The sequence below is a fragment of the Falco biarmicus genome, chromosome 1 (genome assembly GCF_023638135.1).
Source record: "Falco biarmicus isolate bFalBia1 chromosome 1, bFalBia1.pri, whole genome shotgun sequence".
NCBI lineage: Eukaryota > Metazoa > Chordata > Aves > Falconiformes > Falconidae > Falco > Falco biarmicus.
This window is the reverse complement of record NC_079288.1, coordinates 56,015,340-56,078,608: the sequence shown is the minus strand read 5'-3', so window position 1 is coordinate 56,078,608 and position 63,269 is coordinate 56,015,340. Positions and strand designations below refer to the sequence as shown.

The window sequence follows — 63,269 nt, the reverse complement described above, 5'->3', positions numbered from 1 at the left end:
AGCGGCTCGGGCGATCACAAGTCGAGCAGGGTGTTGCACGTGGTAAGAGAGGCGCATCCTCTCGCAGCACGTCTTGCTGACCTACTGAATTGTGTTTTCCCATCAGCACGATCGGCACATTGTCCTTGTTTCACTGTTCACTGAAAGCCATTCCCACAGGTTACCGAGGAGCTGGACTGTAAAGCCAAGGAATCGGGAGCAGGTACAGCCACAGGCAGACAGAGTATGGTTCTTAAGTAGCTTGCACAATGGCATAATTTACTGTCTCCACTGGGCTCTTGTGAGCGTCAGCAAAGGGATTCAGCAAAGCCTTCAGATTCTCACTGTGTCCCTGCCGCTGAGACTTCAAGAGCCACTGTCCCCTGTTCTCTTTGCAGCTGCAGTGCCACTGGGAGCAGTGGGTTTGGAGGGCAGGCTCCCAGGGAGGTGGGAAGAGGGGAGAGCTTCCAGCCAGGGCTCCGCCGTGGGTGGGAGGCGACAAGGGTGGGGAAGAGTATGACAAGGGAATCGGGGAGGCAGAAGCCCTGCAAAGAGCCAGGTTTCTGCAGGTGGGTGGTTTGTTTTCACTCTAGCGCTTTGGCTGATTAAGGGCGGGACTCTGAGCTGAGAGGCTTGGCTAAAAGGCCAGAGCAGTGCACCTGCAGGAGCACATCACAAGACTGGCTCCCAGTGTGCTGGGAGGGCTTGGGGTATCGGCAACCTGACTGCTTTGCAGCTGAGCGTCTCCTTGGTGCGCGAAGTCAGTGGTGGCAAGATTCAAAATGGGCATGTCTGTAGGAGAAGGCCTCAAGGGCAAGAGTCCAAGTACTGATAGCCTGATGAATAGAGACTCGTTAGAACTTGTAGGGCACAAGCCCTGGGAACAAAGGAACAAGCTAACTGCAGACCCCTGAGCCGTTACAGTTGAGGAGGCAACCAGACGGACAGAGAAACGAGTAGCCAGATAAGGGAACGGAGAGCGCCGATATGTAACTTTGTTAATCAAGAAAGCCGCCCATAAGGAAACCCCCTAATTTTGGAATAGAAATTGTTGCTATGTCAAGGTAAACTAGTAAGTTCCTATTGTTTTAACGGTGTGCCTTAAATATCAACCAATCAGTGTTTTTTACGCTTAAGATTTAAGCAATCAGTGTGTAATATGTAGAAGGTAGAAACGTATATAATTGTAAGACAATCACTAATAAACCGACAACTTGCTTGCATCAAGCTGCGTCCCGTCTCTTCATTTGCCGCAAATTGGTGACCCCGACGTGATCCGGTGAAGGATCTGACGTGGAGGGACTCTCGAATCGCCTAACTGAGTGACATGCAGCGAATCCCACAGAACTTTGAATGATCCACTGAAAGGAAGCGGGAGCCGGCCGGCCAGAAATCCCTCCGGACTTGAGAGGTTGTTATCGATTTGTTAATAAGTTAAGATTGATTGACTTTATTTGTTTGATGAATTGATTTTATAAAATCATTTTATAAAATTGAAAAATAGAAGGATAAGAAATATTTTTAATGAAACTTATAGTTGCACAGTAAAAGCTGCTATGAGATCTTCTGTACCTCCTGTACCAAGGCTAGAAGAAGGGGCTAGAACCATTGTTAAAACTTAGGTAATAACTTTAGGGTTTGAAAGGTTTCTTTGTATCTGACCAGTCTTCTGTATGTAGAAGTGTATTGAAATGTCAGAATATGAGATTAATGGAAACCGGGGAGAGTCGACTGGAACAGCTTGTAGTTACCTGCCAAGAAATCGTGAACTTTAGTAAAAGGTAATTCCGGCAGGGGGAGATCGCGACCACCGACTCATATACCACCTACCCAAATCGTACCCCAGACCCATTTCTAGACCTTTCTAAGCTCTATTGCGCAGAATCGGATATAGGAGGAGAATGAGTAAGGTGGAGAGAATCAAGCTGCCTCTCCAGTCTCCTGTTCTAAATTTTGTGTAGGTGAGGAGAAGGACATTTGCACCGAGGTTTTTGTGTTTTGCTGTGAGTACATCCACCGTGCTGCTTAGTGTAACTGCACCATTGCTCGCCCTTTCTCTTTTGATTTGGTAACTCTGGCCTCGGTGCAGCAGTGGAAGCAAGCCGAGGACGGTACGGGGCTCAGCAGAGGAGACTGCAGGGCCTGCCCTGTCCCTGGGGAGCTTCTTGTGACAGGTGTGAATTTGGGAAGTCCTGTAGAAGGAGAAAGTCCCTCCGAGCGGCCTTGTCAGGCTTTGAAGCGCCTTAATGAAACCGGCCGTCTGGTGGTGGGAGACTGGCGGTGTCAGTAACAGGGCAACTTGCTTGTTGCTTTTTGCTTATTTACTTAGAATCCTCCTCTCCTGGGATTGACTCTCCATGCATTTCCACGGGCAGTTCAGTGCCTGCATTGCCATGTTAAAAAGGCATGAGGGAGACGGGTATGTGTGAAATACTTGATGCCAGGAAACTGACACGGTGTAAGAGGAGACTTTTCTTTTTTCCTTGACTCGACCTGGAACTATCAAGCTTGGATGATCTGAGATCCATGTAAAACACTGTGTTGCAAAGCACAGCTGCAGGTGTAGCTGGGAGAGTGTGTTTCCTTCTGTTCAAGTTTGTATGCCAAGGCTAATGCTTTGTAACGTACGCTACAAGACGGTGTTGCTTCATTCCAGCCTGCAGTGGAGGCTGCCGGCTGTTCCCACTGCCGCCTTGTGTCCTTGCACAAGACTGTTGCTGCTATCGCAGCCCATCCAAGGAGCCTCTGTTCTCCTGTGGAAGCCACTGTGTTTCCATCAGTTCCGTTTTCACTATGAGATAAAGGAAGTTCCAAGGCAAGGGAGAGGAAACGTGCTCCTTACACTCCTCTTGTCTCTTCAGCCGGCATTTTTGCCACAGGTGCTTTCTGCAGTAACAGCGATAGTGATACAGTCCTTGGAGAGCTCATGCCTTCACAGTACATTGCAGGTGAATAGCCTGCTTAGTGAAATGGCCAGCTCTTCAGTATCAGCGTCCCAGGGAGCAGCTGGCTGTCCCGTCAGCCTGGGTGCAGGAAGCCTCTAGTAAATGTGACAGTTTTCTGTAACTTGGCTCTCGGCGAGTATGAGGTCCATGCTGCTCCCCCATTTCTGAATGCCTGCCTAATTCTCTGTCAGGCTTTTTTTCCCTCCAGGGCTCCTTTGAACCTTTCTCGTATGCTGTCGCTCGGCACTGAGGCTGCTTGTGCTGCGGGCGTTCTTTGAAGTCAGCATTCTCCGGTGGTGTCAGCACTATTCCTGTAGCCCCAAGCCAGACGAGCCACCCCTCTGTCCCACATTTGTCATCCAGGTCTGGCTTACTCGCCAGCCAGAGGGCCTCCTGCAGCCTTGCCTGCTGCTGCCGAGCCACAGTCTGTGTTGAGTGGGTTTTTGGATAGCCTGGGGTTGTTCTAGGCAAGAATCTGCCAGTGAGGTTTGTATGTAATGCTGTCTGGGGTTATTGTCACTTAGGGAAAGTTTTAGGAGCTGAAACAGGAGGAGGAGGAGGAGGAGATGGCTGTTAGAGTCAGCATCCTAGAAACGGCAAGAAGGGGTCATGGAGTTGGAGACTAATAAGGATTTTTGCCACAAGCGCAGGTGGAAAAGTAAGAGGAAGACAATGACGGCAGGTTTCAGGAAGACTTTGGGCTGCGCTTATGTTAGGGAGGGGACCAAGTCCTTGTCAAGGTGCATCCACAGCAATATTCCTGTCAAACGAATGTGGGAAAGCATTAGTGCCTGTATAAAGGGCAGTGGTGAGAGCTGCAGTAGTGGGGGGCCGTTCCTCTCTGTCCCCGAGGGCAATTAATTCAAAGTGGAGCCGCTGCAGGAAAGCGCTGCGGTAGTAACTGGGGGCTCACAGTGTGCTTGGCTTTAGGCTGCGGCTGTAGCAGACTTGCCGTGTGCGCTTCTGCTTGTGCTTCACCAGATTTAGCCTGAAGATGCTGCAAGCGAATGCATGAGAAGCTCTGTAAGGATGGATGTGGGAGGTGGTGCTATCAGCAGTTCCTTCACCTCCTTGTTGAAGAGCTGGTGGTCTTTCTTGATGTTGCAGTGTTTGAGATCATCCTGGCGTACCTGGAGAAGAAAGACTGGAAGGACGCCTTCTTCAGTGTCTTGCCACAGCGGAAAGGGGCTGTTGCATTGGGAGAGGCCGATGATTCGTCCAAGCGTGCTCTGTCTGGAAAAGAAGATGAAGACGATGACTCGGACAGCGACTAGGCTTCACAATGAGACGATGGGAAAGATGGGACACGTCGTCCGTGGGATGAAGTTTGGACGTGAAGTGGTTCTGCTCCAAAGACCATCTGCTGCCCTTGTGACACCGGATTGTCCCAATGCTCGATAGTTCCGTAGCTGGCCCAGAGCTGTTCCTGGACATGAAGGGCAAAGATAAATGGGGTTTTTTACCCTGAAGCTTCCGTATTAATAGCTTATTTTTGTAAAAAATAAAGTAATGGCAAATGTAGAATTTATTTTGTTTCCCAAGGAAGCGATTGCATTCCTTTTTTTTTTTTTTTTTACAATTCTTTTAAATGTGACTTTTTCTACATACCAAGTTGGGCACGTTACCCAAGAGCATTAGTAGATGCTATTTGAATGGATGCCGCCTTCTCTGTTTCTGCCCTAAGTTTTCTTGAAAGCGGTGAATGGTGACCTCACAACCTGTTCCGCTAGTGCCGTTGCCAAGTGTGCATGAACACTTGGCACAAACAAGCAGAAATTCTAATTTTCCTGAGCTCCTCAACAGACAATCACCAGCAACCAAACTGCCTTCATCAGCTGAGCCACGCTGACTTGTATACCATGCGCAGATAGCTGGGGTCGGTAGATGAGCTACGAGCGTGGGGTTACGCCAATGCTTTAGACTTCAGCTTGAGCAGGATGGACGTCTGCGCAAGCGCGAATCACGTGCCTTGGTTGGCACATGGTGCGCATGGAGTTGAGGCGTCACGATCGCTTTTGGTTACTTCTCGGTCCTCCTAGCAAAATTGATCACGGAGCCTCAGAACAGTACCAGGAGACAGGAGCTCTCTCTTTCAAGTCACTTACTGAGTTTCAGTAGGTCTGATTTATGACATGATCCTGCGTGCATTGTTTTCTCTGTCAAAATATTTTTCCTTTACAAAAAGAGGCATAGTCTCAGTTTTGGCTGGATGTTCTGGTTCCACTCATTTCTAACTGACTGAAGTGCTCTTGCAAAGGACGGAAACGGAGACCGTGGAAGCGTGGCTTCGCTTCAGGCTTGTGAGCCTGCCCCATCCCTTTCTCCTGTAGGGACTAGCCAGGTAACTGCAGCTTCTGAGCAAGTACAGCTTCCGCGCGGGTCAGCTGAAGAGCGTAAGAAGACGTCATCGTAACTGTTGTTCTGAGCTGAGCTGGAATCAGGGGGCTGACCCAGGCATGGCTTGGCTTGTATCCATTTTCTTTCCTCCCTCTGTTGTTACTGCTTTCAAACGGAGAGTAGAAGTGGGATCCCCACAGGCCTGTAAAGGGTTGGCAACCAACAGGTTGTGGCTTTCTACAGTCGGTGCGTTTCTGTCTGTTCTTTTTGAACAGCCGTAGAAAAGCCTGTTCTGTTAGAAGGGTGGCTAGTGGCTCAAGTAATGTGGGCTTTTTTGTTAGGCTTTACAGAAATGTGATTGCTTTTGTTCCCGAAACGAGATCAGCTTTTTCATGAGAGCATTGCTGCTCTTATTTCTGTAACAAGAAGTGCAGCGTGAGTATGCCCACCGTCTATTACACTGATTCTCTGATGTAAACGTGCCAAGCAATGCAATTACAAGGAGCTACATCGTTACAGCTGAGGTTCTGCGCGTTAATGCACATAGCACCTATTAAACCTGATCTAAGGCTCTTCAGCCTCTCTAAGGTTTCCTTAAGATGGTTTCGTACACGTGCCTCATCTCCTCAGGCTTGAGAGTGCACGAGCAGGTGGCACAGACAAACTGGGGACTTTGGAGACTTTCTGAGTGGGTCCGAAAGCCTCTTACGGCATTACGCAGCCTGTCCTGCATCGTTGCCAGTGAAATGAGGCCAACGCACCCGCGCCGTGCGCATGCACGTATTTTCAGATCAAGCTGTTGCAAATCTGAAGCTTACCTGCCTGTGGAGAAAGAGAAGGAAAAGGTGCTCTGCGGTATGTTGCTCTTGGCACCGGGAGCCTTCCAGCTCGGCAGCATCACAGCAGCTTGGGGACCGGCTGTGCGGCCTCTTTGTACACATTGCTTGTCTCAGTCGCCCGCTCTTCCTGTCCTCTCGCTGGCGCCTTAGCCAGGAGTTGGGGCATTGCTGCTGTTTCCCTTTGCTCTCTCTTTGTGCTAAGCTCGTCAGGTGATACTAGGCTGAAGTTCATGCCTGTGGTCATGCGTCGTCTCTCCCGGATGCTGTCCTTGGGATGTGTTAACTGGCGAGATAGAACAGCAAGCGAGAGTAGACTGGGGTTTCGATGGGCTCAGCCCTCTGGCTGCTGCTGCAGTTCTCAGCCTTTCAGCGTCCTACAGTTCTGCAGCCACCTAGAAGAGGCTGTTCTTGGCGGGCCTGGACTCACACCGATGTGCGCACTGACCCTTTTCTAAATGCTTCAGGTGCCTGGCTGTTCATCAGTGTATTCACCAGCTGTAGACACGATCCTAAGAGAGTAAAGGGGTGATTTGCTTTCAGGCAGCCGGTTGCGGCTATGTGAAGCGACGTGTTCAAGAAGCCCCAAAGGGCCCATTCTTGCAGTGAGTCCAGTGTGAAGTTACTGTTGAAAACAGCCAAATTAGTTGCAGCACATGAAAATTGCCCCAGCGTCAGGTCAAATGCGAGACGCTGAAACCTTTGGCTTTGGACGTTTGTGAGAGGTTCTGAGAGAACAGCTTGTAAAAGCAAGCGTGCTTGTGCGATTTGTGACCCCTCCAGCGCTTGCCATGGTGCTGCAACTCCTCCTGAGAGAGCAGGGAGGCAGTCCTCCTGTCTCACCAGCGTCTTTTTGCAGCATGAAAGCGGAGGCTGGTAGGCTGGCCATGGACCGACACGCCTGGGAAAAAGCATGCTGAGCGGTCTTGGCCTTGTGCTGTATTTTGCTTGGGTCCTGATATACGTGCCGCCACGTACTTCACATGCTGTGTCCTGTGTCTTTGTTTAATGCCCGAGTGCCTGTGGCTGCCTCTGTGAAGAAGGTCGCGGACTCGCCAGGTAGTACGTCCTACCTCTGCAGCAGTGGTCAGCTGGTTGAGAAGTCAGGGGGCCAGCAATGCGTATTGGGGGACGTTTGAGTGATTCAGTATTTTTAATCTCATCTTACTTTGTTGCAGGGAACACCTGTTAGATATTTTTTCTTGTCTTCTCATGTAGAAGGAGAGTGGGTGTGGGCTGGGGAAGTCGGTTACCCTGGTGTGAATTGTAGAATCCAGGTGTGCGGCATGACTGACTTTCTTGCGAGGACACTGTTAGTGCATTTCTTCTGGCTTCCTGTCGTTCTCAGATAGAATTGAAGTGTTCCTTTACTTAACTACAGCGAGTAAGTTACAGAGCTGGTAATAGTCAGTGTTATTCTAATGCATTTTATTCTACCTCTTGACTGCTTCATGACATTGTTTGGAACGGCTGCACAGGTAGCTGAGTTTAGCGCTCTGTGTTTGTTTTTGTTTTTCAGGAGGCTCTGAAAACTTGGCCATATTCAGTCATCACGATCCAGTGGATAACTCCTGCTTACTTCTGCGTTTGCTGTGCACTCCAAAGAGTTCACGTATTTCTCGAGTGGGCCAGCTCTGCAGTGATAAGATTACGTCTGGGGAGAAGGATAGAAAGGAGTACTTGCAGAAGAAGCTTAGTTTGCAAGCTGAGGACTTCACGGAGCATTTAGCAATAGTTGACATGGATGTGTGACTGTTGAAGTCAGGGTACTACCCGAACCTTCTCAGTAACAGCAGACACATCCTAAAGACTAGAGACTCCCAGCTTTTTGGGGTAGGGACAAGCAATAGTTCAGAAGCTGGGACATCTAATTTTATCAGAGGACACAGAAACGTCGCTGCCTCACAGAGCAGTCTTGAGAGTTACTCTGCTGCTGCTGCACCCTGACGTGATTGTAAGAATCTGCTTCAGCTTCTCCTGCTAGTGAATCCAGGCCTCTAATAAGGCAGGCAGGTGGGATCAAGGATAACGTAACACAAACAGCTTTAATGCTTATCTTGAGTCACAGGTTGAACATAACCTTGTTCTTCTCTTTATTACTAGGATGGGTGAAGTGCCCTTGAGAGAGCTTTGTTGTCAGACGTCTAGCAAATACAGTCATGGGTGCTTTGGAAAGGGAAATGGGTGAGAAGGTGCAATTGATTGTAACTATCCTTGCAAACTATTGCCCTTCTGGCTCTTACCACGTTTGTTCCATGACCTGTCAGCTTCAAAGTTCATGGAGGGAATGCAACCGTGCTGTTGAAAGACTACATTAATGTGGTTGCTTTAGTTTTGGTTCTGTTCAGTAGTGATCCTGTGAGGCCTCTGCGATGTAATTAAGGTTTTCAGGCTCAGCTGCTGCAGCATGGTGCTGAGGGACAGCTGGTAGGAAACACTCAGGACAGAGATTTGAATGGGACTAAGACAGTCATGAGTACAGCCCAAAAGCATTTGGTCAAGTTCAAGTGTGGCCCGTTCAACAAGTCATTACCACAGCCCTGTCAGTGTGTGGTCACTTAACCCTGCTGTCTGGTTTCCAGCTGACTTTGTAGTGTTTACACCTAAGACACCAGGGAAGTTGCAAAGCACTGCCAGCTCCTGTCCTGCTAGAAGCTCCGTCCCCATTTACTGCAGACGGCAGACTCCTAGTCTTGTGCAGCTGTACAGAAATTACATATCTCGGAAAATGTTCCCCATTTACATGGCTTTGTGCGAATGAGTTTCTGCCTCTGTGGTCTGAGTTGGCAGGCAGACCTGAGTAATGCCCACTCTGTGTGACTGGCCTTTGGCCAGCCATTCATAAAAACTCTGTTTCCTGAATGTGCGGCCACACGTTCCTTCAGCCTTACCAGCCTGCTCCGCTGGGGGCTCTAGCACAGCTGGGCACGTGCAGCAGTGAGTGAGCAGCACGAGAAAGCCGAGCTGAGGTAGGCCACCGGGTCTTGGCATACTCCTCTCCTGCAGCGGGAGATGGGAATGGAGGTGGTAGTTGTGACTATAGTAGGCATGATTTGAAGGCAGGGGCCCTTGGAAAGAGAACACTGAGCTCTGCGCTGAGCTAAGCTCCTCTTTCTTTAACGCTGTGCTGCCAGGGTTTCTCTCCTTCCCCGCAAACGGCCAGATGCCTTGAGTGAGCTTGTCTGCACCGAATCATCTGAGTCTGGAAAACAGATGGGAGTAGGGTTGACTTGTCACCTTGCCTTGTTTTTGTGAGATTTAATTGGCAGAGGTATCTTTTAGATGGGTAAGCCCCAATTCTTCCGCTTTCACAGTCCACTCACAGGGCCTGAAAAAGGACCAGATGCATTTCTGTCCTTGTTGGCTGTATTTCAACGGCTCGAGGTTTGCACGGTGCATTGGAAGGCTGGTTTTGGTCTCATCCTGTCTCGCCCGTGTCTCCCCCCTCCGCATTGGATGCTACAGTGTGTGCTGCTTCTCTGCCAGTCGTGAGAGCTGTGAAAGCAAATTCCAGCTTGCTGTGAGGCAGACGACTGCAGTCATTGTGCAGGCCACATGTGGCAAGTCCAGGGTCTTTCTTTTTCTTTTTTTTTTTTTCTTTTCTTCCCCAGTGCCTAGGGCTTGGTGTGCATCTCTGCAGACAGGGTGTGCGTGCCCCTCTTCCTACCCCAGTATGTCTGTGACTGCAGAGCCAAGCCTACACACAAGAGCTCTTTGTGCAGGCCTGGCTGAGTCACGCAAACAGATGACCCTGATGCCAAAAGGCGTTGCCTCTGTCCCTCTTTTCATTTAGCTCGCGTCTCATGTACCTGTGCAGCATGGTTGGGTTGAATGACTTGAGGACAAAATACAATGAACATCAAATTGTTTTATTAGGAAGTCTGAACGCCTGTCTTTATAATCTAAGTGCTCAGGTCACATATTTCTGTATGTGAAGGTGGCTGGGAGATGCTTCAGCGGCTGTGAATAGGGGAGGCCTCCGCTGGAAAAGGGATATCCGTGGTTTGGGGGCGGCCGTGGTACAGGTGAGATTTCTGGTAGAGTGTGAGGGCAGGACGGCCTCTTGTTTCCACCACACTTTCTCAGCTGTAGCTCTTCCCTGGGAAGAGCGTGTCTGCTTGCGCTGGACCTCTCTTTCTCAGCATTGCGGACAAAAGATGTTCTTTCTCCCTTTCTGGAAAACATTTTGGAAAAGCAAGCTGTATATTACGAGGCTAGGCTTAGGATGCTGTTAGGCTCGTTTGGCTTTGTTCGGTACGCAGCTGAGAGTATAGAAGCACATCTGCTCTTTGGCAAAGAAGCCTCACTGGGCACCGCTGTCGAAAAGCAGAGGTGCTTGCTTTGGAGGTTTCCTCTTCCTCCTTCTAGTTCTTAGGTAAGATTCCTCTTCACCCTCTCCTCCAGCTGAGTTCCAAGCAATAGTAAATGCTGGCAGCGTCAGAGCTGGCATGAGTGGCTTTGTTAAAGTGATCACGTACGCTGGGACTGGCTTGTGTTGCCTCCGTGTGCTTCAGAAGGGGCACAAAGAGGTGACGGTGGCGTTCCTTGGCAGCGCCAGTATGTTTGGCTTGCCCTGACTGGGTAGAGGGTGCAAGAGTGGGCTTTGGTAGCTGGAAAGGTCTGAGGAGGCCTGACGTAGCCTGCAGAGAGTGAGGGCGAGATGTTAGCAGAGGGCGGATGCCAGAGTTTGTTGGCAGAGGGAGTTTCAGCTTGCGTGTGACTTACAGGAGCAGACCTCAGAATGTCACAGGCTCACGGAACGGCTGGGGTTGGAAGGGACCTGTGCAGGCCATGTCGTGCAACCCCCTGCTAAAGCCGGTTTGCCTCGAGCGGGTTGCACAGGGTCGCGTCCAGGTGGGGTTTGAGTATCTCCAGGGAAGGAGGCTGCACAGCCTCTCTGGGCAGCCTGTGCCAGGGCTCCGACAGCCTCCAAGTGAAGACGTTTTCCCTCACACTCGGATGGAATTTCCTGTGTTTCAGTTGGCGCCCGTCGCCCCTTGTCCTGACGCTGGGCACCACTGAAAAGAGCCTGGCCCCATCCTCTTGACACTTGCCCTAAAGATATTTATGTGCACTGAGGAGATGCCCTCTCACTCTTCCCCAGGCTACACAGGCCCAGCTCTGTCAGCCTGTCCTCGTAAGGGAGATAGTCCAGTGCCCTGATGGTCTTTGTAGGTATAAACTGTGCACCGCAATGTAAAAGGAGGTTGCTCTCCAAGGGGTTTCCAGTGCTGCTAAAATTTGGTACTTGTATCAAACTTGTATCAAATGTGATACACGTGTAACTACACTTGTATCAAATTGCCTGGCGTGGCTTGTACTTAGGAGCATTTTTGTCGAAGGCTGGCCATGATCAACTGCAATCACAAAGTTACCTTTTTCACAGGAGGAGAACCCAAAAATTTCTGGTTGTGGGGTTTAGCTTATCCCTCATTGTGGCAACCTCCCTGCAGGTTTTACGTGGCCGGCGTCATTTCCCCGTCTAGGCTTCTCCGATGTGGAGGGAGAGGCTTCAGCAGAGTCGGGCTGTTGATGTTCTCTGCTGCACCTTCCTCAGATTTCAGGGATGCAGGTGTGTATCTTTGTTACCTTGTTTACTTGCCCTTGCAAACCATTCTTGGATCTTGGTAAGGGAGTCTGTCTCCAAAAGTTGGCTGATTTTATCCAGCACCTAGAAGACGTACGGGATAGTGACCATGAAAGAAGAGAAGCTGATTCGTGACAGTTTTTGCATGTGTTTCCATTTAGCCCTAGCTGTGTGAGTGTGGGCTTTATGGCCTAGCCCAAGGTGTCCCATCAGGTTTGCCACAGTGTGAGCAAAGGACGCCAGCCTGCAAAAGGTGATGTTGCATGAGCGCCGTGTACGCGGCACTTCAGAGACACCGCAAGGAAACGCTAAGAGTGTTTACTACGCGGAAAGCCCCTTGCATGTGTCATGCCAGATTGACAGGCTGCTTTTTAGAGAACAAGTTTCAGCTGTGTCGTTCCACCAGTGATTGCCCATAGCAACTTCCAGGTAGGGGAGAGCAACTAAGGAGTAAATGCTAAATACGAAAGCCAGTAGTCTCCCCACGGGGGTGGTGGCGGTGGGAAATCTGGCCATTGAAGTCCCACACCATCCTCAAGAGAACTAAGAACGCATACTGTGATAGGAATCCATGTACGGTAGCCCTCGTGTCTTTACCTTTTTTTCCTGATCTGTGTCACCGAGGTCAGAACTCCCCTGGACGCGAGCACGGTCGCGCGAGCTGACGGATGGGGAGGAATGCTGGGTGAGAGGCGTGTCCTGGAGTCCCACTCTGTGTGCAGCTTGTGCAGAGGCTTGGAATCGTTTCTGCAGAAGCTTTCCAAAAGAGAAGCAACGTGTAAAGGAGTGGCTTGACTCCATTTCTGCAGCGCTTAAAGGCAGTGTGAAACGTAGGGCTAACACTAGTCCCCAGCAAGGGAGTGCAGCAGAAAACACATCTGAAACTGTCGCTCGCTTGGACAGGAACACCTGTAGGTTAACTGCATTAGGTTAACTGTTACAGCTTCTACTACACATTGCCGAGATTGCAGTACATATCTACGGCAAATGCGTAACGCTGGAGGAGAATGAGAGTGATGCCGGGTAACTACTGGTGGAAGTCAGGTGAGGAAGCCATTAAGGCTGCAGCTTGAGGCTAAAGAGTTATGGCAGCAGGAATCCTTTACTGGAATTTATGAGCACAGCTGCAAAGTTGGATCTGAACCTCAGTGTGTTGCTTCTAGAGAACGGTGTCAGCCCAAGCAGAACTGCTGGCAGTAAGTAATCTAAAGAAGCGTTGTGTGTGAGGGGAGGAGGCTTTCTCCTGGGCTTGCTTGTTGTATAGCGTGATGTTTTCTCCCCAGCACTACCAAATCAGAGTAGCGTTAAATATCTGAACACGATACGGTTATGGTTTAGCTGTCGTACTGCGTGACACCATTTCCCTTCCAAGCTCTCATATTCTACATGTGGGATGCTGACATCCCTCTTTTTGGTTTTGCGCTGTCCTCCTTAGCAATCGGAGACCATCAATTCAGGTGACAGTGTTGAGAAGTGAGGGAGAATGTGCCGCAGTAAAGAGCCATGTCTTTTCCTTCCCATTACCTTTCCAGGCACAGTAGAGTTCTTCCCAAGCCTTTCGGGAACATCGGCACGTCCTTCTGGGTGTCCTCTCAGCAGGCTGCTGCTTACAGCACAGACCAGAGTGTTGTTTAATCCTGTGCAAGAAACCAAAGGATACAGTCTTTCCTACAATAAACTCGTGCAGTTAACTTGGCAGGTGATCTCCAAGGAGAGTCTGTGCTGGAAGGATGGAAAAGGGAGGTATCGGACCTGAAGTTTGTAGGCCCTGATACAGGGCTGATGGAACGGTGTGTAAACCCTGGGTAAACCTGGCATACTTGGGTAGGTGGCAGAGGGCCGTAAGCAGCCTGTTAGGGAGGACGGTGTGACCAGCCGCTACCTCAAGAGTAATGGTGCTCCAGGTACGACCTGGAGAGTGGGCAGGTGGGGGGAAGCCCACTCCCTGAGCGGTGCCAATCAGGAGAAAAGTGTCGCTTGTCCGTGTGTCTTCAGAAGAGGCTTGTGGTTTTCAATGAGAGCCGCGGCATTTAATGAAGGATTGGAACCCTCCTTTCTTAGCCAGGCTCAAAGGGATTTCTTAACAAGCCGCTGTTTTCCTGGTGGAATACCAGTCCAACTGGGTTTCACATGGCAAAGCAGCAGTGCTGCAAAGTAGCTGGTGGAGGATTTTCAGCACCTTGATTCTGTTCACATACTAAGCCGAAAGTAGTTACAGCATGAAGGCATACCGTGGTAGGAATCCATGTACTGTAGCCCTGGTGTCTTTACCTTTTTTTGCTGATCCGTGTCGCTGAGGTCAGAACTCCCCCACACCGAGGCTGATCTTCAAACGCATTTGTTATGCTTGTTGCTTTTTAAAATATATATAATATACGGGGTTTTTTTGGTGTTTTTTTTTTTTTTTTTTTTTTTTAGTTCGGCTGCAAACTGTTCCAGGTGAAACCAGAGCCGGCTCCGGGCAGAGCCATCAGCGTGGCTCCCCCCCCGCCGCGCCCGGCGGGACCGGAGCGAGCGCAACTCTCCCTCCCCGCCGCAGCCAACAGCCGCTCCTCGGGGCGGAGCGGGGAGCTCGCCTTGGACGCGCGTGCCGGAGCCCGCCCCCTCAGCGCCGCGTGACCGCCGCCCGTTGCTCGCCGGGACTTGCAGTCGTGGCCGGCGGGGAGGTGCGCGCGCGGGGTGGGGTTTCTGCGCCGCCTCCTCGCCTCCGCGGGCCCCCCCCGCCCGCGGCCCTGCGCGTGGGGCGGCTGGCGGGTACGTTGCTGCCCGGGCTCTCCCGCCGCGTCCGTTACCCCTTGAGGCGGTGAGGGGGAGCGGGGAGCTGGGGCTGGGGCTCGGCTTTGGCTTTCCTCAGATGGCAGGAGGAGGAAATGGCGGCCTCCCAAGGGCCTGGGGAGTGTGACCCCCCTGCCCACGCCCGACTGGAGCTGCCGCCTGTGGGGGGATCGCGGCCCTCGCGGGCTCCTGTGGGCGGGGGAGGTTGGTCCTGTGGAGTTATGAGGTACTTTGGCGCGTGAGCAGAAATAATGGGTGTGTTTCTACGTATATAATGTGTGTATACAGAGATACGCGTATATATAGTTGTATGTGTGTATACGTATCTATATATATGTAAACAGATGTATGTATAGAACGCAGTATCTACGGGGCGTGCGTGCTGTGGTGGTGGCAGACTCATGCCATGCGAGGCCATGGTGTTTGGCACCCACAGTCGTCTCTACTCCCTCGACCTTCTGTCTTAACACCGCCGTACTGGGACATCGGGGTGTGTTAACCAAACCTTACGGTTTTCTGCTGCTCTGAGTTTTCTGGCTCTTCTGTTACTGAAGAAGCCAGGGCATTGTTTCTGCATGTTGGCTCTGTAGATGCAGTGTTCTCCAGTGAAGTAGTTATCTTTGGAAAAACTGTGCCACCATTGAGTATAGGGGCACATTAGTATGAAAAAACAACACTTGCCATTGGAAAGGTACATTGGAAAGGCATAATTGTATTTGATTCGAACGGAGAGTGTTTTGCTGAGTAACAGTTTAGGTTGTTCATTCCCTTATTTCCTGTGTTTTGCCCCCTGACAGATGGCCAATGTTTCTGGTTCTCAGAAGAAATAAAAATTAGTTTTTGGAGGGGTACAGCTAGTTCACACACACACAACCCCCCTCCTCCCCCCCACCTCCCCCCTGGGCTTTAGTCTCTTCAAAATTATATTTCTCTAACATGCTGCCATAGTTATATTGAAAGATACCTCTGATTTTTTCTGTTTGAAAATAGTTTCTGTACACGCAATAGTGCTGCTTATGCTTTTTGTTTGACATTTAAGCCAGTACGCTTCCTGACTTTTAGGCAGTTGTGTTTTCACAAGATTTTTAATTGCAAACTCTGGAATAGCTGTGGATGTAGCAGGCAGAGTTTTAGACATGAACTGAACACAGGTTATTATCTCTGCAGTATTTTATGTGTTACTGTTTGCAGAGACACTAACCTAGCTTTAGACAAAAAAAGGCTGTCTCTTATTCATTATTGTTTCTTTATTCAGGTTTATGGTAGGTGCAGAGTGATACTTACTCTATGCGAGCTTGTTAATAACACTCGTACTATTGTTTTGTCTTACAGAATTGGTGAGGGAAAAGTTTGCTTTTCATGACATATTTATCACGTGTTAAGAAACAAGTTGGTGAACCTGGCCAAAAGCTCATGTCATCAGAAATGCCAACAGGAAGGCCAGAGGTGCCAATGGAAAATGCCATGTCCCCTGACGGTCCTGATGTGGAAGGAGAGGTGAAGTCAAGTGACAGTCCAGTAGGGAAACAGGAGGCAGGCTCAGACAAGGAAGAATGCCTTGAGCCCGTGTCCAAGAGGCAAAGGAAGAAGCTTCTGAAGCAGAAACAGTGGGAAGAACAGAAAGATCTACGGAGGTACGGTTTGCAAAATAGCTTTCCAAGGACATTTTTAGTGTTTAGTGCCAATAGTAACCATGTGTCAGCAGAATTTCTGTGTAGGTTGCTTTAGCAAGTCAAGGCAGTTGAACCAGTTTTCTCCCGTGCCAGGTTTAAAGCAGGCTACTCCACCTGCATATGAAGAAGGTATAAAGGTAAGCATCCCCTCTTCATACTGGAAGTGTTTCTCAGCTTGCCGAGGCTATCAGGAGAGGTTCAAACTTGCGTGGTTTTGGTTTGTCAGAAGGGAGAAATAGCATGTGGCCTTGTGCCTTTCTGAATGGGCTGTGCCCTCTTTCCATGGCGCTGGTACTTGGTGAATCTTACAAAGACTGTGAATAAAAAAATTTCTTTTGACACATGAAATGCTGTGCTACAAGTTATGTTGGTTTATGATTTGTTAACATAGTTTTGGAAGATGATGAGCTTCTGTTTTTTTCTGTTGAGAGAGTGCGTTATGTATCTGCAAGTGGGCTGGTCGTAGTTTATCCTTGATGTGCTGAATGTGAAGTGACTTCCTGAGGCAGTGGTTGTTAAAGTAGCTGTCTCCAGAATGTGATCTCCCGACTAACTGCCTGCTCGCACTGGGGGAGCAGGAGGAAGAAACAATTGCTTCGGAAGCCTTTTGAAAAACTGTTCAGTGGAACAGGAGGTAAATTGCCTCCCACATTCTGACCCTGATACTGCAATTTTGACAATCTTTTTGATTGTTTCTATTCTGAGACCTGACTCAGAGCATCCTTAAATCCATGACTTCCACTATTGAGTTCATTAAATTTGTGTTAGATGCCTGTCTTTGGAGGTACATAGAGAACCTCAGAAAGATGGAGTGTGTGTTTCATGCTGGTATCAGCTTAGCACAAATGCAAGCAACAGGATAAGTTTAAACTACCACAGTCAGGGGACAGCCACCTTGATATGAAAGTATGCATTTATGTGCACAACACATACCTCAGCAGGTTTGGCACTGTTTTTTGAAGATTTGTTTGTTTATTTAGGCAGAAACGAAAAGAAAAACGCCAGAAGAGAAAACTAGAACGTCAGTCAAAATTGGACTCCAATAATGAAGGGAATGTCAGAAAGCGTATGCGAAGGGAAGTTGTTCCTAGTACACTTCGCCTCATTGTGGACTGTAGCTTTGACGATCTGATGGTGCTGAAGGTAAAAGGAACTTACCCATCACATATACATGTTGAAAGAACCTCTGGTGACAGTATTGGTGCAATGTCAGAGCACAGAAACTGGAGAGCAACTTGCAGAGGACAGTTAGTATGTTTCAGATTGTGATGACTCCCAGACCTGCTTGTGTCAGTAGCTGAATTTTTTAGGGTTTGGAATGTTACCTTTATTTAAGCTTGCCAAAGATTCTGTTTGCATTCATGGAGATGCAGTAAGTTGATTTGATTCCAAAACCAGGAATATGGAAACAGTTTGTGCCGTGTGTTCACCATGAAGTTAGATGCAATTCTGCCTCAAAATAGTTTTGCTAGAGGGGCTGCAAATGCCACATCCAGTTACTTTCTCTTTCAAAGTAGATGTGAGGTTCCCAGCCGTGTTAGTAAGTATCTGTGGAAATGAGAATTTTGAGCGTCATGATGATACTGAGCTTTTCTTCTCAGTCACATGAGAAGCAGTTGGGACAGGAGGACGCTATTCTGCTCATACCTAAAATTTTAGAGTGGATGAAAGGATGGGTGAGATGATCACAGGGTAGGTAAATATCAGAAAGTTCAGCATGATATATTCAGCCACCGAACAAGGCACTTGGTGTGGTGTTTTCAGATCAAAAAGCTTTAACTCTACTAGGAAAGTATGTTAATCTGCAGCCTCCTCTAGGAGTGCAGCCTTTGGTTTCTGAGGCAGACCTCTCCCCTCCCTGTTATCCTGAGCCCTGCTGCTGCCAGGGACTTTGCTGTTCTGCAGGACTGCTTGAATTCAAGCTTTTGCAAAGCCAGTCTGGCTACTTGTTGAGTGTAATGCCGGGCTTGTATAGCACTAGCGGAGGCTTTTGCTGCCTCACTGCAGAATTTTTGGGAAGCTCCAGATGGCATTTTGGAACTTGGTTCCCTGAGGAACCCTTCAGCAGCGCTCCAGAAGAGACCAGAGAACCCCCTTGATAGTTTTGGAGGTGCTGACTGGGCGTTTCTTGCTGAGCTTTGTCCTTCGTGAAACACATTTCCCTCCTTGGTCAGGCAGGCAGAGCCCCTGTTAAATGTGATCTAAAAACTGGCACTTGTGCACATGTTTGGCAAGGCTGAAGCATTGTAAGCGAAGGTGGCTGTGGCCTTTGGCAGTGGGGTTAATTAAATGCTTTTCTAGTGTCTGTAAAAACTTGCATTACAATACTGTAATGATAAAGTCTAGTTTACAGAGATAACAAAACATTCTCAAAGTACTACATGAATCAAAGCAATATAATGATATTTCATTTTAAAGTGGGAATCAGTTATACTTACAAACTGCTATTTTGGGGGCACTGAGAATAAAACTGTGTAATATACCATACAAAAACCATAACTAGCTGAAAATTAAGTCTGTTGCCTTTTAAGTAGTACTGGTTACCTGTTTCCAATTTTTCAGGTCAAAATGCCAGAGCCGGCTACTAAATTATTTGTATTATTTGGGGCTTCTTCACGTTAATTAAGCAAACGCAGTTTTCTGAAATATGAACTGTTATGTTCTCAGGGTTTTCTCATGTATTTCATGGGTGTTGTCACAACGATAAATCTGCTTGATTCCTCAGATAATTTTGAGTATGTTATTACATATGATTAAATTCCAGTGATTTTTTTTGTTTTGTTTATTTCCTAGCATCATGCAAATCAAGCACACATGTAGAGGTGTCTCTAAACACACTTTTGTGGAAGATGTGTTTCCTTGTCAGCGTAATCCCTTCACAATGGCTGTTTTTTTCTCAGGGTTTGATGTCCACACTATCAGTATTGCTTTTGCCAGTTAAAAGCTTCCTTTTTCCTCTCTTTAGCTTCTGACTGGCTCATGGTAAAGCATTTTGTGGTGCTCTGTCTGAAGGACTATGTAAAAACAAATTGTGTTGTATACAGGATGTTAAGAAGCTTCACAAGCAAATTCAGAGATGTTATGCAGAAAATCGCAAAGCATTCCATCCTGTGCAGGTATGTTTAAACAATCTGAGCACTGACTGTATTGCCATGTATCAAGCATATGAGAAAGGTAGCTGTGGCTTAAGTGGTGAGAACTGTAGTAGAAAAAAAATCTGCCTCTTTTAGTGAGAGAATTATTTCTATTGTAGTAGGTTAATTTTCAAGCCACATGTTACAAAATTCTCCATATATATGAAAAAAAGTGAGTGCATGCAGATGAAGAGTGCCAAATACTGGCATGCCACTAAGATACTGTGATGCCCAGTATTATCTTCAACAGATGGAAAAAAAAAAAAGTGACTGTAAGTGCATATTTGTCTTTTAAATATGTATGAATATGGTCTTAGTACCACTTCATCTAAAGAATTATTGGTTTTAATACTAGCAGCTAGAACTAGCAAATACCAGCAAAAAAAACCCCAAAACTAAACCCAGCAAATAGTTAAGGGTAGAAAGTGTGTTGTACAGAGAGGAAACAGACTGACGTGTTAACATTTCAGTATTTTGTACCTCTTGTTTGTTCTTTTCGAAGTTTTATTTGACCAGCCACGGGGGACAGTTGAAGTGCAACATGAATGAAAATGACAAAGGATGGGTGAACTGGAAGGTGAATAATTGACTATTTCTGTAAAAAGAGAAAAAGTCGTCCTGATTATAGTTGCTAACTAGGTTGTTCGTTGTGAGGGACCTGTGCTTTTTCCATGTGGGTTTTTCTATGACGTCAGAGCAGTAGCATGTTAGAAATGGTGTGGGTCTTTGTGTTTTTAACTACTTTAACTTAAATAAGCCAAAGACTGCTTGTGTTGAATCTAGATTTGATTTTTGCTTGAAAAACTCTGCACACATCTATTTTTACCGGTGTTATTAAACAGTTTCTGTTCTCTGATAGACCAAGCAAGACTGCTTGATTTCGGCAGTTCTGACAGTCATCTGTCTTAACAATGGGGTTTTTTTTCTTGGCAAAAAATAAGGCTCTGAAGTCATGATGTGATTCTCTTGTGTGCACCTTCACTTCAGTCATGTTGCCTCTCAACACTAAAGTGGTCTTTAGAGAAGTGGATTGTCTTATGGTCAAACTCATGTTGGCTTTCTTTGCGACTTCCTGTTAAACCAGTATTCCAGCAACTTCAGATGAAGAGCACTCTGTGTAAAGAAGAAGTTTTACTTTTAGCATGTCTTCTGCGATAGCTGCTTTGCAGAAGCATAGCATAAACCTCTCTGATCAATGAAGTAATGTTAATTAAGCATTTACTTCTGGTTTGACTTTTTTTTAGGAAGGTGGACTTGAAAATTACTTGGATCCCTAGGAGAAATATGTTAACATTTGAAAGGAATCACAAGAACTTAAGGATTCGTAAAGTTCTTTTGGGGTTTCAGAAAATTTTCTGGTGATTTTTACAAGTCAGTGCTGTAGGACCTGTGAGTTACTTATGCAGAAATCGATCTGCACTGTGCTATGGCTATGCACTTAAACATGAATGAGGGGTGTGGAATGACTACATACTATTGGATTTATTTTTGCTGGTTCCATCTCGGGTCTGTAAATCTTGCCCAGCAATTAATCAGAAATAATTGAATGTAACTTCTTTCAACTACCTTTTTTTCAGGATATCCAAATTAGAACAGAGCACTACAGTGAGCTAATAAAGAAAGAAGACCTAGTATATCTTACCTCAGATTCCCCAGATGTTCTCAGTGAGCTCGATGAGAAGAAAGCCTATGTGATTGGAGGACTGGTGGATCACAATCACCACAAGGTAAACTGTGGGGTCCGTTTCCTTACAGAGCCTTTTTTTTTTTTTTTTTTCCCTTGCACCTTATTTGACATTAATGCTGTTCCTGTGTGAGCTAACAAAAATAAATAACAAGAAAAGTTATTCAAAAAAGACTTAATTCAAAAAAGTTTTGAAGAAATGGGGAAAAAGACTTGGTAGTTCTGGTAGCTATAAAGTAAAACTTGCTAGCAATAGGTTGTGTTCCAAAGTGCAGCCATGCTGAGCTTTTTAGGTAGGATTTTATTTTTTAATTTTAAATCTAGGAATGGAATTAATAACACTGCTCAGCTTACTGAGGGTTCTACTTTCAGACAAAAGGGTTTGGTTTCTGTTCATGTACTTGTGTGTCTGTGCATGTGCGTGCGCTTGTATGTGCATGTGCCCAAATACAGATGAAGAACAGCGCTTGAATCCTGGATGTCTCAGTTTAATGCATTTGCTTGTCAGGAGAACTTGGCTAAGTAACAGACATACCTTTGGCATCTGGTTCCATACCTGTATGTGGGATCATGCTGTGTGGACCTGGAATGTCACAAAGACTGCAGCCAGGAAATTAAAGCACTGTTACTGCTTTTTCTTCGAAGATACTTTTATGTAGTTTCTGGTGACATGTTTAATATTGCAATGTGATGCTGATATTTTCAATGATCCCCCAAAAAGGGATGGGTCCTAAACCTTACGAAGTGGTACCTCAGCAACTAGTCCACAGCTGAAAGTTAGGAGAGAGCTAAAGCAGATCCTTGATATAGTCATTATGGTATAAAGTGTTTGCACAGTGTTAAGAGGTCTTTTTTTCCCATCTTGGACACGGGAGTTGCCAGGTTTAAAAAAGAAAACAACATTTCTTTTTCCTTTACTCTTCCTCTGGAAAAATACCTGGTTACTGCGATCTGAGTAACTTTGTAAGATCACCTTTAAAGCAGGCTGTGGCTGACACTTTCTAGAACTGTGGCTGCATGCACCAGTTTTGTTTATGATCCTTTTGACAGTACTCACAATGTGTCATATATTCAAAGTATCAAGTTTTACAGAGGTAGCCCTTGAAGCAGGTACTGTGTAATCAGGGTAAGTTTCTCTTTTGTAATTATCTCCTAAAGGAAGATTGTGGCCAAAACTCGTGCCAGAAAATGTAATTGTAGGAAACTGTATGGGCTGCTCTGAAACGGTGACTCTCATTCCAGTTGTTTTGGTGTCTTTCCCACAGGGAATTACTTACAGAAAAGCTGTAGAGCAGGGAATTGGTCACGCGCAGCTCCCGCTTGGGAATTTTGTCAAGATGAACAGTCGGAAAGTGTTAGCTGTCAATCATGGTAAGTTTTAAATCACAAAATTATGACTTTATTCTAGAATATACTTGTGATATTCAGCATTTGAACCTTCAACATGTGCACTGTGCTGTAGATGCCTACCTCTTACTTGGTGATGTTGATAGGACTTGAATCTAGTTGCCTTTGGGATACAGTAATTGACCTGGCCTTTAACTGTTTTAGACACAATTAAATGTAAAGGATGGTGTCTTAGCCCCTTAAAAGTGCACCTCCTGTTGTGTTGACACGTCCCATGAGTAATTTTGAGAGTCATACCATCCTGGCCTTGTTTCCAGGCTTAATGTATAAGTGAGTAAAATGCTGAAACTTCCCATGTATTTTATCCCAGGGAAGGATAAACATTTGTAATGCTTTCACCTCTTTGGACAGTTTTGTTCAGCAGTAACTCCTTAGGTACCTGTAGGCTCGCCTCATTTGTTATCAGCAGTACTCCACCGACTGAGTTTTCATAGCTGTATCTGCACCTGCTTTCTTGGTTCTGATTGAAGTATACGATTGCTCACCCGAGTCTTGAATCCTACTCCGTTTAAACTTTCAGTTCTACTATTAGATTACCTTTCCCTGTCATTAAACAAAAGTGTAGGCAAAATAGAGCCTACTCAGACCTTTGTGGAAGTTTTTGGCATGGTGTCCAAGCCTGTTTTGCCCCACCTCACATTCTTTTATCTTACCTTAGTTTATTTTAAGTTTATTCGATTCTGTAACACATTGCTTGTTGATAACTTTATTTTCTTAAAGTGCCGTTGGTTGATGAGGTACGTATTTGCATGCTAGTAAAGATTATTTACATGTGGAGGAGAATATAGTATTATCATCGGAATCCATGTCTTTGTTAAGATTTTACATTTCTAAAACTTGATCTTTAGCCGTAGCTTTATGTAGGCAATAATAGGACTTTATGGGTTACTAATCCAAAGTTATCCCAGCTATAGCTTTGTGCTGGAGTTTTCCTGCAATAATCTTATACTGACCTCTAGTGTCAATATTTCTGAAGGCTTTCTTCTACATGTTTAAGGGCTGGATATACTGGGTCGCTTAATTGATGCTTTCATTTATCTGCTTTATGGTCTTGTGCATTTTTCTGGTGCCAGGTATTTAAATAGGCATTTGATTTCACTGCACTTTATTTGGCGAGCTTTCATTTTGCGTGAGCTTGTCTTCCCTTGCCCTTCTCAAACATTTTCAGATCACGGCTGAAAGGCTCTTAACGCGGAGACACTTCGTAAGGCAAGGATTATACTAGAGCAGTGTTTTGCTTAAGGTTTCTGGGCAGGAAAGAATCACAACCCCCCCACCACCAAAAGCAGAGGTGCCTTTACTAGCTGTCCCAAAGGCTGTTGTATATTGTAACCCTGATAGCTTACAAGCTGAGCCTAAAAGACAGCTTTCAGGGCAGTAAGGCATGAGTAAGGTGGAGAGAATCAAGCTGCCTCTCCAGTCTCCTGTTCTAAATTTTGTGTAGGTGAGGAGAAGGACATTTGCACCGAGGTTTTTGTGTTTTGCTGTGAGTACATCCACCGTGCTGCTTAGTGTAACTGCACCATTGCTCGCCCTTTCTCTTTTGATTTGGTAACTCTGGCCTCGGTGCAGCAGTGGAAGCAAGCCGAGGACGGTACGGGGCTCAGCAGAGGAGACTGCAGGGCCTGCCCTGTCCCTGGGGAGCTTCTTGTGACAGGTGAATTTGGGAAGTCCTGTAGAAGGAGAAAGTCCCTCCGAGCGGCCTTGTCAGGCTTTGAAGCGCCTTAATGAAACCGGCCGTCTGGTGGTGGGAGACTGGCGGTGTCAGTAACAGGGCAACTTGCTTGTTGCTTTTTGCTTATTTACTTAGCATCCTCCTCTCTTGGGATTGACTCTCCATGCATTTCCACGGGCAGTTCGGTGCCTGCATTGCCATGTTAAAAAGGCATGAGGGAGACGGGTATGTGTGAAATACTTGATGCCAGGAAACTGACACGGTGTAAGAGGAGACTTTTCTTTTTTCCTTGACTCGACCTGGAACTATCAAGCTTGGATGATCTGAGATCCATGTAAAACACTGTGTTGCAAAGCACAGCTGCAGGTGTAGCTGGGAGAGTGTGTTTCCTTCTGTTCAGGTTTGTATGCCAAGGCTAATGCTTTGTAACGTACGCTACAAGACGGTGTTGCTTCATTCCAGCCTGCAGTGGAGGCTGCCGGCTGTTCCCACTGCCGCCTTGTGTCCTTGCACAAGACTGTTGCTGCTATCGCAGCCCATCCAAGGAGCCTCTGTTCTCCTGTGGAAGCCACTGTGTTTCCATCAGTTCCGTTTTCACTATGCAGATAAAGGAAGTTCCAAGGCAAGGGAGAGGAAACGTGCTCTTTACACTCCTCTTGTCTCTTCAGCCGGCATTTTTGCCACAGGTGCTTTCTGCAGTAACAGCGATAGTGATACAGTCCTTGGAAAGCTCATGCCTTCACAGTACATTGCAGGTGAATAGCCTGCTTAGTGAAATGGCCAGCTCTTCAGTATCAGCGTCCCAGGGAGCAGCTGGCTGTCCCGTCAGCCTGGGTGCAGGAAGCCTCTAGTAAATGTGACAGTTTTCTGTAACTTGGCTCTCGGCGAGTATGAGATCCATGCTGCTCCCCCGTTTCTGAATGCCTGCCTAATTCTCTGTCAGGCTTTTTTCCCCTCCAGGGCTCCTTTGAACCTTTCTCGTATGCTGTCGCTCGGCACTGAGGCTGCTTGTGCTGCGGGCGTTCTTTGAAGTCAGCATTCTCCGGTGGTGTCAGCACTATTCCTGTAGCCCCCAGCCAGACGAGCCACCCCTCTGTCCCACATTTGTCATCCAGGTCTGGCTTACTCGCCAGCCAGAGGGCCTCCTGCAGCCTTGCCTGCTGCTGCCGAGCCACAATCTGTGTTGAGTGGGTTTTTGGATAGCCTGGGGTTGTTCTAGGCAAGAATCTGCCAGTGAGGTTTGTATGTAATGCTGTCTGGGGTTATTGTCACTTAGGGAAAGTTTTAGGAGCTGAAACAGGAGGAGGAGGAGGAGGAGGAGGAGATGGCTGCTAGAGTCAGCATCCTAGAAACGGCAAGAAGGGGTCATGGAGTTGGAGACTAATAAGGATTTTTGCCACAAGTGCAGGTGGAAAAGTAAGAGGAAGACAATGACGGCAGGTTTCAGGAAGACTTTGGGCTGCGCTTATGTTAGGGAGGGGACCAAGTCCTTGTCAAGGTGCATCCACAGCAATATTCCTGTCAAACGAATGTGGGAAAGCATTAGTGCCTGTATAAAGGGCAGTGGTGAGAGCTGCAGTAGTGGGGGGCCGTTCCTCTCTGTCCCCGAGGGCAATTAATTCAAAGTGGAGCCGCTGCAGGAAAGCGCTGCGGTAGTAACTGGGGGCTCACAGTGTGCTTGGCTTTAGGCTGCGGCTGTAGCAGACTTGCCGTGTGCGCTTCTGCTTGTGCTTCACCAGATTTAGCCTGAAGATGCTGCAAGCGAATGCATGAGAAGCTCTGTAAGGATGGATGTGGGAGGTGGTGCTATCAGCAGTTCTTTTACCTCCTTGTTGAAGAGCTGGTGGTCTTTCTTGATGTTGCAGTGTTTGAGATCATCCTGGCGTACCTGGAGAAGAAAGACTGGAAGGACGCCTTCTTCAGTGTCTTGCCACAGCGGAAAGGGGCTGTTGCATTGGGAGAGGCCGATGATTCGTCCAAGCGTGCTCTGTCTGGAAAAAAAGATGGAGACGATGACTCGGACAGCGACTAGGCTTCACAATGAGACGATGGGAAAGATGGGACACGTAGTCCGTGGGATGAAGTTTGGACGTGAAGTGGTTCTGCTCCAAAGACCATCTGCTGCCCTTGTGACACCGGATTGTCCCAATGCTCGATAGTTCCGTAGCTGGCCCAGAGCTGTTCCTGGACATGAAGGGCAAAGATAAATGTGGTTTTTTACCCTGAAGCTTCCGTATTAATAGCTTATTTTTGTAAAAAATAAAGTAATGGCAAATGTAGAATTTATTTTGTTTCCCAAGGAAGCGATTGCATTCCTTTTTTTTTTTTTTTTTTAATTCGTTTAAATGTGATTTTTTCTACATACCAAGTTGGGCACGTTACCCAAGAGCATTAGTAGATGCTATTTGAATGGATGCCGCCTTCTCTGTTTCTGCCCTAAGTTTTCTTGAAAGCGGTGAATGGTGACCTCACAACCTGTTCCGCTAGTGCCGTTGCCAAGTGTGCATGAACACTTGGCACAAACAAGCAGAAATTCTAATTTTCCTGAGCTCCTCAACAGACAATCACCAGCAACCAAACTGCCTTCATCAGCTGAGCCACGCTGACTTGTATACCATGCGCAGATAGCTGGGGTCGGTAGATGAGCTACGAGCGTGGGGTTACGCCAATGCTTTAGACTTCAGCTTGAGCAGGATGGACGTCTGCGCAAGCGCGAATCACGTGCCTTGGTTGGCACATGGTGCGCATGGAGTTGAGGCGTCACGATCGCTTTTGGTTACTTCTCGGTCCTCCTAGCAAAATTGATCACGGAGCCTCAGAACAGTACCAGGAGACAGGAGCTCTCTCTTTCAAGTCACTTACTGAGTTTCGGTAGGTCTGATTTATGACATGATCCTGCGTGCATTGTTTTCTCTGTCAAAATATTTTTCCTTTACAAAAAGAGGCATAGTCTCAGTTTTGGCTGGATGTTCTGGTTCCACTCATTTCTAACTGACTGAAGTGCTCTTGCAAAGGACGGAAACGGAGACCGTGGAAGCGTGGCTTCGCTTCAGGCTTGTGAGCCTGCCCCATCCCTTTCTCCTGTAGGGACTAGCCAGGTAACTGCAGCTTCTGAGCAAGTACAGCTTCCGCGCGGGTCAGCTGAAGAGCGTAAGAAGACGTCATCGTAACTGTTGTTCTGAGCTGAGCTGGAATCAGGGGGCTGACCCAGGCATGGCTTGGCTTGTATCCATTTTCTTTCCTCCCTCTGTTGTTACTGCTTTCAAACGGAGAGTAGAAGTGGGATCCCCACAGGCCTGTAAAGGGTTGGCAACCAACAGGTTGTGGCTTTCTACAGTCGGTGCGTTTCTGTCTGTTCTTTTTGAACAGCCGTAGAAAAGCCTGTTCTGTTAGAAGGGTGGCTAGTGGCTCAAGTAATGTGGGCTTTTTTGTTAGGCTTTACAGAAATGTGATTGCTTTTGTTCCCGAAACGAGATCAGCTTTTTCATGAGAGCATTGCTGCTCTTATTTCTGTAACAAGAAGTGCAGCGTGAGTATGCCCACCGTCTATTACACTGATTCTCTGATGTAAACGTGCCAAGCCATGCAATTACAAGGAGCTACATCGTTACAGCTGAGGTTCTGCGCGTTAATGCACATAGCACCTATTAAACCTGATCTAAGGCTCTTCAGCCTCTCTAAGGTTTCCTTAAGATGGTTTCGTACACGTGCCTCATCTCCTCAGGCTTGAGAGTGCACGAGCAGGTGGCACAGACAAACTGGGGACTTTGGAGACTTTCTGAGTGGGTCCGAAAGCCTCTTACGGCATTACGCAGCCTGTCCTGCATCGTTGCCAGTGAAATGAGGCCAACGCACCCGCGCCGTGCGCATGCACGTATTTTCAGATCAAGCTGTTGCAAATCTGAAGCTTACCTGCCTGTGGAGAAAGAGAAGGAAAAGGTGGTCTGCGGTATGTTGCTCTTGGCACTGGGAGCCTTCCAGCTCGGCAGCATCACAGCAGCTTGGGGACCGGCTGTGCGGCCTCTTTGTACACATTGCTTGTCTCAGTCGCCCGCTCTTCCTGTCCTCTCGCTGGCGCCTTAGCCAGGAGTTGGGGCATTGCTGCTGTTTCCCTTTGCTCTCTCTTTGTGCTAAGCTCGTCAGGTGATACTAGGCTGAAGTTCATGCCTGTGGTCATGCGTCGTCTCTCCCGGATGCTGTCCTCGGGGTGTGTTAACTGGCGAGATAGAACAGCAAGCGAGAGTAGACTGGGGTTTCGATGGGCTCAGCCCTCTGGCTGCTGCTGCAGTTCTCAGCCTTTCAGCGTCCTACAGTTCTGCAGCCACCTAGAAGAGGCTGTTCTTGGCGGGCCTGGACTCACACCGATGTGCGCACTGACCCTTTTCTAAATGCTTCAGGTGCCTGGCTGTTCATCAGTGTATTCACCAGCTGTAGACACGATCCTAAGAGAGTAAAGGGGTGATTTGCTTTCAGGCAGCCGGTTGCGGCTATGTGAAGCGACGTGTTCAAGAAGCCCCAAAGGGCCCATTCTTGCACTGAGTCCAGTGTGAAGTCACTGTTGAAAACAGCCAAATTAGTTGCAGCACATGAAAATTGCCCCAGCGTCAGGTCAAATGCGAGACGCTGAAACCTTTGGCTTTGGACGTTTGTGAGAGGTTCTGAGAGAACAGCTTGTAAAAGCAAGCGTGCTTGTGCGATTTGTGACCCCTCCAGCGCTTGCCATGGTGCTGCAACTCCTCCTGAGAGAGCAGGGAGGCAGTCCTCCTGTCTCACCAGCGTCTTTTTGCAGCATGAAAGCGGAGGCTGGTAGGCTGGCCATGGACCGACACGCCTGGGAAAAAGCATGCTGAGCGGTCTTGGCCTTGTGCTATATTTTGCTTGGGTCCTGATATACGTGCCGCCACGTACTTCACATGCTGTGTCCTGTGTCTTTGTTTAATGCCCGAGTGTCTGTGGCTGCCTCTGTGAAGAAGGTCGCGGACTCGCCAGGTAGTACGTCCTACCTCTGCAGCAGTGGTCAGCTGGTTGAGAAGTCAGGGGGGCCAGCAATGCGTATTGGGGGACGTTTGAGTGATTCAGTATTTTTAATCTCATCTTACTTTGTTGCAGGGAACACCTGTTAGATATTTTTTCTTGTCTTCTCATGTAGAAGGAGAGTGGGTGTGGGCTGGGGAAGTCAGTTACCCTGGTGTGAATTGTAGAATCCAGGTGTGCGACATGACTGACTTTCTTGCGAGGACACTGTTAGTGCATTTCTTCTGGCTTCCTGTCGTTCTCAGACAGAATTGAAGTGTTCCTTTACTTAACTACAGCGAGTAAGTTACAGAGCTGGTAATAGTCAGTGTTATTCTAATGCATTTTATTCTACTTCTTGACTGCTTCATGACATTGTTTGGAACGGCTGCACAGGTAGCTGAGTTTAGCGCTCTGTGTTTGTTTTTGTTTTTCAGGAGGCTCTGAAAACTTGGCCATATTCAGTCATCACGATCCAGTGGATAACTCCTGCTTACTTCTGCGTTTGCTGTGCACTCCAAAGAGTTCACGTATTTCTCGAGTGGGCCAGCTCTGCAGTGATAAGATTACGTCTGGGGAGAAGGATAGAAAGGAGTACTTGCAGAAGAAGCTTAGTTTGCAAGCTGAGGACTTCACGGAGCATTTAGCAATAGTTGACATGGATGTGTGACTGTTGAAGTCAGGGTACTACCCGAACCTTCTCAGTAACAGCAGACACATCCTAAAGACTAGAGACTCCCAGCTTTTTGGGGTAGGGACAAGCAATAGTTCAGAAGCTGGGACATCTAATTTTATCAGAGGACACAGAAACGTCGCTGCCTCACAGAGCAGTCTTGAGAGTTACTCTGCCGCTGCTGCACCCTGACGTGATTGTAAGAATCTGCTTCAGCTTCTCGTGCTAGTGAATCCAGGCCTCTAATAAGGCAGGCAGGTGGGATCAAGGATAACGTAACACAAACAGCTTTAATGCTTATCTTGAGTCACACGTTGAACATAACCTTGTTCTTCTCTTTATTACTAGGATGGGTGAAGTGCCCTTGAGAGAGCTTTGTTGTCAGACGTCTAGCAAATACAGTCACGGGTGCTTTGGAAAGGGAAATGGGTGAGAAGGTGCAATTGATTGTAACTATCCTTGCAAACTATTGCCCTTCTGGCTCTTACCACGTTTGTTCCATGACCTGTCAGCTTCAAAGTTCATGGAGGGAATGCAACCGTGCTGTTGAAAGACTACATTAATGTGGTTGCTTTAGTTTTGGTTCTGTTCAGTAGTGATCCTGTGAGGCCTCTGCGATGTAATTAAGGTTTTCAGGCTCAGCTGCTGCAGCATGGTGCTGAGGGACAGCTGGTAGGAAACACTCAGGACAGAGATTTGAATGGGACTAAGACAGTCATGAGTACAGCCCAAAAGCATTTGGTCAAGTTCAAGTGTGGCCCGTTCAACAAGTCATTACCACAGCCCTGTCAGTGTGTGGTCACTTAACCCTGCTGTCTGGTTTCCAGCTGACTTTGTAGTGTTTACACCTAAGACACCAGGGAAGTTGCAAAGCACTGCCAGCTCCTGTCCTGCTAGAAGCTCCGTCCCCATTTACTGCAGACGGCAGACTCCTAGTCTTGTGCAGCTGTACAGAAATTACATATCTCGGAAAATGTTCCCCATTTACATGGCTTTGTGCGAATGAGTTTCTGCCTCTGTGGTCTGAGTTGGCAGGCAGACCTGAGTAATGCCCACTCTGTGTGACTGGCCTTTGGCCAGCCATTCATAAAAACTCTGTTTCCTGAATGTGCGGCCACACGTTCCTTCAGCCTTACCAGCCTGCTCCGCTGGGGGCTCTAGCACAGCTGGGCACGTGCAGCAGTGAGTGAGCAGCACGAGAAAGCCGAGCTGAGGTAGGCCACCGGGTCTTGGCATACTCCTCTCCTGCAGCGGGAGATGGGAATGGAGGTGGTAGTTGTGACTATAGCAGGCATGATTTGAAGGCAGGGGCCCTTGGAAAGAGAACACTGAGCTCTGCGCTGAGCTAAGCTCCTCTTTCTTTAACGCTGTGCTGCCAGGGTTTCTCTCCTTCCCCGCAAACGGCCAGATGCCTTGAGTGAGCTTGTCTGCACCGAATCATCTGAGTCTGGAAAACAGATGGGAGTAGGGTTGACTTGTCACCTTGCCTTGTTTTTGTGAGATTTAATTGGCAGAGGTATCTTTTAGATGGGTAAGCCCCAATTCTTCCGCTTTCACAGTCCACTCACAGGGCCTGAAAAAGGGCCAGATGCATTTCTGTCCTTGTTGGCTGTATTTCAACGGCTCGAGGTTTGCACGGTGCATTGGAAGGCTGGTTTTGGTCTCATCCTGTCTCGCCCGTGTCTCCCCCCTCCGCATTGGATGCTACAGTGTGTGCTGCTTCTCTGCCAGTCGTGAGAGCTGTGAAAGCAAATTCCAGCTTGCTGTGAGGCAGACGACTGCAGTCATTGTGCAGGCCACATGTGGCAAGTCCAGGGTCTTTCTTTTTCTTTTTTTTTTTTTTCTTTTCTTCCCCAGTGCCTAGGGCTTGGTGTGCATCTCTGCAGACAGGGTGTGCGTGCCCCTCTTCCTACCGCAGTATGTCTGTGACTGCAGAGCCAAGCCTACACACAAGAGCTCTTTGTGCAGGCCTGGCTGAGTCACGCAAACAGATGACCCTGATGCCAAAAGGCGTTGCCTCTGTCCCTCTTTTCATTTAGCTCGCGTCTCATGTACCTGTGCAGCATGGTTGGGTTGAATGACTTGAGGACAAAATACAATGAACATCAAATTGTTTTATTAGGAAGTCTGAACGCCTGTCTTTATAATCTAAGTGCTCAGGTCACATATTTCTGTATGTGAAGGTGGCTGGGAGATGCTTCAGCGGCTGTGAATAGGGGAGGCCTCCGCTGGAAAAGGGATATCCGTGGTTTGGGGGCGGCCGTGGTACAGGTGAGATTTCTGGTAGAGTGTGAGGGCAGGACGGCCTCTTGTTTCCACCACACTTTCTCAGCTGTAGCTCTTCCCTGGGAAGAGCGTGTCTGCTTGCGCTGGACCTCTCTTTCTCAGCATTGCGGACAAAAGACGTTCTTTCTCCCTTTCTGGAAAACATTTTGGAAAAGCAAGCTGTATATTACGAGGCTAGGCTTAGGATGCTGTAAGGCTCGTTTGGCTTTGTTCGGTACGCAGCTGAGAGTATAGAAGCACATCTGCTCTTTGGCAAAGAAGCCTCACTGGGCACCGCTGTTGAAAAGCAGAGGTGCTTGCTTTGGAGGTTTCCTCTTCCTCCTTCTAGTTCTTAGGTAAGATTCCTCTTCACCCTCTCCTCCAGCTGAGTTCCAAGCAATAGTAAATGCTGGCAGCGTCAGAGCTGGCATGAGTGGCTTTGTTAAAATGATCACGTACGCTGGGACTGGCTTGTGTTGCCTCTGTGTGCTTCAGAAGGGGCACAAAGAGGTGACGGTGGCGTTCCTTGGCAGCGCCAGTATGTTTGGCTTGCCCTGACTGGGTAGAGGGTGCAAGAGTGGGCTTTGGTAGCTGGAAAGGTCTGAGGAGGCCTGACGTAGCCTGCAGAGAGTGAGGGCGAGATGTTAGCAGAGGGCGAATGCCAGAGTTTGTTGGCAGAGGGAGTTTCAGCTTGCGTGTGACTTACAGGAGCAGACCTCAGAATGTCACAGGCTCACGGAACGGCTGGGGTTGGAAGGGACCTGTGCAGGCCATGTCGTGCAACCCCCTGCTAAAGCCGGTTTGCCTCGAGCGGGTTGCACAGGGTCGCGTCCAGGTGGGGTTTGAGTATCTCCAGGGAAGGAGGCTGCACAGCCTCTCTGGGCAGCCTGTGCCAGGGCTCCGACAGCCTCCAAGTGAAGACGTTTTCCCTCACACTCGGATGGAATTTCCTGTGTTTCAGTTGGCGCCCGTCGCCCCTTGTCCTGACGCTGGGCACCACTGAAAAGAGCCTGGCCCCATCCTCTTGACACTTGCCCTAAAGATATTTATGTGCACTGAGGAGATGCCCTCTCACTCTTCCCCAGGCTACACAGGCCCAGCTCTGTCAGCCTGTCCTCGTAAGGGAGATAGTCCAGTGCCCTGATGGTCTTTGTAGGTATAAACCGTGCACCGCAATGTAAAAGGAGGTTGCTCTCCAAGGGGTTTCCAGTGCTGCTAAAACTTGGTACTTGTATCAAACTTGTATCAAATGTGATACACGTGTAACTACACTTGTATCAAATTGCCTGGCGTGGCTTGTACTTAGGAGCATTTTTGTCGAAGGCTGGCCATGATCAACTGCAATCACAAAGTTACCTTTTTCACAGGAGGAGAACCCAAAAATTTCTGGTTGTGGGGTTTAGCTTATCCCTCATTGTGGCAACCTCCCTGCAGGTTTTACGTGGCCGGCGTCATTTCCCCGTCTAGGCTTCTCCGATGTGGAGGGAGAGGCTTCAGCAGAGTCGGGCTGTTGATGTTCTCTGCTGCACCTTCCTCAGATTTCAGCACGTCTTTCTCAGTCAGTTCTCAATCCACCAGGCTGAACACAAAGTCTTTCTCTGAAACGTGAAGGTAGCAGAAATTTTGTTCAAATTCCCACTTGCTGCTGATCTGGATGTTTGGGGGTGAATTCAGGAGTTCCCTTACCACGTTTTCAAAGGGCTTAAATACACGAGAGAGACATTTTGTTTGCTTTCTGCCCGCCCCCAGCCGCCCAGAGCCCCAGTGGGAGAGCGCGTTTTTCCGCCCCGCACCAAACCGGAGAGCGCTGAGGTGTGAGTGACTGCTTTCTGTCTGCTGTCACCTGACTGCTCAGCGCAGCCACAGCTGGGCCCAGCGCACTTTGCTGGTCCCAATTCCTTCCACCTCGGCAACGCCACTCAGCTCAGGTCGATGAGAATTTCAGGGTTTGATGTGAATGTACAAGAGCGCGTGCTTCTCAGAAAGGGACGCAGGTGTGTATCTTTGTTACCTTGTTTACTTGCCCTTGCAAACCATTCTTGGATCTTGGTAAGGGAGTCTGTCTCCAAAAGTTGGCTGATTTTATCCAGCACCTAGAAGACGTACGGGATAGTGACCATGAAAGAAGAGAAGCTGATTCGTGACAGTTTTTGCATGTGTTTCCATTTAGCCCTAGCTGTGTGAGTGTGGGCTTTATGGCCTAGCCCAAGGTGTCCCATCAGGTTTGCCACAGTGTGAGCAAAGGACGCCAGCCTGCAAAAGGTGATGTTGCATGAGCGCCGTGTACGCGGCACTTCAGAGACACCGCAAGGAAACGCTAAGAGTGTTTACTACGTGGAAAGCCCCTTGCATGTGTCATGCCAGATTGACAGGCTGCTTTTTAGAGAACAAGTTTCAGCTGTGTCGTTCCACCAGTGATTGCCCATAGCAACTTCCAGGTAGGGGAGAGCAACTAAGGAGTAAATGCTAAATACAAAAGCCAGTAGTCTCCCCACGGGGGTGGTGGCGGTGGGAAATCTGGCCATTGAAGTCCCACACCATCCTCAAGAGAACTAAGAACGCATACCGTGATAGGAATCCATGTACGGTAGCCCTCGTGTCTTTACCTTTTTTTCCTGATCTGTGTCACCGAGGTCAGAACTCCCCTGGACGCAAGCACGGTCGCGCGAGCTGACGGATGGGGAGGAACGCTGGGTGAGAGGCGTGTCCTGGAGTCCCACTCTGTGTGCAGCTTGTGCAGAGGCTTGGAATCGTTTCTGCAGAAGCTTTCCAAAAGAGAAAGCAACGTGTAAAGGAGTGGCTTGACTCCATTTCTGCAGCGCTTAAAGGCAGTGTGAAACGTAGGGCTAACACTAGTCCCCAGCAAGGGAGTGCAGCAGAAAACACATCTGAAACTGTCACTCGCTTGGACAGGAACACCTGTAGGTTAACTGCATTAGGTTAACTGTTACAGCTTCTACTACACATTGCCGAGATTGCAGTACATATCTACGGCAAATGCGTAACGCTGGAGGAGAATGAGAGTGATGCCGGGTAACTACTGGTGGAAGTCAGGTGAGGAAGCCATTAAGGCTGCAGCTTGAGGCTAAAGAGTTATGGCAGCAGGAATCCTTTACTGGAATTTATGAGCACAGCTGCAAAGTTGGATCTGAACCTCAGTGTGTTGCTTCTAGAGAACGGTGTCAGCCCAAGCAGAACTGCTGGCAGTAAGTAATCTAAAGAAGCGTTGTGTGTGAGGGGAGGAGGCTTTCTCCTGGGCTTGCTTGTTGTATAGCGTGATGTTTTCTCCCCGGCACTACCAAATCAGAGTAGCGTTAAATATCTGAACACGATACAGTTATGGTTTAGCTGTCGTACTGCTTGACACCATTTCCCTTCCAAGCTCTCATATTCTACATGCGGGATGCTGACATCCCTCTTTTTTGTTTTGCACTGTCCTCCTTAGCAATCGGAGGCCATCAATTCAGGTTACAGTGTTGAGAAGTGAGGGAGAATGTGCCGCAGTAAAGAGCCAAGTCTTTTCCTTCCCATTACCTTTCCAGGCACAGTAGAGTTCTTCCCAAGCCTTTCGGGAACATCGGCACGTCCTTCTGGGTGTCCTCTTGGCAGGCTGCTGCTTACAGCACAGACCAGAGTGTTGTTTAATCCTGTGCAAGAAACCAAAGGATACAGTCTTTCCTACAATAAACACGCGCAGTTAACTTGGCAGGTGATCTCCAAGGAGAGTCTGTGCTGGAAGGATGGAAAAGGGAGGTATCGGACCTGAAGTTTGTAGGCCCTGATACAGGGCTGATGGAACGGTGTGTAAACCCTGGGTAAACCTGGCATACTTGGGTAGGTGGCAGAGGGCCGTAAGCAGCCTGTTAGGGAGGACGGTGTGACCAGCCACTACCTCAAGAGTAATGGTGCTCCAGGTACGACCTGGAGAGTGGGCAGGTGGGGGGAAGCCCACTCCCTGAGCGGTGCCAATAAGAAGAAAAGTGTCGTTTGTCCGTGTGTCTTCAGAAGAGGCTTGTGGTTTTCAATGAGAGCCGCGGCATTTAATGAAGGATTGGAACCCTCCTTTCTTAGCCAGGCTCAAAGGGATTTCTTAACGAGCCGCTGTTTTTCTGGTGGAATACCAGTCCAACTGGGTTTCACATGGCAAAGCAGCAGTGCTGCGAAGTAGCTGGTGGAGGATTTTCAGCACCTTGATTCTGTTCACATACTAAGCCGAAAGTAGTGACAGCCGAAACAGTTACTTGTTGTCTTGGTGCAAGAGTAGTAGTTGCACCTTGTAAAGAGTTTAGTGCGGCTAAGCTGAGGTTATTGCTTGCTGAGGACAGGTAAGGCTGCTCAGTCGATTGAAATGAAGGCAGCAGCTTTCTCTGTGGAAATGCTCCTCTTAGAAATGGGAAACGGCAGCAGTGGGTATTTTGGAACAAAATGGTGGTTACGCTCACATTTCTCTCTGAGCGTGCCAGGGCAGTTGTCCTGGCTCTCTGTGTGGTCTCTCGGGAAGTCTTACCTGGTATGTGGCGGACCATCTGAGGATGGGGGATGTTCCTGGAGTGATGGTAGTAGTTTTCGCCTGAGCAGCTAAGCTGCGAGTCACGCTGGTTGTTCTTCCCCATGTCGTGGCTCAAGTGAGGTTCACACGTTGACTCAGAATCGGTCTTTGTTGTGTGAACTTGCTGGCCCTCGTGTGCAGCGTCTTTGTTCAGGGCAGGCTGGCTCTTCCGCCGGTGGGCTGAGGCCAAACGCTGGGGGTGAAGTGGAGAACAAGTGAGAACAGCAAAGGAGACGTCCAGGCCTTCTTGGTTTCTGCCTTTCCTAAGGGTTGTGTGCGCAGGGAGGCAGCCCCCTCTTTATATCTCTTTATGGTTGCTATCTGTTGTAGAGTTTGGATTGCGAGGTTGAATAACAGAGTAGTAGCTGTTATTACCGTTATCCTGTGGGGTTTGTATCCCTTTCCGGTAGTAGCAGTCCCTAATGTTCCCAGTCGTCTTTGCCTCTGGCACTTGCCTGGCACACTCGGTACTGTAACGTCTAAGACTGGGAACATCCCAAGACAGTTGGTTTGTTGAAGGCACCTGGCAAATGTCACACGTGGGGGATGAGCTGATCTGATCTCTTCTGTGATGATCCAGGCTCTAGTTCAACAAATACTCGCCGAGGCACCTGGCTTGGGTGCAAGCGCATCCCCAGTGGAGTGATGGATCTTAGCGTACGGGGGGAGTGGCCCGTGAGCCAGCGAAACCCCCTGGGAGGGCAGAGACCTTCCAGGAGCCAGCAGCTCCCACGAGAGCAGCTGAAGAGGTGTGGGCAGGGCCAGGGGTCCTGGAAGCTGCTCTTCACTCCCACAACGTTCAGCCCTGGGGAGCGCTGCGACCGGGGCGGGCAAACAGGAGGCTTTGCAGGGTGGCCGTTTGGGTGGGAGGGCACCTCTTTCAGGGGGAGACATTGCGCTGGCCAAAGGTGAGAGACTTGAGGTACACACAAGCCAGCAACTGGGCATTGTTCTGTGGTCATCTGCACAGGTCAAGGACCATGCAGTGGTGGAGCTAAAGATCCTTAGGGCAGCGAGGAGGGTGCACAGCAAGCTCGCCCCCCTGGGATAGCTAACTGAAGTTTTCATGTGAGAGGGTTCTCTTCTTCACTAAAAACTTTCATGGATTTTCTTTGGGAATTGAAACTGTCTTGTGAAAGAGAAGTCTAGAATCTCACTAGTTATTTAGCAACCTCTTTGTATTATATACAATAATTCCTGGTACAATATGTTTGGGGGATTTTAGGGGTGTTATTCTACCCAAATAGCAACTTACGACATGCCTAATATTGAGATTGGTAAAATTTAATGACAACCAAGGATGTTTGGGTTTTACCCAGTATGGTGCACCAGAATGGTGCTACCAGCCGGCACTGTCATTTTTATATTGTAGATAAAATGACACCCCAAACGTTGATTATCATTGCAGCATGCCATAGCATAGCAGTCCACGAGCTTGTGGCCTTGAGGCACAACAATTTCAGGACATTGCACCTGCGGGTGACTGCTACTCATGTAACTTGTTGTTGGTTTTGTGGGTTTTGCAAGCCATCTTGGGCACAAGAGGAAGATAAAAACTGTGTCTCTGAGGTCAACAATAAATCAGATTTAGAGTTTCTCGTTGTGCTTTTAAGGCCTTTTGCAGAGGCATGGGGCACGCTCTCTGTCTTTGTGTCCTCACCAGGAGTGGGACTAGTGTCCGTAAGAGCTGGAGAAAAGGAGAAAATGGAAGAAGCACGGGCAGATATTTTTTATGCTTGGAGGGCAAAAAGAGGGGCACGTGTGTCGTGTGTGTCTCTTTGTCGTTACAGGTAATGTTTGGGTAACGTAGAGTCTGCGATGCTGTTGAACATTGTCAAGAGAAGGCGTCTGATAGCAGAAGCTCTAAGAAAGGGTTCAGGTAGCTGCTGGCTCCTGATGCCTAGGATGCCTATGGAGAGGTACTACTGCTGGTGCTACAAGATGATGACCTATCTAGAAGGAGAAAGGAAACGTGGATGGAGTCGGGTGAAGGGCAGTAGTGTTAGTTGCCAAAGTTGTGTGATCTGTGAGGTTTGGTTACTGTAGGGTTCCCTCGTTCAGCTCAGCCTGTTGACTTCAGTGGAAGGTGAAAGGATGAGTATTATTAAGGCATCCGATTCTGCCAGTACTTCTGGCATTTTGCCTTGACACGCTTTCCTTTCCCCACAGGTGATCCCTGTTTTTTTCACTAGAGTGCTATAAAAATATTAAGGTGTTTTTTTCTCTTTTAAAAGGAGTAGCTCTTTTGGGTGTGTATTTTGTTGCCTTAAGAAAAGCATTTGCCAAGAGTTAGTTGGCGTTGAAACTGAACAAAGAAGCCATCTCGTGTAGCACTCCTGATTTACCTTAATCTCCCGATCCACATCGCAGAGGTCAGAACTCCCCTGGACGCGAGCATGGTCGTGCGAGCTGACGGATGGGGAGGAACGCTGGGTGAGAGGCGTGTCCTGGAGTCCCACTCCGTGTGCAGGTTGTGCAGAGGCTTGGTATCGTTTCTGCAGAAGCTTTCCAAAAGAGAAAGCAACGTGTAAAGGAGTGGCTTGACCCCATTTCTGCAGCGCTTAAAGGCAGAGTGAAACGTAGGGCTAACACTAGTCCCCAGCAAGGGAGTGCAGCAGAAAACACATCTGAAACTGTCGCTCGCTTGGACAGGAACACCTGTAGGTTAACTGCATTAGGTTAACTGTTACAGCTTCTACTACACATTGCCGAGATTGCAGTACATATCTACGGCAAATGCGTAACGCTGGAGGAGAATGAGAGTGATGCCGGGTAACTACTGGTGGAAGTCAGGTGAGGAAGCCATTAAGGCTGCAGCTTGAGGCTAAAGAGTTATGGCAGCAGGAATCCTTTACTGGAATTTATGAGCACAGCTGCAAAGTTGGATCTGAACCTCAGTGTGTTGCTTCTAGAGAACGGTGTCAGCCCAAGTAGAACTGCTGGCAGTAAGTAATCTAAAGAAGCTTTGTGTGTGAGGGGAGGAGGCTTTCTCCTGGGCTTGCTTGTTGTATAGCATGATGTTTTCTCCCCGGCACTACCAAATCAGAGTAGCGTTAAATATCTGAACACGATACGGTTATGGTTTAGCTGTAGTACTGCTTGACACCATTTCCCTTCCAAGCTCTCATGTTCTACACGTGGGATGCTCACATCCCTCTTTTTGGTTTTGCGCTGTCCTCCTTAGCAATCGGAGACCATCAATTCAGGTGACAGTGTTGAGAAGTGAGGGAGAGTGTGCTGCAATAAAGAGCCATGACTTCCCCCCCCTACCGACCCCCCCACCCCCTTACCTTTTCAGGCACAGTAGAGTTCTTCCCAAGCCTTTCGGGAACATCGGCACGTCCTTCTGGGTGTCCTCTTGGCAGGCTGCTGCTTACAGCACAGACCAGAGTGTTGTTTAATCCTGTGCAAGAAACCAAAGGATACAGTCTTTCCTACAATAAACACGCGCAGTTAACTTGGCAGGTGATCTCCAAGGAGAGTCTGTGCTGGAAGGATGGAAAAGGGAGGTATCGGACCTGAAGTTTGTAGGCCCTGATACAGGGCTGATGGAACGGTGTGTAAACCCTGGGTAAACCTGGCATACTTGGGTAGGTGGCAGAGGGCCGTAAGCAGCCTGTTAGGGAGGACGGTGTGACCAGCCGCTACCTCAAGAGTAATGGTGCTCCAGGTACGACCTGGAGAGTGGGCAGGTGGGGGGAAGCCCACTCCCTGAGCGGTGCCAATCAGGAGAAAAGTGTCGTTTGTCCATGTGTCTTCAGAAGAGGCTTGTGGTTTTCAATGAGAGTCGCGGCATTTAATGAAGGATTGGAACCCTCCTTTCTTAGCCAGGCTCAAAGGGATTTCTTAACGAGCCGCTGTTTTTCTGGTGGAATACCAGTCCAACTGGGTTTCACATGGCAAAGCAGCAGTGCTGCGAAGTAGCTGGTGGAGGATTTTCAGCACCTTGATTCTGTTCACATACTAAGCCGAAAGTAGTGACAGCCGAAACAGTTACTTGTTGTCTTGGTGCAAGAGTAGTAGTTGCACCTTGTAAAGAGTTTAGTGCGGCTAAGCTGAGGTTATTGCTTGCTGAGGACAGGTAAGGCTGCTCAGTCGATTGAAATGAAGGCAGCAGCTTTCTCTGTGGAAATGCTCCTCTTAGAAATGGGAAACGGCAGCAGTGGGTATTTTGGAACAAAATGGTGGTTACGCTCACATTTCTCTCTGAGCGTGCCAGGGCAGTTGTCCTGGCTCTCTGTGTGGTCTCTCGGGAAGTCTTACCTGGTATGTGGCGGACCATCCGAGGATGGGGGATGTTCCTGGAGTGATGGTAGTAGGTTTCGCCTGAGCAGCTAAGCTGCGAGTCACGCCAGTTGTTCTTCCCCATGTCGTGGCTCAAGTGAGGTTCACACGTTGACTCAGAATCGGTCTTTGTTGTGTGAACTTGCTGGCCCTCGTGTGCAGCGTCTTTGTTCAGGGCAGGCTGGCTCTTCCGCCGGTGGGCTGAGGCCAAACGCTGGGGGTGAAGTGGAGAACAAGTGAGAACAGCAAAGGAGACGTCCAGGCCTTCTTGGTTTCTGCCTTTCCTAAGGGTTGTGCGCGCAGGGAGGCAGCCCCCTGTCTCTTTCTAGTTGCTATCTGTCGTAGAGTTTGGGTTGCGAGGTTGAATAACAGACTAGTAGCTGTTATTACCGTTATCCTGTGGGGTTTGTATCCCTTTCCGGTAGTAGCAGTCCCTAATGTTCCCAGTCGTCTTTGCCTCTGGCACTTGCCTGGCACACTCGGTACTGTAACGTCTAAGACTGGGAACATCCCAAGACAGTTGGTTTGTTGAAGGCACCTGGCAAATGTCATATGGGGGGATGAGCTGATCTGATCTCTTCTGTGATGATCCAGGCTCTAGTTCAACAAATACTCGCCGAGGCACCTGGCTTGGGTGCAAGCGCATCCCCAGTGGAGTGATGGATCTTAGCGTACGGGGGGAGTGGCCCGTGAGCCAGCGAAACCCCCTGGGAGGGCAGAGACCTTCCAGGAGCCAGCAGCTCCCACGAGAGCAGCTGAAGAGGTGTGGGCAGGGCCAGGGGTCCTGGAAGCTGCTCTTCACTCCCACAACGTTCAGCCCTGGGGAGCGCTGCGACCGGGGCGGGCAAACAGGAGGCTTTGCAGGGTGGCCGTTTGGGTGGGAGGGCACCTCTTTCAGGGGGAGACATTGCGCTGGCCAAAGGTGAGAGACTTGAGGTACACACAAGCCAGCAACTGGGCATTGTTCTGTGGTCAATGCACAGGTCAAGGACCATGCAGTGGTGGAGCTAAAGATCCTTAGGGCAGCGAGGAGGGTGCACAGCAAGCTCGCCCCCCTGGGATAGCTAACTGAAGTTTTCATGTGAGAGGGTTCTCTTCTTCACTAAAAACTTTCATGGATTTTCTTTGGGAATTGAAACTGTCTTGTGAAAGAGAAGTCTAGAATCTCACTAGTTATTTAGCAACCTCTTTGTATTATATACAATAATTCCTGGTACAATATGTTTGGGGGATTTTAGGGGTGTTATTCTACCCAAATAGCAACTTACGACATGCCTAATATTGAGATTGGTAAAATTAAATGACAACCAAGGATGTTTGGGTTTTACCCAGTATGGTGCACCAGAATGGTGCTACCAGCCGGCACTGTCATTTTTATATTGTAGATAAAATGACACCCCAAACGTTGATTATCATTGCAGCATGCCATAGCATAGCAGTCCACGAGCTTGTGGCCTTGAGGCACAACAATTTCAGGACATTGCACCTGCGGGTGACTGCTACTCATGTAACTTGTTGTTGGTTTTGTGGGTTTTGCAAGCCATCTTGGGCACAAGAGGAAGATAAAAACTGTGTCTCTGAGGTCAACAATAAATCAGATTTAGAGTTTCTCGTTGTGCTTTTAAGGCCTTTTGCAGAGGCATGGGGCACGCTCTCTGTCTTTGTGTCCTCACCAGGAGTGGGACTAGTGTCCGTAAGAGCTGGAGAAAAGGAGAAAATGGAAGAAGCACGGGCAGATATTTTTTATGCTTGGAGGGCAAAAAGAGGGGCACGTGTGTCGTGTGTGTCTCTTTGTCGTTACAGGTAATGTTTGGGTAACGTAGAGTCTGCGATGCTGTTGAACATTGTCAAGAGAAGGCGTCTGATAGCAGAAGCTCTAAGAAAGGGTTCAGGTAGCTGCTGGCTCCTGATGCCTAGGATGCCTATGGAGAGGTACTACTGCTGGTGCTACAAGATGATGACCTATCTAGAAGGAGAAAGGAAACGTGGATGGAGTCGGGTGAAGGGCAGTAGTGTTAGTTGCCAAAGTTGTGTGATCTGTGAGGTTTGGATACCGTAGGGTTCCCTCGTTCAGCTCAGCCTGTTGACTTCAGTGGAAGGTGAAAGGATGAGTATTATTAAGGCATCCGATTCTGCCAGTACTTCTGGCATTTTGCCTTGACACGCTTTCCTTTCCCCACAGGTGATCCCTGTTTTTTTCACTAGAGTGCTATAAAAATATTAAGGTGTTTTTTTCTCTTTTAAAAGGAGTAGCTCTTTTGGGTGTGTATTTTGTTGCCTTAAGAAAAGCATTTGCCAAGAGTTAGTTGGCGTTGAAACTGAACAAAGAAGCCATCTCGTGTAGCACTCCTGATTTACCTTAATCTCCCGATCCACATCGCAGAGGTCAGAACTCCCCTGGACGCGAGCATGGTCGTGCGAGCTGACGGATGGGGAGGAACGCTGGGTGAGAGGCGTGTCCTGGAGTCCCACTCCGTGTGCAGGTTGTGCAGAGGCTTGGTATCGTTTCTGCAGAAGCTTTTCCAAAAGAGAAAGCAACGTGTAAAGGAGTGGCTTGACCCCATTTCTGCAGCGCTTAAAGGCAGAGTGAAACGTAGGGCTAACACTAGTCCCCAGCAAGGGAGTGCAGCAGAAAACACATCTGAAACTGTCGCTCGCTTGGACAGGAACACCTGTAGGTTAACTGCATTAGGTTAACTGTTACAGCTTCTACTACACATTGCCGAGATTGCAGTACATATCTACGGCAAATGCGTAACGCTGGAGGAGAATGAGAGTGATGCCGGGTAACTACTGGTGGAAGTCAGGTGAGGAAGCCATTAAGGCTGCAGCTTGGGGCTAAAGAGTTATGGCAGCAGGAATCCTTTACTGGAATTTATGAGCACAGCTGCAAAGTTGGATCTGAACCTCAGTGTGTTGCTTCTAGAGAACGGTGTCAGCCCAAGCAGAACTGCTGGCAGTAAGTAATCTAAAGAAGCTTTGTGTGTGAGGGGAGGAGGCTTTCTCCTGGGCTTGCTTGTTGTATAGCGTGATGTTTTCTCCCCAGCACTACCAAATCAGAGTAGCGTTAAATATCTGAACACGATACGGTTATGGTTTAGCTGTCGTACTGCGTGACACCATTTCCCTTCCAAGCTCTCATATTCTACATGTGGGATGCTGACATCCCTCTTTTTGGTTTTGCGCTGTCCTCCTTAGCAATCGGAGACCATCAATTCAGGTGACAGTGTTGAGAAGTGAGGGAGAATGTGCCGCAGTAAAGAGCCAAGTCTTTTCCTTCCCATTACCTTTCCAGGCACAGTAGAGTTCTTCCCAAGCCTTTCGGGAACATCGGCACGTCCTTCTGGGTGTCCTCTCAGCAGGCTGCTGCTTACAGCACAGACCAGAGTGTTGTTTAATCCTGTGCAAGAAACCAAAGGATACAGTCTTTCCTACAATAAACTCGTGCAGTTAACTTGGCAGGTGATCTCCAAGGAGAGTCTGTGCTGGAAGGATGGAAAAGGGAGGTATCGGACCTGAAGTTTGTAGGCCCTGATACAGGGCTGATGGAACGGTGTGTAAACCCTGGGTAAACCTGGCATACTTGGGTAGGTGGCAGAGGGCCGTAAGCAGCCTGTTAGGGAGGACGGTGTGACCAGCCGCTACCTCAAGAGTAATGGTGCTCCAGGTACGACCTGGAGAGTGGGCAGGTGGGGGGAAGCCCACTCCCTGAGCGGTGCCAATCAGGAGAAAAGTGTCGCTTGTCCGTGTGTCTTCAGAAGAGGCTTGTGGTTTTCAATGAGAGCCGCGGCATTTAATGAAGGATTGGAACCCTCCTTTCTTAGCCAGGCTCAAAGGGATTTCTTAACGAGCCGCTGTTTTCCTGGTGGAATACCAGTCCAACTGGGTTTCACATGGCAAAGCAGCAGTGCTGCGAAGTAGCTGGTGGAGGATTTTCAGCACCTTGATTCTGTTCACATACTAAGCCGAAAGTAGTGACAGCCGAAACAGTTACTTGTTGTCTTGGTGCAAGAGTAGTAGTTGCACCTTGTAAAGAGTTTAGCGCGGCTAAGCTGAGGTTATTGCTTGCTGAGGACAGGTAAGGCTGCTCAGTCAATTGAAATGAAGGCAGCAGCTTTCTCTGTGGAAATGCTCCTCTTAGAAATGGGAAACGGCAGCAGTGGGTATTTTGGAACAAAATGGTGGTTACGCTCACATTTCTCTCTGAGCGTGCCAGGGCAGTTGTCCTGGCTCTCTGTGTGGTCTCTCGGGAAGTCTTACCTGGTATGTGGCGGACCATCCGAGGATGGGGGATGTTCCTGGAGTGATGGTAGTAGTTTTCGCCTGAGCAGCTAAGCTGCGAGTCACGCCAGTTGTTCTTCCCCATGTCGTGGCTCAAGTGAGGTTCACACGTTGACTCAGAATCGGTCTTTGTTGTGTGAACTTGCTGGCCCTCGTGTGCAGCGTCTTTGTTCAGGGCAGGCTGGCTCTTCCGCCGGTGGGCTGAGGCCAAACGCTGGGGGTGAAGTGGAGAACAAGTGAGAACAGCAAAGGAGACGTCCAGGCCTTCTTGGTTTCTGCCTTTCCTAAGGGTTGTGTGCGCAGGGAGGCAGCCTCCTCTTTATATCTCTTTCTAGTTGCTATCTGTTGTTGAGTTTGGTTTGCGAGGTTGAATAACAGACTAGTAGCTGTTATTACCGTTATCCTGTGGGGTTTGTATCCCTTTCCGGTAGTAGCAGTCCCTAATGTTCCCAGTCGTCTTTGCCTCTGGCACTTGCCTGGCACACTCGGTACTGTAACGTCTAAGACTGGGAGCATCCCAAGACGTTTTTTTTAAGGCACCTGGCAAATGTCACATGGGGTGTGAGCTAATGTGTTCTATTGTGATCTAGTCACGAGGTCATCAAACACTTGCCGTGGCAACCGCATTCCACAGTATAGTGGTGGGTCACAGCTTGGAGGTGGGGGTGGGAGGGGTGGTCCGTGAGCAGGGGAAACCCCCTGGGAGAAATAAAATCCTGTTTCTCTAACTCTTATTTATATCCAAGCTCAGCTGTGGGTCAATCTGTGGTAGCAGCAATTAGAAGTGAAGGTGCAGAGGGCACCTTCCCCACTGAAATTCAAAAGTTAATTTGGGATAATGCAACTACATTTGAAAAAGAATTCAATCTTGGTGGTATCTAGTCAATTTTACTTACATTGCTGATTAAATTATTAAATTGTTCTTATCTCGACCCTCGACTTTGAACATTCCTTTCCAATTCTCCTCCCCACCCCTCTGGGTGGTGGGCAGTCAACAAGCAGCTGTGTGGTGCTTGGTTGCCGGCTGGGATTAAACCCCAACATTTTGGTATATCATAAAACAAAAACCCCAGCTTCAGCCACCCAAACCACACAAATGAGCACATCACAAATAGCTCTGCTCGACTATCTACTTACTGTGGACCTGTAAGCGTGTAAATGACCAGTATCCTAGTTATGGCACAGAGGCAAGAGGTGAGCATGCCACCACTCTGTGAGGGTAAGAGGAACTGACTGTCATCTTGGGGTGGAGGGTGGTGATGTGCTCCCCCTGTCGCCAGTAGTGTGTCGTCCCCCCCCCCCGCATTCTAACCTGTGTTGCATCACAATGCTCAAGTGATGACCACCAGTGGTGGCGGTGACGGGCGGCTCTGGTCCTGGCTCACAGTGCGTTCCGGGAGACAGATAAGAGCCCGACAGCCAAGGGCTAGTTTGAACAACGTGCCCACCTGGCAGTGCTGGCCACGGTCTGACTCAGGCCAAGCCTGGAAGAGGCTGACTTCTGTAGGCGGTGTGCAGATGTGACTGTGAGGTAATTCTCTGACTCCGTTAATCTTGGACGGCCCAGGGCCCGTTGAGCTCTGCCGTGCAGCACCAGCTGGCACAGCTCTCGCCTTGAGTAGGGATGCCTCTCTAGGCTATATGCAGCATTTTATCTCTGTTTTGCTTGTTTCTGAAGGGAAAACCTTCATTTGGGAACGCTGAGCACCGTAGGAAAAGAGCTGAGGCTTGAAATCCACAGCAAAGGCACGTAGTGCTGACCTGCACCCAGTTCCTCGCAGCAGGATGTTGTGCCAGGAGAGGGCAAGAACGTGGGCAGCAACGGGGCCTGCGCCTGTGGGTGTTGATGGAGCCAGCGGCTCGGGCGATCACAAGTCGAGCAGGGTGTTGCACGTGGTAAGAGAGGTGCATCCTCTCGCAGCACGTCTTGCTGACCTACTGAATTGTGTTTTCCCATCAGCACGATCGGCACATTGTCCTTGTTTCACTGTTCACTGAAAGCCATTCCCACAGGTTACCGAGGAGCTGGACTGTAAAGCCAAGGAATCGGGAGCAGGTACAGCCACAGGCAGACAGAGTATGGTTCTTAAGTAGCTTGCACAATGGCATAATTTACTGTCTCCGCTGGGCTCTTGTGAGCGTCAGCAAAGGGATTCAGCAAAGCCTTCAGATTCTCACTGTGTCCCTGCCGCTGAGACTTCAAGAGCCACTGTCCCCTGTTCTCTTTGCAGCTGCAGTGCCACTGGGAGCAGTGGGTTTGGAGGGCAGGCTCCCAGGGAGGTGGGAAGAGGGGAGAGCTTCCAGCCAGGGCTCCGCCGTGGGTGGGAGGCGACAAGGGTGGGGAAGAGTATGACAAGGGAATCGGGGAGGCAGAAGCCCTGCAAAGAGCCAGGTTTCTGCAGGTGGGTGGTTTGTTTTCACTCTAGCGCTTTGGCTGATTAAGGGCGGGACTCTGAGCTGAGAGGCTTGGCTAAAAGGCCAGAGCAGTGCACCTGCAGGAGCACATCACAAGACTGGCTCCCAGTGTGCTGGGAGGGCTTGGGGTATCGGCAACCTGACTGCTTTGCAGCTGAGCGTCTCCTTGGTGCGCGAAGTCAGTGGTGGCAAGATTCAAAATGGGCATGTCTGTAGGAGAAGGCCTCAAGGGCAAGAGTCCAAGTACTGATAGCCTGATGAATAGAGACTCGTTAGAACTTGTAGGGCACAAGCCCTGGGAACAAAGGAACAAGCTAACTGCAGACCCCTGAGCCGTTACAGTTGAGGAGGCAACCAGACGGACAGAGAAACGAGTAGCCAGATAAGGGAACGGAGAGCGCCGATATGTAACTTTGTTAATCAAGAAAGCCGCCCATAAGGAAACCCCCTAATTTTGGAATAGAAATTGTTGCTATGTCAAGGTAAACTAGTAAGTTCCTATTGTTTTAACGGTGTGCCTTAAATATCAACCAATCAGTGTTTTTTACGCTTAAGATTTAAGCAATCAGTGTGTAATATGTAGAAGGTAGAAACGTATATAATTGTAAGACAATCACTAATAAACCGACAACTTGCTTGCATCAAGCTGCGTCCCGTCTCTTCATTCGCCGCACATGTCGGTCTTTTCACTCCCTTTTTTTGAGGCTCTGCAAATGAGAACAGAGCGCTACGGTGAGCTACTAAAGAAAGAAGACCTACATCTGTCTGTCTTCAGATTCCCCAGATGTTCTCAGTGAGCTGGGTGAGAAGAAAGCCTATGGGACTGGAGGACCGCTGGGTCACAATCACCACAAGGTAAACTGTGGGGTCTGTTTCCTTACAGGGCCTTTTTTTTTCCTTTCTTTTTTTTTTTTCTATTTGTCCCTCCTTGCACCTTATTTGATGTTACTCTGTTGATGTGGTTTTGACTTGATCTAGTCGTTATGGTATGGAGTGTTGGCACAGCTGGAAAGGGTCTTTTTTGCTCAACTTGGACACAGGATTTGCCAGGTCTAAAGAAGCAAACAACATTTGTTTATCCTTTGCTCTTCCTCTGAAAAACTACCCGGTTCCTGTGATGTGCGTAACTTTGTACTTAAGCAGAAACTTGCCTTTAAAAGAGGCTGTGGCTGATGCTTCCTAGTTCCGTGGCTGCATGCCCAGATTTTATTTATGGTCCTTTTGGCTGTATGTCACAGTGTGCCATATATGCAAAGTAACACAGCACTTTATTTGGCGAGCTTTCATTTTGCGTGAGCTTGTCTTCCCTTGCCCTTCTCAAACATTTTCAGATCACGGCTGAAAGGCTCTTAACGCGGAGACACTTCGTAAGGCAAGGATTATACTAGAGCAGTGTTTTGCTTAAGGTTTCTGGGCAGGAAAGAAACACAACCCCCCCACCACCAAAAGCAGAGGTGCCTTTACTAGCTGTCCCAAAGGCTGTTGTATATGGTAACCCTGATAGCTTACAAGCTGAGCCTAAAAGACAGCTTTCAGGGCAGTAAGGCATGAGTAAGGTGGAGAGAATCAAGCTGCCTCTCCAGTCTCCTGTTCTAAATTTTGTGTAGGTGAGGAGAAGGACATTTGCACCGAGGTTTTTGTGTTTTGCTGTGAGTACATCCACCGTGCTGCTTAGTGTAACTGCACCATTGCTCGCCCTTTCTCTTTTGATTTGGTAACTCTGGCCTCGGTGCAGCAGTGGAAGCAAGCCGAGGACGGTACGGGGCTCAGCAGAGGAGACTGCAGGGCCTGCCCTGTCCCTGGGGAGCTTCTTGTGACAGGTGAATTTGGGAAGTCCTGTAGAAGGAGAAAGTCCCTCCGAGCGGCCTTGTCAGGCTTTGAAGCGCCTTAATGAAACCGGCCGTCTGGTGGTGGGAGACTGGTGGCATCAGTAACAGGGCAACTTGCTTGTTGCTTTTTGCTTATTTACTTAGCATCCTCCTCTCTTGGGATTGACTCTCCATGCATTTCCACGGGCAGTTCGGTGCCTGCATTGCCATGTTAAAAAGGCATGAGGGAGATGGGTATGTGTGAAATACTTGATGCCAGGAAACTGACACGGTGTAAGAGGAGACTTTTCTTTTTTCCTTGACTCGACCTGGAACTATCAAGCTTGGATGATCTGAGATCCATGTAAAACACTGTGTTGCAAAGCACAGCTGCAGGTGTAGCTGGGAGAGTGTGTTTCCTTCTGTTCAAGTTTGTATGCCAAGGCTAATGCTTTGTAACGTACGCTACAAGACGGTGTTGCTTCATTCCAGCCTGCAGTGGAGGCTGCCGGCTGTTCCCACTGCCGCCTTGTGTCCTTGCACAAGACTGTTGCTGCTATCGCAGCCCATCCAAGGAGCCTCTGTTCTCCTGTGGAAGCCACTGTGTTTCCATCAGTTCCGTTTTCACTATGAGATAAAGGAAGTTCCAAGGCAAGGGAGAGGAAACGTGCTCCTTACACTCCTCTTGTCTCTTCAGCCGGCATTTTTGCCACAGGTGCTTTCTGCAGTAACAGCGATAGTGATACAGTCCTTGGAGAGCTCATGCCTTCACAGTACATTGCAGGTGAATAGCCTGCTTAGTGAAATGGCCAGCTCTTCAGTATCAGCGTCCCAGGGAGCAGCTGGCTGTCCCGTCAGCCTGGGTGCAGGAAGCCTCTAGTAAATGTGACAGTTTTCTGTAACTTGGCTCTCGGCGAGTATGAGGTCCACGCTGCTCCCCCATTTCTGAATGCCTGCCTAATTCTCTGTCAGGCTTTTTTCCCTCCAGGGCTCCTTTGAACCTTTCTCGTATGCTGTCGCTCGGCACTGAGGCTGCTTGTGCTGCGGGCGTTCTTTGAAGTCAGCATTCTCCGGTGGTGTCAGCACTATTCCTGTAGCCCCAAGCCAGACGAGCCACCCCTCTGTCCCACATTTGTCATCCAGGTCTGGCTTACTCGCCAGCCAGAGGGCCTCCTGCAGCCTTGCCTGCTGCTGCCGAGCCACATCTGTGTTGAGTGGGTTTTTGGATAGCCTGGGGTTGTTCTAGGCAAGAATCTGCCAGTGAGGTTTGTATGTAATGCTGTCTGGGGTTATTGTCACTTAGGGAAAGTTTTAGGAGCTGAAACAGGAGGAGGAGGAGGAGGAGATGGCTGTTAGAGTCAGCATCCTAGAAACGGCAAGAAGGGGTCATGGAGTTGGAGACTAATAAGGATTTTTGCCACAAGCGCAGGTGGAAAAGTAAGAGGAAGACAATGACGGCAGGTTTCAGGAAGACTTTGGGCTGCGCTTATGTTAGGGAGGGGACCAAGTCCTTGTCAAGGTGCATCCACAGCAATATTCCTGTCAAACGAATGTGGGAAAGCATTAGTGCCTGTATAAAGGGCAGTGGTGAGAGCTGCAGTAGTGGGGGGCCGTTCCTCTCTGTCCCCGAGGGCAATTAATTCAAAGTGGAGCCGCTGCAGGAAAGCGCTGCGGTAGTAACTGGGGGCTCACAGTGTGCTTGGCTTTAGGCTGCGGCTGTAGCAGACTTGCCGTGTGCGCTTCTGCTTGTGCTTCACCAGATTTAGCCTGAAGATGCTGCAAGCGAATGCATGAGAAGCTCTGTAAGGATGGATGTGGGAGGTGGTGCTATCAGCAGTTCCTTCACCTCCTTGTTGAAGAGCTGGTGGTCTTTCTTGATGTTGCAGTGTTTGAGATCATCCTGGCGTACCTGGAGAAGAAAGACTGGAAGGACGCCTTGTCAGTGTCTTGCCACAGCGGAAAGGGGCTGTTGCATTGGGAGAGGCCGATGATTCGTCCAAGCGTGCTCTGTCTGGAAAAAAAGATGGAGACGATGACTCGGACAGCGACTAGGCTTCACAATGAGACGATGGGAAAGATGGGGCACGTAGTCCGTGGGATGAAGTTTGGACGTGAAGTGGTTCCGCTCCAAAGACCATCTGCTGCCCTTGTGACACCGGATTGTCCCAATGCTCGATAGTTCCGTAGCTGGCCCAGAGCTGTTCCTGGACATGAAGGGCAAAGATAAATGTGGGTTTTTTACCCTGAAGCTTCCGTATTAATAGCTTATTTTTGTAAAAAATAAAGTAATGGCAAATGTAGAATTTATTTTGTTTCCCAAGGAAGCGATTGCATTCCTTTTTTTTTTTTTTCACAATTCTTTTAAATGTGACTTTTTCTACATACCAAGTTGGGCACGTTACCCAAGAGCATTAGTAGATGCTATTTGAATGGATGCCGCCTTCTCTGTTTCTGCCCTAAGTTTTCTTGAAAGCGGTGAATGGTGACCTCACAACCTGTTCCGCTAGTGCTGTTGCCAAGTGTGCATGAACACTCGGCACAAACAAGCAGAAATTCTAATTTTCCTGAGCTCCTCAACAGACAATCACCAGCAACCAAACTGCCTTCATCAGCTGAGCCACGCTGACTTGTATACCATGCGCAGATAGCTGGGGTCGGTAGATGAGCTACGAGCGTGGGGTTACGCCAATGCTTTAGACTTCAGCTTGAGCAGGATGGACGTCTGCGCAAGCGCGAATCACGTGCCTTGGTTGGCACATGGTGCGCATGGAGTTGAGGCGTCACGATCGCTTTTGGTTACTTCTCGGTCCTCCTAGCAAAATTGATCACGGAGCCTCAGAACAGTACCAGGAGACAGGAGCTCTCTCTTTCAAGTCACTTACTGAGTTTCAGTAGGTCTGATTTATGACATGATCCTGCGTGCATTGTTTTCTCTGTCAAATATTTTTCCTTTACAAAAAGAGGCATAGTCTCAGTTTTGGCTGGATGTTCTGGTTCCACTCATTTCTAACTGACTGAAGTGCTCTTGCAAAGGACGGAAACGGAGACCGTGGAAGCGTGGCTTCGCTTCAGGCTTGTGAGCCTGCCCCATCCCTTTCTCCTGTAGGGACTAGCCAGGTAACTGCAGCTTCTGAGCAAGTACAGCTTCCGCGCGGGTCAGCTGAAGAGCGTAAGAAGACGTCATCGTAACTGTTGTTCTGAGCTGAGCTGGAATCAGGGGGCTGACCCAGGCATGGCTTGGCTTGTATCCATTTTCATTCCTCCCTCTGTTGTTACTGCTTTCAAACGGAGAGTAGAAGTGGGATCCCCACAGGCCTGTAAAGGGTTGGCAACCAACAGGTTGTGGCTTTCTACAGTCGGTGCGTTTCTGTCTGTTCTTTTTGAACAGCCGTAGAAAAGCCTGTTCTGTTAGAAGGGTGGCTAGTGGCTCAAGTAATGTGGGCTTTTTTGTTAGGCTTTACAGAAATGTGATTGCTTTTGTTCCCGAAACGAGATCAGCTTTTTCATGAGAGCATTGCTGCTCTTATTTCTGTAACAAGAAGTGCAGCGTGAGTATGCCCACCGTCTATTACACTGATTCTCTGATGTAAACGTGCCAAGCAATGCAATTACAAGGAGCTACATCGTTACAGCTGAGGTTCTGCGCGTTAATGCACATAGCACCTATTAAACCTGATCTAAGGCTCTTCAGCCTCTCTAAGGTTTCCTTAAGATGGTTTCGTACACGTGCCTCATCTCCTCAGGCTTGAGAGTGCACGAGCAGGTGGCACAGACAAACTGGGGACTTTGGAGACTTTCTGAGTGGGTCCGAAAGCCTCTTACGGCATTACGCAGCCTGTCCTGCATCGTTGCCAGTGAAATGAGGCCAACGCGCCATGCGCATGCACGTATTTTCAGATCAAGCTGTTGCAAATCTGAAGCTTACCTGCCTGTGGAGAAAGAGAAGGAAAAGGTGGTCTGCGGTATGTTGCTCTTAGCACCGGGAGCCTTCCAGCTCGGCAGCATCACAGCAGCTTGGGGACCGGCTGTGCGGCCTCTTTGTACACATTGCTTGTCTCAGTCGCCCGCTCTTCCTGTCCTCTCGCTGGCGCCTTAGCCAGGAGTTGGGGCATTGCTGCTGTTTCCCTTTGCTCTCTCTTTGTGCTAAGCTCGTCAGGTGATACTAGGCTGAAGTTCATGCCTGTGGTCATGCGTCGTCTCTCCCGGATGCTGTCCTCGGGGTGTGTTAACTGGCGAGATAGAACAGCAAGCGAGAGTAGACTGGGGTTTCGATGGGCTCAGCCCTCTGGCTGCTGCTGCAGTTCTCAGCCTTTCAGCGTCCTACAGTTCTGCAGCCACCTAGAAGAGGCTGTTCTTGGCGGGCCTGGACTCACACCGATGTGCGCACTGACCCTTTTCTAAATGCTTCAGGTGCCTGGCTGTTCATCAGTGTATTCACCAGCTGTAGACACGATCCTAAGAGAGTAAAGGGGTGATTTGCTTTCAGGCAGCCGGTTGCGGCTATGTGAAGCGACGTGTTCAAGAAGCCCCAAAGGGCCCATTCTTGCAGTGAGTCCAGTGTGAAGTCACTGTTGAAAACAGCCAAATTAGTTGCAGCACATGAAAATTGCCCCAGCGTCAGGTCAAATGCGAGACGCTGAAACCTTTGGCTTTGGACGTTTGTGAGAGGTTCTGAGAGAACAGCTTGTAAAAGCAAGCGTGCTTGTGCGATTTGTGACCCCTCCAGCGCTTGCCATGGTGCTGCAACTCCTCCTGAGAGAGCAGGGAGGCAGTCCTCCTGTCTCACCAGCGTCTTTTTGCAGCATGAAAGCGGAGGCTGGTAGGCTGGCCATGGACCGACACGCCTGGGAAAAAGCATGCTGAGCGGTCTTGGCCTTGTGCTATATTTTGCTTGGGTCCTGATATACGTGCCGCCACGTACTTCACATGCTGTGTCCTGTGTCTTTGTTTAATGCCCGAGTGTCTGTGGCTGCCTCTGTGAAGAAGGTCGCGGACTCGCCAGGTAGTACGTCCTACCTCTGCAGCAGTGGTCAGCTGGTTGAGAAGTCAGGGGGGCCAGCAATGCGTATTGGGGGACGTTTGAGTGATTCAGTATTTTTAATCTCATCTTACTTTGTTGCAGGGAACACCTGTTAGATATTTTTTCTTGTCTTCTCATGTAGAAGGAGAGTGGGTGTGGGCTGGGGAAGTCAGTTACCCTGGTGTGAATTGTAGAATCCAGGTGTGCGACATGACTGACTTTCTTGCGAGGACACTGTTAGTGCATTTCTTCTGGCTTCCTGTCGTTCTCAGACAGAATTGAAGTGTTCCTTTACTTAACTACAGCGAGTAAGTTACAGAGCTGGTAATAGTCAGTGTTATTCTAATGCATTTTATTCTACTTCTTGACTGCTTCATGACATTGTTTGGAACGGCTGCACAGGTAGCTGAGTTTAGCGCTCTGTGTTTGTTTTTGTTTTTCAGGAGGCTCTGAAAACTTGGCCATATTCAGTCATCACGATCCAGTGGATAACTCCTGCTTACTTCTGCGTTTGCTGTGCACTCCAAAGAGTTCACGTATTTCTCGAGTGGGCCAGCTCTGCAGTGATAAGATTACGTCTGGGGAGAAGGATAGAAAGGAGTACTTGCAGAAGAAGCTTAGTTTGCAAGCTGAGGACTTCACGGAGCATTTAGCAATAGTTGACATGGATGTGTGACTGTTGAAGTCAGGGTACTACCCGAACCTTCTCAGTAACAGCAGACACATCCTAAAGACTAGAGACTCCCAGCTTTTTGGGGTAGGGACAAGCAATAGTTCAGAAGCTGGGACATCTAATTTTATCAGAGGACACAGAAACGTCGCTGCCTCACAGAGCAGTCTTGAGAGTTACTCTGCCGCTGCTGCACCCTGACGTGATTGTAAGAATCTGCTTCAGCTTCTCGTGCTAGTGAATCCAGGCCTCTAATAAGGCAGGCAGGTGGGATCAAGGATAACGTAACACAAACAGCTTTAATGCTTATCTTGAGTCACACGTTGAACATAACCTTGTTCTTCTCTTTATTACTAGGATGGGTGAAGTGCCCTTGAGAGAGCTTTGTTGTCAGATGTCTAGCAAATACAGTCACGGGTGCTTTGGAAAGGGAAATGGGTGAGAGGGTGCAATTGATTGTAACTATCCTTGCAAACTATTGCCCTTCTGGCTCTTACCACGTTTGTTCCATGACCTGTCAGCTTCAAAGTTCATGGAGGGAATGCAACCGTGCTGTTGAAAGACTACATTAATGTGGTTGCTTTAGTTTTGGTTCTGTTCAGTAGTGATCCTGTGAGGCCTCTGCGATGTAATTAAGGTTTTCAGGCTCAGCTGCTGCAGCATGGTGCTGAGGGACAGCTGGTAGGAAACACTCAGGACAGAGATTTGAATGGGACTAAGACAGTCATGAGTACAGCCCAAAAGCATTTGGTCAAGTTCAAGTGTGGCCCGTTCAACAAGTCATTACCACAGCCCTGTCAGTGTGTGGTCACTTAACCCTGCTGTCTGGTTTCCAGCTGACTTTGTAGTGTTTACACCTAAGACACCAGGGAAGTTGCAAAGCACTGCCAGCTCCTGTCCTGCTAGAAGCTCCGTCCCCATTTACTGCAGACGGCAGACTCCTAGTCTTGTGCAGCTGTACAGAAATTACATATCTCGGAAAATGTTCCCCATTTACATGGCTTTGTGCGAATGAGTTTCTGCCTCTGTGGTCTGAGTTGGCAGGCAGACCTGAGTAATGCCCACTCTGTGTGACTGGCCTTTGGCCAGCCATTCATAAAAACTCTGTTTCCTGAATGTGCGGCCACACGTTCCTTCAGCCTTACCAGCCTGCTCCGCTGGGGGCTCTAGCACAGCTGGGCACGTGCAGCAGTGAGTGAGCAGCACGAGAAAGCCGAGCTGAGGTAGGCCACCGGGTCTTGGCATACTCCTCTCCTGCAGCGGGAGATGGGAATGGAGGTGGTAGTTGTGACTATAGCAGGCATGATTTGAAGGCAGGGGCCCTTGGAAAGAGAACACTGAGCTCTGCGCTGAGCTAAGCTCCTCTTTCTTTAACGCTGTGCTGCCAGGGTTTCTCTCCTTCCCCGCAAACGGCCAGATGCCTTGAGTGAGCTTGTCTGCACCGAATCATCTGAGTCTGGAAAACAGATGGGAGTAGGGTTGACTTGTCACCTTGCCTTGTTTTTGTGAGATTTAATTGGCAGAGGTATCTTTTAGATGGGTAAGCCCCAATTCTTCCGCTTTCACAGTCCACTCACAGGGCCTGAAAAAGGGCCAGATGCATTTCTGTCCTTGTTGGCTGTATTTCAACGGCTCGAGGTTTGCACGGTGCATTGGAAGGCTGGTTTTGGTCTCATCCTGTCTCGCCCGTGTCTCCCCCCTCCGCATTGGATGCTACAGTGTGTGCTGCTTCTCTGCCAGTCGTGAGAGCTGTGAAAGCAAATTCCAGCTTGCTGTGAGGCAGACGACTGCAGTCATTGTGCAGGCCACATGTGGCAAGTCCAGGGTCTTTCTTTTTCTTTTTTTTTTTTTTTCTTTTCTTCCCCAGTGCCTAGGGCTTGGTGTGCATCTCTGCAGACAGGGTGTGCGTGCCCCTCTTCCTACCGCAGTATGTCTGTGACTGCAGAGCCAAGCCTACACACAAGAGCTCTTTGTGCAGGCCTGGCTGAGTCACGCAAACAGATGACCCTGATGCCAAAAGGCGTTGCCTCTGTCCCTCTTTTCATTTAGCTCGCGTCTCATGTACCTGTGCAGCGTGGTTGGGTTGAATGACTTGAGGACAAAATACAATGAACATCAAATTGTTTTATTAGGAAGTCTGAACGCCTGTCTTTATAATCTAAGTGCTCAGGTCACATATTTCTGTATGTGAAGGTGGCTGGGAGATGCTTCAGCGGCTGTGAATAGGGGAGGCCTCCGCTGGAAAAGGGATATCCGTGGTTTGGGGGCGGCCGTGGTACAGGTGAGATTTCTGGTAGAGTGTGAGGGCAGGACGGCCTCTTGTTTCCACCACACTTTCTCAGCTGTAGCTCTTCCCTGGGAAGAGCGTGTCTGCTTGCGCTGGACCTCTCTTTCTCAGCATTGCGGACAAAAGACGTTCTTTCTCCCTTTCTGGAAAACATTTTGGAAAAGCAAGCTGTATATTACGAGGCTAGGCTTAGGATGCTGTAAGGCTCGTTTGGCTTTGTTCGGTACGCAGCTGAGAGTATAGAAGCACATCTGCTCTTTGGCAAAGAAGCCTCACTGGGCACCGCTGTCGAAAAGCAGAGGTGCTTGCTTTGGAGGTTTCCTCTTCCTCCTTCTAGTTCTTAGGTAAGATTCCTCTTCACCCTCTCCTCCAGCTGAGTTCCAAGCAATAGTAAATGCTGGCAGCGTCAGAGCTGGCATGAGTGGCTTTGTTAAAATGATCACGTACGCTGGGACTGGCTTGTGTTGCCTCTGTGTGCTTCAGAAGGGGCACAAAGAGGTGACGGTGGCGTTCCTTGGCAGCGCCAGTATGTTTGGCTTGCCCTGACTGGGTAGAGGGTGCAAGAGTGGGCTTTGGTAGCTGGAAAGGTCTGAGGAGGCCTGACGTAGCCTGCAGAGAGTGAGGGCGAGATGTTAGCAGAGGGCGAATGCCAGAGTTTGTTGGCAGAGGGAGTTTCAGCTTGCGTGTGACTTACAGGAGCAGACCTCAGAATGTCACAGGCTCACGGAACGGCTGGGGTTGGAAGGGACCTGTGCAGGCCATGTCGTGCAACCCCCTGCTAAAGCCGGTTTGCCTCGAGCGGGTTGCACAGGGTCGCGTCCAGGTGGGGTTTGAGTATCTCCAGGGAAGGAGGCTGCACAGCCTCTCTGGGCAGCCTGTGCCAGGGCTCCGACAGCCTCCAAGTGAAGGTGTTTTCCCTCACACTCGGATGGAATTTCCTGTGTTTCAGTTGGCGCCCGTCGCCCCTTGTCCTGACGCTGGGCACCACTGAAAAGAGCCTGGCCCCATCCTCTTGACACTTGCCCTAAAGATATTTATGTGCACTGAGGAGATGCCCTCTCACTCTTCCCCAGGCTACACAGGCCCAGCTCTGTCAGCCTGTCCTCGTAAGGGAGATAGTCCAGTGCCCTGATGGTCTTTGTAGGTATAAACCGTGCACCGCAATGTAAAAGGAGGTTGCTCTCCAAGGGGTTTCCAGTGCTGCTAAAACTTGGTACTTGTATCAAACTTGTATCAAATGTGATACACGTGTAACTACACTTGTATCAAATTGCCTGGCGTGGCTTGTACTTAGGAGCATTTTTGTCGAAGGCTGGCCATGATCAACTGCAATCACAAAGTTACCTTTTTCACAGGAGGAGAACCCAAAAATTTCTGGTTGTGGGGTTTAGCTTATCCCTCATTGTGGCAACCTCCCTGCAGGTTTTACGTGGCCGGCGTCATTTCCCCGTCTAGGCTTCTCCGATGTGGAGGGAGAGGCTTCAGCAGAGTCGGGCTGTTGATGTTCTCTGCTGCACCTTCCTCAGATTTCAGCACGTCTTTCTCAGTCAGTTCTCAATCCACCAGGCTGAACACAAAGTCTTTCTCTGAAACGTGAAGGTAGCAGAAATTTTGTTCAAATTCCCACTTGCTGCTGATCTGGATGTTTGGGGGTGAATTCAGGAGTTCCCTTACCACGTTTTCAAAGGGCTTAAAGACACGAGAGAGACATTTTGTTTGCTTTCTGCCCGCCCCCAGCCGCCCAGAGCCCCAGTGGGAGAGCGCGTTTTTCCGCCCCGCACCAAACCGGAGAGCGCTGAGGTGTGAGTGACTGCTTTCTGTCTGCTGTCACCTGACTGCTCAGCGCAGCCACAGCTGGGCCCAGCGCACTTTGCTGGTCCCAATTCCTTCCACCTCGGCAACGCCACTCAGCTCAGGTCGATGAGAATTTCAGGGTTTGATGTGAATGTACAAGAGCGCGTGCTTCTCAGAAAGGGACGCAGGTGTGTATCTTTGTTACCTTGTTTACTTGCCCTTGCAAACCATTCTTGGATCTTGGTAAGGGAGTCTGTCTCCAAAAGTTGGCTGATTTTATCCAGCACCTAGAAGACGTACGGGATAGTGACCATGAAAGAAGAGAAGCTGATTCGTGACAGTTTTTGCATGTGTTTCCATTTAGCCCTAGCTGTGTGAGTGTGGGCTTTATGGCCTAGCCCAAGGTGTCCCATCAGGTTTGCCACAGTGTGAGCAAAGGACGCCAGCCTGCAAAAGGTGATGTTGCATGAGCGCCGTGTACGCGGCACTTCAGAGACACCGCAAGGAAACGCTAAGAGTGTTTACTACGTGGAAAGCCCCTTGCATGTGTCATGCCAGATTGACAGGCTGCTTTTTAGAGAACAAGTTTCAGCTGTGTCGTTCCACCAGTGATTGCCCATAGCAACTTCCAGGTAGGGGAGAGCAACTAAGGAGTAAATGCTAAATACAAAAGCCAGTAGTCTCCCCACGGGGGTGGTGGCGGTGGGAAATCTGGCCATTGAAGTCCCACACCATCCTCAAGAGAACTAGGAACGCATACCGTGATAGGAATCCATGTACGGTAGCCCTCGTGTCTTTACCTTTTTTTCCTGATCTGTGTCACCGAGGTCAGAACTCCCCTGGACGCAAGCACGGTCGCGCGAGCTGACGGATGGGGAGGAACGCTGGGTGAGAGGCGTGTCCTGGAGTCCCACTCTGTGTGCAGCTTGTGCAGAGGCTTGGAATCGTTTCTGCAGAAGCTTTCCAAAAGAGAAAGCAACGTGTAAAGGAGTGGCTTGACTCCATTTCTGCAGCGCTTAAAGGCAGTGTGAAACGTAGGGCTAACACTAGTCCCCAGCAAGGGAGTGCAGCAGAAAACACATCTGAAACTGTCACTCGCTTGGACAGGAACACCTGTAGGTTAACTGCATTAGGTTAACTGTTACAGCTTCTACTACACATTGCCGAGATTGCAGTACATATCTACGGCAAATGCGTAACGCTGGAGGAGAATGAGAGTGATGCCGGGTAACTACTGGTGGAAGTCAGGTGAGGAAGCCATTAAGGCTGCAGCTTGAGGCTAAAGAGTTATGGCAGCAGGAATCCTTTACTGGAATTTATGAGCACAGCTGCAAAGTTGGATCTGAACCTCAGTGTGTTGCTTCTAGAGAACGGTGTCAGCCCAAGCAGAACTGCTGGCAGTAAGTAATCTAAAGAAGCGTTGTGTGTGAGGGGAGGAGGCTTTCTCCTGGGCTTGCTTGTTGTATAGCGTGATGTTTTCTCCCCGGCACTACCAAATCAGAGTAGCGTTAAATATCTGAACACGATACAGTTATGGTTTAGCTGTCGTACTGCTTGACACCATTTCCCTTCCAAGCTCTCATATTCTACATGCGGGATGCTGACATCCCTCTTTTTTGTTTTGCACTGTCCTCCTTAGCAATCGGAGGCCATCAATTCAGGTTACAGTGTTGAGAAGTGAGGGAGAATGTGCCGCAGTAAAGAGCCAAGTCTTTTCCTTCCCATTACCTTTCCAGGCACAGTAGAGTTCTTCCCAAGCCTTTCGGGAACATCGGCACGTCCTTCTGGGTGTCCTCTTGGCAGGCTGCTGCTTACAGCACAGACCAGAGTGTTGTTTAATCCTGTGCAAGAAACCAAAGGATACAGTCTTTCCTACAATAAACACGCGCAGTTAACTTGGCAGGTGATCTCCAAGGAGAGTCTGTGCTGGAAGGATGGAAAAGGGAGGTATCGGACCTGAAGTTTGTAGGCCCTGATACAGGGCTGATGGAACGGTGTGTAAACCCTGGGTAAACCTGGCATACTTGGGTAGGTGGCAGAGGGCCGTAAGCAGCCTGTTAGGGAGGACGGTGTGACCAGCCACTACCTCAAGAGTAATGGTGCTCCAGGTACGACCTGGAGAGTGGGCAGGTGGGGGGAAGCCCACTCCCTGAGCGGTGCCAATAAGAAGAAAAGTGTCGTTTGTCCGTGTGTCTTCAGAAGAGGCTTGTGGTTTTCAATGAGAGCCGCGGCATTTAATGAAGGATTGGAACCCTCCTTTCTTAGCCAGGCTCAAAGGGATTTCTTAACGAGCCGCTGTTTTTCTGGTGGAATACCAGTCCAACTGGGTTTCACATGGCAAAGCAGCAGTGCTGCGAAGTAGCTGGTGGAGGATTTTCAGCACCTTGATTCTGTTCACATACTAAGCCGAAAGTAGTGACAGCCGAAACAGTTACTTGTTGTCTTGGTGCAAGAGTAGTAGTTGCACCTTGTAAAGAGTTTAGTGCGGCTAAGCTGAGGTTATTGCTTGCTGAGGACAGGTAAGGCTGCTCAGTCGATTGAAATGAAGGCAGCAGCTTTCTCTGCGGAAATGCTCCTCTTAGAAATGGGAAACGGCAGCAGTGGGTATTTTGGAACAAAATGGTGGTTACGCTCACATTTCTCTCTGAGCGTGCCAGGGCAGTTGTCCTGGCTCTCTGTGTGGTCTCTCGGGAAGTCTTACCTGGTATGTGGCGGACCATCCGAGGATGGGGGATGTTCCTGGAGTGATGGTAGTAGTTTTCGCCTGAGCAGCTAAGCTGCGAGTCACGCCAGTTGTTCTTCCACATGTCGTGGCTCAAGTGAGGTTCACACGTTGACTCAGAATCGGTCTTTGTTGTGTGAACTTGCTGGCCCTCGTGTGCAGCGTCTTTGTTCAGGGCAGGCTGGCTCTTCCGCCGGTGGGCTGAGGCCAAACGCTGGGGGTGAAGCGGAGAACAAGTGAGAACAGCAAAGGAGACGTCCAGGCCTTCTTGGTTTCTGCCTTTCCTAAGGGTTGTGCGCGCAGGGAGGCAGCCCCCTGTCTCTTTCTAGTTGCTATCTGTTGTAGAGTTTGGGTTGCGAGGTTGAATAACAGAGTAGTAGCTGTTATTACCGTTATCCTGTGGGGTTTGTATCCCTTTCCGGTAGTAGCAGTCCCTAATGTTCCCAGTCGTCTTTGCCTCTGGCACTTGCCTGGCACACTCGGTACTGTAACGTCTAAGACTGGGAACATCCCAAGACAGTTGGTTTGTTGAAGGCACCTGGCAAATGTCACATGTGGGGGATGAGCTAATCTGATCTCTTCTGTGATGATCCAGGCTCTAGTTCAACAAATACTCGCTGAGGCACCTGGCTTGGGTGCAAGCGCATCCCCAGTGGAGTGATGGATCTTAGCGTACGGGGAGGTGGCCCGTGAGCCAGCGAAACCCCCTGGGAGGGCAGAGACCTTCCAGGAGCCAGCAGCTCCCACGAGAGCAGCTGAAGAGGTGTGGGCAGGGCCAGGGGTCCTGGAAGCTGCTCTTCACTCCCACAACGTTCAGCCCTGGGGAGCGCTGCGACCGGGGCGGGCAAACAGGAGGCTTTGCAGGGTGGCCGTTTGGGTGGGAGGGCACCTCTTTCAGGGGGAGACATTGCGCTGGCCAAAGGTGAGAGACTTGAGGTACACACAAGCCAGCAACTGGGCATTGTTCTGTGGTCAATGCACAGGTCAAGGACCATGCAGTGGTGGAGCTAAAGATCCTTAGGGCAGCGAGGAGGGTGCACAGCAAGCTCGCCCCCCTGGGATAGCTAACTGAAGTTTTCATGTGAGAGGGTTCTCTTCTTCACTAAAAACTTTCATGGATTTTCTTTGGGAATTGAAACTGTCTTGTGAAAGAGAAGTCTAGAATCTCACTAGTTATTTAGCAACCTCTTTGTATTATATACAATAATTCCTGGTACAATATGTTTGGGGGATTTTAGGGGTGTTATTCTACCCAAATAGCAACTTACGACATGCCTAATATTGAGATTGGTAAAATTAAATGACAACCAAGGATGTTTGGGTTTTACCCAGTATGGTGCACCAGAATGGTGCTACCAGCCGGCACTGTCATTTTTATATTGTAGATAAAATGACACCCCAAACGTTGATTATCATTGCAGCATGCCATAGCATAGCAGTCCACGAGCTTGTGGCC

The 63,269-nt window shown here is 49.0% G+C and overlaps 1 protein-coding gene and 3 long non-coding RNA genes across 8 annotated transcripts; 2 read left to right on the top strand and 2 right to left on the bottom strand.

The window, feature by feature from the left end:
- Positions 1 to 14,301: 14,301 nt before the first annotated feature.
- On the top strand, positions 14,302 to 31,559 carry LOC130158254 (tRNA methyltransferase 10 homolog A-like). Of its 5 annotated transcripts, none has more exons than XM_056358861.1 (8): positions 14,302 to 14,438; positions 15,792 to 16,093; positions 17,113 to 17,275; positions 19,177 to 19,248; positions 19,769 to 19,843; positions 20,844 to 20,993; positions 22,216 to 22,321; positions 29,483 to 31,556. In XM_056358861.1, exons 2-8 carry the CDS (start codon positions 15,819 to 15,821, stop codon positions 29,713 to 29,715), a joined length of 1,074 nt encoding a protein of 357 aa, XP_056214836.1. In that variant the 5' UTR covers positions 14,302 to 14,438; positions 15,792 to 15,818; the 3' UTR covers positions 29,716 to 31,556. The 5 variants fall into 5 exon arrangements, with proteins under 5 accessions (XP_056214836.1, XP_056214847.1, XP_056214859.1 ...); XM_056358872.1 differs by having other exon boundaries at positions 14,366 to 14,487; XM_056358855.1 differs by having other exon boundaries at positions 14,376 to 14,685.
- A 1,021-nt stretch (positions 31,560 to 32,580) lies between these two features.
- Positions 32,581 to 34,731, bottom strand: LOC130158282 (uncharacterized). Its single transcript, XR_008825231.1, has 3 exons — positions 34,590 to 34,731; positions 33,995 to 34,076; positions 32,581 to 33,581 (listed from the first exon to the last, which is right to left on the bottom strand). It is a non-coding gene; the product is annotated as an uncharacterized LOC130158282 (long non-coding RNA).
- Positions 34,732 to 45,793: 11,062 nt separating this feature from the next.
- LOC130159355 (uncharacterized) lies at positions 45,794 to 55,397 on the top strand. Its single transcript, XR_008825716.1, has 3 exons — positions 45,794 to 48,367; positions 51,207 to 52,437; positions 54,784 to 55,397. It is a non-coding gene; the product is annotated as an uncharacterized LOC130159355 (long non-coding RNA).
- Positions 55,398 to 58,324: 2,927 nt separating this feature from the next.
- LOC130143789 (uncharacterized) lies at positions 58,325 to 59,936 on the bottom strand. Its single transcript, XR_008819871.1, has 3 exons — positions 59,892 to 59,936; positions 59,297 to 59,378; positions 58,325 to 58,883 (listed from the first exon to the last, which is right to left on the bottom strand). It is a non-coding gene; the product is annotated as an uncharacterized LOC130143789 (long non-coding RNA).
- Between the last annotated feature and the right edge of the window lie 3,333 nt (positions 59,937 to 63,269).

Coding starts and splice junctions, on each gene's coding strand:
- LOC130158254 (XM_056358861.1), top strand. CDS start 15,819: ATGACATATTTATCACGTGTTAAGAAACAAGTTGGTGAACCTGGCCAA. Junction 17,276..19,176: donor ACGATCTGATGGTGCTGAAG/GTAAAAGGAACT, acceptor TGTTGTATACAG/GATGTTAAGAAGCTTCACAA. Junction 19,844..20,843: donor AAGGATGGGTGAACTGGAAG/GTGAATAATTGA, acceptor CCTTTTTTTCAG/GATATCCAAATTAGAACAGA.